Source organism: Nicotiana sylvestris, chromosome 1 (assembly GCF_000393655.2).
Source record: "Nicotiana sylvestris chromosome 1, ASM39365v2, whole genome shotgun sequence".
NCBI lineage: Eukaryota > Viridiplantae > Streptophyta > Magnoliopsida > Solanales > Solanaceae > Nicotiana > Nicotiana sylvestris.
The window spans coordinates 67,501,109-67,573,197 of NC_091057.1; the positions used below are offsets into that span (position 1 = coordinate 67,501,109).

General features: G+C 41.6%; 2 protein-coding genes across 2 annotated transcripts; both read right to left on the minus strand.

Annotated features, from left to right (window-relative positions):
- Positions 1-33,132: 33,132 nt before the first annotated feature.
- Positions 33,133-33,723, minus strand: LOC138870936 (uncharacterized). Its single transcript, XM_070148780.1, has one exon. It carries the CDS (start codon positions 33,721-33,723, stop codon positions 33,133-33,135), a length of 591 nt encoding a protein of 196 aa, XP_070004881.1.
- A 1,659-nt stretch (positions 33,724-35,382) lies between these two features.
- LOC138870948 (uncharacterized) lies at positions 35,383-36,771 on the minus strand. Its single transcript, XM_070148793.1, has 2 exons — positions 36,762-36,771; positions 35,383-36,410 (listed from the first exon to the last, which is right to left on the minus strand). Exons 1-2 carry the CDS (start codon positions 36,769-36,771, stop codon positions 35,383-35,385), a joined length of 1,038 nt encoding a protein of 345 aa, XP_070004894.1.
- Between the last annotated feature and the right edge of the window lie 35,318 nt (positions 36,772-72,089).

Consider the following 72,089-nt stretch of genomic DNA (forward strand, 5'->3'; position numbering starts at 1 on the left):
GTCTAAGTCTTGAAGATTCAGAACTATTTTTCATAAATAAGGGCCTGGTACTTTGCCAAAAATAGCCAAGTACTAAGTGCTGCCAAAAACATGTGAGTAACAATATGACATAACATATAAGATAAGGAAATCGTGGATTGATTCCATTTTTTGGGTTAGAATCAGAGAGAAATTACGAGGCGACCGTTAGGGTTTCTCGGATGAGGAAAGGGGTTGAGAGGTTTTGAGTGCGGCGGATAAGTGGAAATGAGGATTAGGATTTGGGGTTAGTTTATTAAAAGAGGAGATGGTATATTGGATGTTGATCTCTCAAGATCAACGATCAGAATTTTAAGGGGAGGCAAATCAGGTTAAATGGACGGATATAGGGTAGTGGGTCGCTGGCATTGTGCTGGGGCAGATTGGGCTAAGTTTGGGGCGTTTGGGCCATTAACTTTAGTCCTAAATTAGCCTTGAATTGGCTATAAATTAAATATACGAAATTGTTTTAAAAATAATTTTTAAAAGAGATTAATAAATAATAAATACATCATTTATACGGTAAAATGATTTAGAATACAAGCTTGATATTATAAAATATGAAAAATGCTATTTACCACAAATAATACAATAAAATGTAATTATGTATAGTTGGCTATTACTGTAAAAATTATGTAAATAGCTCAAAAATATAAATATAATTATGTAAAATGATGTTAAAAAATTTTAAAATATGTATATGAGTATAAATAACAAATGGATGATTAAGTCATCATAAATAACTTAAAGGGATATTTAATAAATATTTTTAAGTAATTTAAATGCAAGAAAATTATTTTTAATGCTCTAAAAACTGCAGAAAATTATGAAAATACTTGTATAAATCTTGTAAATAAAATAGTGATGCAAAACGACATGTTGAAAATATACATACTATTTGGAAAAATATGAGGGAAAAATTGGGTATCAAGATCCATCATATCAAAAGCACGGGAATCTCATAATCAACTTTGAGTCACAAATAGAGTACATACCTGATCAGTCAAAAACCTTTCACTTGATCCCATCCAGGAGAAAATCTGTTTACCGTGAAAATGGTAATAATAAATAAATTTATTGATGGGACTCTAAAAATACGTGATCTATTTTTATGCTAATTTGTTAATCAGTTGATGCTAGATATGTGAGACTTAGAGGCAAAATAAAGTTAAGGAAAAAGCTATAATCAATCCTATAGGTCAATTATTTGGGGCCTCGAGCTTGTCGATTCGGAGCCTCGAGGTCAATCTCGGGGATTGGCTATGAACTATCAAGGGTAATTGGGGTAGGGCTAACAGTTATAATATAATAAACGGAGGCTCTTTATGGCCAATGACAAGCAATAAATGATGAAAAAATACGAAGATAATAAATGGAAGCAACAATATCAAGAGAATGTGTTAGAAAGCAAATAGAATGTTCTTGTATATTTCATGTGGAGTAATTGAAGCAACCACCCCTTAAAAAGTAGTAGGGATCCCCTTTATATAGAGGGTAATCCCATAATAGTACAACAAGCATTAATTACAAAGATACAGAGATGTGACAACTAGATGACACCCTAATTCGGGTCTTCAAAGTAGCTCTCTAGGCTCTGTCAGTCCTAGTCACGTGCCTTGGGAACTCCCGATTTCTATCATGGTCGTGGTTGACATTATCCTAAGATAAAGTGACGACGAACTTCGAGGGAGGAGACTTGATCACAACCTTATAGTCTTGGGACTTCGAGATGGTCTTCCGAGGTGCTTCGATAATGAGAAATTGGACCCTCCGATTTCATCGCATACAGATAGTCCATGCATTTCTTTGAGAGGAGTGATAAGAAATGATTTGGAAATCCAACTCTTTGGACTTCCCACAGTGATGCCACACTGATGGTATCATAATTATGATGTAAATCTTCACGATAACCGGTACATCCCATGGACTTGTCTTTTCAGTGTCATTTAATGTGCTGCTGATTCCCATTCTTCAGGGCGACCGTATCGCCATCGATCCAGTTTCCAATGGTGCATTGATTGCACCTGCTGATCCATCTTTCAAATGCATTGATGGCATTGTCGACCACATTATCATCCCCTATAAATGGGGCCTTTCCAAACTATCTTTTTTATACAAGTGTTTCTCAACATCTTCCCATCCTTTTCATCTTATTCTCATTATCCTTCTTCATTACTACCCTACATGTTTGGGGTCTCTGTCTTTAAGGTTTTATGGCGGCGTTTTTAACAGCCAAGCCATGGCCTTTTGCTTGGACTTTCCCGTGCCGAGCAAGATTATATTGTCTCGTTGTTGTTGTTGTTACTGTTACGACTATCACTGATGTTGTCTTTGGATCGAGGTGACGAGTATAAGGGGGTCAGCCTATTTTTTCTTAAGAGGACATTTGGACTCTACACCGCTATTCGGGAGAGTGTTCAGACTATACACTACTGCTCACTCTCCTACCTCGGCCTGGTGTGACACTTCATCCCTCGGGTTTTTTCCCAAGGGATAAAATGGCGCCACTGGTCATTAAGCTCGCATGGCATGATGTCCCGGAAGGTGGACTCGGAGCGACCGAGCGAGTGGGGTTGAGGCCCGCCGAATCTTCAACCTTTGGATTTGGCGGGCTATGTCTTTTTTTTCAGCATCACTTTCCACTTCTTAGACTTACCACTTTCCTCTTCTTCATCTTCGCCCTCGGAGGTATTGCTCCAAGGGGTTGAGATGGGAACCTATAGGAGGTGGCGGTTGAAGCTGCTGCTACTAGATATGAACCTTCCAGGGTAGACTAGGTTCTAGGCTTTTACTACATGTGTGCCCTTTAGCTTCTTTGTTTCTGTGTAAGGATCCCTCGTGGGATTTTGTAATTGTATGCAATGAATATAAAGTTGTTTCCCTAATTTGGTCTTTGATGTTTGATATATTTCCTTTCATCTGCACTTGTGGAGACTCTGAATACGTGATTTTATCGGTTACTTCCAACATCAAACCCAAATGCAAGTGTTTTTTCTATCCTCTGACCGATTAATACGGATTCGTGTAGAACCTTTTGCGATCCTTTGGATCGAGCCTGGATCGGGCCGATAAACTCTGGTCGTTGGGACCTTGACTTCGAGTAGAATTAAAGTAACGCTTTGGGCCTCGAAACCATGATTTATTACTTAAGCTACGTGGTAACCTTTGAGGAGAAATTTTCTTGGAGGCCCGTGGATAGGGATTGCCTTTGATCTCTCGAGGGCAGTCCCCGAGCCCTGAAAGGGTCGACTCTGGTCGAGGTATGGTTGCTCGCTATATGCAGACCCTAGTTTTCTAGTATCTCCCGAAGTACTATCGATGGAAAAAGAAGGCGATAGCAACGGAGAAACCCTCTTTCCAGAACCAAGTACAGCGAACGTGGCAGGCCCGGATGATCCTTCCATTCCAAAGCACCAGTCCCGTTTTGTCTCATTTTGGCGAACAGTGCTGATGATGAGATTTTTTACGAAGAAGGTGGGTCTTGATTTTACCCTTAGTCATCTTATCAGGCCGTACCGACCCTTCCACCACTGAGGTCTGCTGACCTTGTGATGCCGATCGATCATGCCCTTCATTATTTATGATGAGGAAGATGAAGACCGGGGGTGGATGAGTCGCTTCGTCTGGGTGCGGACCGCTGACATTATCCCCGGTGAGCTCATGCCATTCCCTAAGGAATGGAACTATACACGTAAGTGGTGCATCTCGTGCCTCCTCAGTCTGTCTATGAAAAAACCTGGTTTTGTAATCGTGCCTTCTTTTCTTTTACCGCAGTGGTTTCATAGGCACCGGGCAACGTTCCTGATTTGCCGGATTGGGTCCGAAAGTTGGCAATCCACTTGACCTGTGATGAGCGCAAGTGGCGAGCTGTGTCCCGGGGCATATAGGAAGAAAATAATCATGGTGAGTGTCGTGTTATACTTTCCCCTCCCTTCCTTCATTTGGAGAGGCATTTTCCCTTTATGCGTATTAAACTTGCTGTTATAGGAATTGAAGAGCCTCTCGAGATGAGGCCACGCTCCTCTGGAGAGGGGGGAGTGTAGCCAACTCCCGGGCCGAAGAATGACAACACTAAGCGAAAGATGCTTTTACAGGGCGATGGCACTTAAAATAAGACAGAACGGGACTAGGGCTTTGGAGTGGAAGGATCATCCGGGCCTTCCACGTTCGCTGTTCTTGGTTCTGGAAAGAGGGTTTCTACGTTGCTATCGCCTTCTTTTTCCATCGATAGTACTTCGGGAGATACTAGAAAACTGGGGTCTGCATACAGCGAGCAACCGTACCTCGACCAGAGTCGACCCTTTCAGGGCTGAAGGAACTGAATTGGCATGTATGTGCTCGGCCTTCGAGGAAACCCAATGGCTTCACTTTGTGGTGAGTTTCAGCACAGGTCTTTCGAGCTTCGCGCCTTTCCTTCCTTATTAGGTTTTCTTCTGCTGGCGTTCGACAAGCTTAAGTCCGAGTTGCGTCATTGTAAAGCCAGGATACGGAAAGCTCTGGATGAGGAAAGATCCCTTAGGCTCCTTTGTAATGAAAAGGAAGTAGAGCCGGCACACTTGTAGTATGAGGTAGACCGGATCTTGAATTATGAGAACCACCTGAAGGAGCAGGTAAATTTCTATCTCGTGCGAGCGCACATTCCGCCCCTTAGTTCCTAGGGCTAACACTTAGTTTATTTTAGTTGCAGAGAAAGATGGAGGCCCTAGAGCGCCTTTGAGATGAAATTGGCTAGGCCAAGCGTGAGCATGATGATCTAAAAGCTCGGGCGGAGGTTTAGGCTTAGAGGGGAAGGACGCCCTAGCTAAAGTTCCTACTTTTGAAGCTCAATTTTGCTTAGCTCGTGATAATGCTTCGGTTCAGACAGAAATGATTGTGATGCTCGAGTTCGAGCTTTCGAAGGTCAGGGCCGAGGTTATTGATGCCCGAGCTAGAGCTGCAATTAGTCTGATTAAGGTTGACTAGGAGATGGCGATCTATTCAAAGGATGCTGCCGAAGCTGAGCTGAGAAGGATCCTTGACCGAGAAGGGAATATTGAAGAATATGATCCTTGAAAGTCTCGAAGAAAGACCCTTGAGGGCATTTGTGCTAGGGGTTTCGCCCTCTCGGAGGAATTGGCTCTAGCAAGGGCGGATGAGCGTGATGCTCAGTTGCTTTTGACCATGTTAAAGAAAGGGAAGATGAGGCCGACAGGTCGTAAACCCGCGGGGGGGGGGAGCATAGATTTTGTCATATGTATGTGACATTTTCATGGCATGTTTGTAGACGGATATTGCGCTTTTTTTGCATATGTGTATGAAAGAAAACCTTGTAGCTTTATTTCTTTTGTACCTTTTTATGTCTTGAATTTGGCCAGGTAGACTGGTCTTTGAGTTGGTAGGAATCCTTAGAATCGTGATATGGCGCTGGGGCTCAATAGGCTGGCCCATAGGCTCTTACGCACTTTTGCTCTTAGGCATATTTAGGCCAACCATTTTGGGTTCAGTCCCCGAGTCGGGCATCAACTCGAGCTTATTTGCCCTTCGAGTGGCTGAAATTTAGGATGGCGGCAGTGGCTCTTACGCTTTTGGTCGATGCGACCCTTTTAATATGTGTGAGCTAGCGACAATGGCCTTATACTTTTGGGTCGGTGCAACCTTGTATTTAGGATGGCAGCAATAGCTCTTACGCCTTGCTCTTAAGCATATTTAGTGGACTATTTTGTGTTTAGTGTCCGAATCGGGTTATGACTCGAGCTTATTTGACCCTCAAGTTTTGTATTTGTGTGGGATGGAGACAGTGGTTCTTACACCTTGGGTCGAAGAGACCTTTTATGTGTGTGGCCCTGAGGCTCATTAGGCTGGTGATGATGGCTCTTACGTGCTTGATCGATGCGACCATTTATGTGGGCTTTATTTTTCCCTCGATAAGGATAGATAGTGTTTGCCTGACTCTTCGACGGCTTAATAAAAAATTTTGATTGTTAGTCGTTATATGGCGATGATCGAGCACCTCGGGAGATTTGGCTCGGAGGCTAGGTATCTCGAAGTCGCTGTTTGGGAGCTGACGTGGTCAAAGCTCTTTTGCCTGTATCGATGGTAGCTTGTTTAACCGGATCTTTCCAAAGTAGATTCAGAGTAATTGGAGGCCTCTAATTTTGTAGCAACAGTCGGGCGTCCCCGAGTCGCGCTAGTTCGGCTAGTACAAACATATGACTGGAGTCACTTTTGTTTGGCCGGAACCTTTGAGTCCCGAGTGAAGTAGTTTTTGCATATATATCAAGGGTATGCCTTTTTGGGGGTCTTACAACTTCGATATATAGCCGAATCTTTGGGATCGAATTTATGCCTTTAGTAAGGTCTTACAAGTTTTACATGCAGTTGAGGTCTTATAGTGTTACATGTCGTTGAGGTCTTACAGTTTTGTATACTTGGTACAAGTATTGTTAATGCCTTGCTTGAGGTCTTACAAACATAGTTGCTGCCTTATGTAGGTCTTACGAGACCGAGTCCTCCCGCTCGGGGTCTTATGGCCTCGAGTTTTGACAAGTCGATAGAGGAGGCACTTGAAGGCAGTCCCCGAGTCATCGAGGGTTCCTTGACTTGAGATCCATTATTTGCAAAATTTGTATCCCCTCATCGAGGGCATACGATTTTGGATATCCCGACCCTGAGGTGGTACGTTTTTTGAGATTTTGACGCCAGTCCCTGAGTATTCAGGGTACTTTTAGCATTGGAGATGTTTCACAATTTTCATGCTGCCTCGCCTGAGGGCTTATGATTTTGGATTCTCGACCCGGAGGTCACTCGGGTGTTGAATTGTTGATGCCAGTCCCCGAGTGTTCGTGACATTTTTGGCACGCCACTACAGGATCCCGATAACATGCTCGGACCGATTCTAGCGGACGCGGATTCACAGGACGCACAACAGGTTGACGAAAACTCGCACACCGACATTAGCGTACGGTATGGCGACCAATAGGAATCCCAAAAAACCCCAGCCCGGAAAAACATGAAGTTAGTCTTCATGTTATTTTTGAAATATTGTAGGCACAACAGTTGTCCATTACTCAGTTACAAAGCAATTCGAAGACTCCCAGCACCGCAGCGCTGGAAACAGCTCCCCCCGCTGAACAAGTACACAAGAGATCGAGCAGTAATGGATCGATAGCCGATCCCGCCATCGTGAAAATGCTGGAGGACCTCACAAAAAAGGATCGAGTCAAGCGAGAAAATTATGGTGGCCAATGATAAGAAGGTCGAAACCTACAACTCTAGGGTCGACCAGATCCCGGGTGAGCCCCCGGTCCTCAAGGGCGTGGTTTCGAAGAAATTCATACAATGGTCGTTACCCAAGGAAGTGGCCCCAAAACCCATTCTGAAGAAGTTCAGAATGCCGGAACTCCCTAAGTACAATGGGACCACCAACCCTAATGAACACGTTACTACCTACACCTGCACGATATAAGGCAACGATATAAAGAATGACGAGATCATGTTCGTATTGCTGAAAAAACACGGGGAAACACTCTCGAAGGGGGCCATGATGTGGTATCACAACTTGGATCCTAATTCCATAGATTTATTTGCCTTGCTAGCAGACTCCTTCTTAATGGCACATGCCGGAACCATCAAGGTAGAGACAAGGAAGTCTGACGTTTTCAAAATCAAGCAAAGAGAGAACGAGATGCTATGGGAATTCGTGTCTCGCTTTCAAATGGAACGGATGGAGCTACCACCAGTCTTCGACGACTGGGCAGTGCAGGCCTTCACCTAAAGTCTGAACGAACGAAGCTCGGTGGCTTAAAAATGTTGAAATAGACCCTGATTGAGTATCCAGCTGTGACCTGGTCGAACGTCTACAACCGATACCAGTCGAAGATCAGGGCCGAGGATGACCAGTTGGGAGCCCCTTCGGGCTTAGTATACCCAAACAAGCTCCTAGCAAAGGAGCCGAAACCAAACAAAGAAAGGTATCAGCCATATCTCGAGGATAGTAGGAACGCCCCGAGGCACAACCTACCTCGTAATAATCAGAGAATGGATCGAGGACACAACCGTCGAAGGCTCATCAATAGAACCAGGTTCAATCGAAATGTAGTGCCAATGGGTGCCCCCCACCTATCAGAATACAACTTCAACGTTGATGTGTCAGACATTGTGTTTGCCATCAGTAAAATCAGAGATGCCTAGTAGCCCAAACCTATGCAATCAGATCCTTCGCAAAGGAATTATAACTTAGTATGCGAGTTTCACAACACGCACGGCCACAGGCTTGAGGATTTTCATCAGCTATGGGAAGAGGTAGCCCGGTTGCTTAACAAAGGACATCTTCAGGAATTCCTCAGCGATCGAGCCAAAAATTAGTTCTGAGAAAGGGAGGCAACCAAGAAGAACGAGGCAAACGAGCTGCAACATGTCATCCACATGATCATGGGGGCACCGATGCCCTGCAGGAACCCGTAATGAGGAGAACGAAAATATCCATCACCAGAGAGAAGCGGACTCGAGGATATATCCCCGAAGACGCCCTCACTTTCAACGAAGAGGACACTGTGACCATGTCTCAACACCACAACGATGCAATGGTAATCTCCTTCCTTGTAAATTCTTTTGAAATAAAACATGTACTCGTGGATCCAGATAGCTCGGCTAATATTGTCAGGTAGAGGATGGTAGAGCAACTCGGATTACTCAACCAAATCGTGCCTGACACTCGAGTCCTCAACGGATTCAACATGGCAAGCGAAACAACGAAAGGAGAAATCATCCTCCCTGTTACCGTTGCCGGCACGACCCAAGATACCAAATTCCATGCCGTCGAATGAGACATGAGGTACAACGCCTTATTCGGGTGACTGTGGATACACTGCATGAGAACAGTACCATCCACCCTTCACCAGATGATAAAATTTCCAACAAAGAACATGATTAAAACCATCTATAGGGAACAACACGCAGCGAGGGAAATGTTCGCAATACATGATGTGGTACCAACAGTCGTGCCTCTGCCCCCGAATAAACCAAAAGGCGAATCACGCCTCACCCTAGGTCGAACCTGACAAAACGAAGTAAAGAACCACACTTCATCTCTGCCTTAGGCAATTGAAACAGATCATCCCTCATGATTGTAAAAAAATCAAATCCGAGGCATCGCCAGCATATCTCACTTCAAGGTACGACCATCTCCCTTTTTGTTTTACATTTAGGACTAACCCTTGTGCAGGCACTCGACCGGAGTAGTTAGAACGCTAACAGTGCCCGAAGACCTTGAGGCTCTTAAAACACATTCATTTCACTCTTTTCCTTCGACCGAGTTTTTTTCCCAAAAGAAGGGTTTTACCGGCAAAGTTTTTAACGAGGCAACGTTTGCGAGCTGCCTAAGGAAAACTCCGCAAATGCTCGAAATTTCTTTCGCAAACAACTTTGAATTTATGGGGAGCATTCCCCCAGATAGCTACCTGCTCGAAAAGGTCTTGAAACGCCAAATAGGGTTCCTATGGGAAAGTAATGTACTGGGCCAAACGGTCGAACAGACCGTGCCCTTATAGCCAGGCTCCCGTCAACAAATACGTGTACTATTGTACCAAGAAATCAAAGAATGCCTTTTGTCAAATACACCTTCGCAATGTAAGGTAGGAATTCCTTTGCTGGAAACGTCCCGAACACTCAGAGACTGACACCAGCATTTCAACACTCTGTCGGCCTCCGGGTCGAAACTCCGAAATCACAAAACCTTCGGGTAAGGTAATGCAGAAATCGCCAAGTGCCACCAATGTCAAGGTACCTTGAGTAAAAAGAGACAGTCGCCAGTCGCCACGCACTTAAAAACCTGAGGCCGTAAGACCCCGAGCGAGCAAACTCGGTCTAGCAAAAGGACTACTCAACACAATGCGTATTCATGTCAAGAAATCAAAGAGTATCTTTCGCCAAAAGCATTTGGTACTCCAAAATAAAGTTCAGCATACTCACGGCAGGGATCCCTCCACCAAGTTTGTCCCGAAATACTCAGAGACTTAGCATCAAGGATTTAGCACCCGCACGACCTCAGGGTCGGAACTTCGGACTCGTAAGGCTCCAACAAGGCAATTCCGAGGTCACGAGTAACGATCTTCGAGCTTAATCAAACTTGATGACTTTGAAATTTCCATCAATCGCCATACACTGGAAATCCCAAGGCGTAAGACCCCGAGTGGACAAACTCGGTCTAGCCAGATCCATTTTACATAGCAACAAAACTGTAAGACCTCAACATGCATGATAAACTGTAAGACCTCAACAGGCATGATAAACTGTAAGACCTCAACATGCATGATAAACTGTAAGACCTTAACAGGCATGACAAACTGTAAGACCTCAACAAGCATGAAAATTTTTGTAAGACCTTACTACAGGCATAAAACTCAATCCCTAAATTATTACTCGGGATCAAAAATGGCCCCGGCCAAACACATATGACTACGGTCAAAATGGTTGAACTAGCCAAATTAACGCGACTCGGGGACGCCCGACCATCAGTAACAAAATACTAGGCCATTACTTCGAATATACTTCGAAAAAAACTGATTAAAACAGGCTACCCTCAATAGGCAAATGAGCTTCTACCATGTCATCTCCAAATCACAAGGCTTTGAGCTACTTAGCCTACGAGCTAAACCTTCCGAGGTGCTCGAACATCGCCACTAACAACTTGAAATAGAGGTTCTTCCCGAATCAATGACGGGTCAGGCAAATTAATTTCAAAAAGACCTTAACGAGAGGAAAACAATGCCAACAATATGCCCATGGGCAAAAGTGTAAGAGCCATTGTCGCCAGCCAAACGAGCCTCAGGACTGCACAATTAAAGGTTGTAACGACTGACACCGTAAGAGCCACTGTCGCCAGCTTGAAAATTGAAAACTTTAGGATTAAAATGAGCTCGAGTCGAAACCCGATTCGGAGAGCGGATCCAAAATAGTTAACTATACACGCCCAAGGGCACAGCGTTAGTGCCATTATCGCCAGTTCCACAAGCCTCAAGGCCACATATATAAAAGATCGCTTCGACCCAAAGCGTAAAAGCTATTATCGCCAGCCCGTGCAGACGTAAAACATGAGGGTGAATTAAGCTCGAGTCGGAGCCCAACTCGGAGACTAAACTCCAAAAATGGTTAAAGTTCATACGCCTAAGAGCAAGAAAAATAGAAGCCGTTGTGACCAGCCTAATGAACATCAGGGCCATATTACAGGTTCAAAGATTCTACCAATCCAATAGTCGAATCAACTCAATTGAGATATTGACGAACAAGAGTACAAAAGATACAAATTGCGGGGTTCCCCCTCTTATTTTTACATACTGGCGATGAAGCAGAATCTCAACCTATGACATATTATGAAAGTTATATACACAAAGAACAAGGCAGGGAATAAACGTTCCCCCCTTCGACAACTACCGCCCGGTGGCCCCCTCTTCGCCATCTTCAGCATCAGACCAAAGGAACTGGGCATCATATCCTCCCCTTTTGCTTGCTCGATCTCCCCCGAGAGATCGAAGCCCCCGGCATGATTCTCCTCGATGATTTCCCTCCAGGATCTGCACCTCGCAGACTCTTTGCTATTGCTTGCACGATCAAGGGCCCTCTTCAGCTCGGCTTTAGCAACAACAACACTCCTCAAATAGGCTGCTAGTTTCTATCCCACCGTGGTATTACTCATCACAACCTCGGCCCGGACATTCACCACCGGGGTTTTCACCTTCGAAATCTCAGACGAAAGCCTTGCGATCATTTTTGACCTAGCAGAATGGTTCGTACGAACGGTCTGGATTTGTGCCGCAAGAGTAGAAACCCCGGTCTGAGCCCTCTATTTGGCTGCAAAATTGGCACTCGCATGCCCCTACAACTCGATGCATTCGCATTTGACTCGACCAACCTCGCCCCAGAGTAGTCCCAGCTCATCTGCCTTGTCCTTTAACTAAAACATCAAAACATTAAGATGCCACGATAGAAAGGGAGAGAAAGCCAACATGAAATACGGGATACCTGTTTCTCCAGGCGGATCTCACAGCTATGGCTACGATCCACCTCGTGCCGTAAGGAAACCAGCTTGCTTTCCTTTGCCGCAAAAAGAATCTTGAGCGATTTCTTCCTATCCAAAGCCTCCTGCAACGGGGCCTCGCAACGAAGCAGCTCGAATTTAAGCCTGTCAAAGGCCTATGAAAGAAAGACAGATAAAGAAAAAGAAGAGGGGAAAAGGAAAATCGCGGGGCCATAACAACCTTACAGCAGTCAAACACCATAAGGCCAAAAACTGATCCTTGGCGAAGGCCGAAGCAACGTCCGACGATGTACTACTTCCAAAAGGTTGCCGATCGACCGAATCTTGATAGGGAGTCGCCTCACTACAAGCCCTTTCATACTCTGTAACGTCTTTCATCTTTTCAACACTCCTTGATCCCGAGGCCAGCAATATATCCTCCTCCCCAGGGGACACAACCTCACTTAGAAAGGACCCCCGACACCTGCGATAGTTAAATAAAATAAACCGACAAGAAAAGCGCCATTTTTTAGGAAGCGAAGCGCTGGGAACCTATCATGATGCTTCGCCTCCCATCACCCTTTGGACTGATCTTGCCACTGGCGCCTATCATAAATCGAGCTGACAGCTTACAAGACCACTCGGCTAAATCAGGGACCTAGCTAGGCGACCAATGAGTTGCTACAAATAAAGAACAGAAAGATATCGTTGTGGAGCCAGCCACCTATCGAAACAAAGATAGTTCTTATGAGGCACTTACGTGCGAAGTTCCATTTCTCAAAAATGGAATAAATTCTCCAGGAATGACGTCGGTCGTTCGGATTCAAACGAACTGATTCATTCATTTCCGATCCTCGTCCTCCTTGCTGCTGACTACAAGAGCTCGGGTGGATTGATATTGAAGAGCAATAAGGCCCCGGTAGCGCAATGGCTGATACAACCTCATAAGATGGCTGAGGGTAAACTCTATCCCGGACTTGTCGGAAAAATATCGCATCACCTACACTATTCTCCAAAGGGAGGGATGAACCTGTGCCAGTGTTACTTGATATCTCCGATAGAATTCGAGAACGACACGGTCGGGGGAACCCGACGCAAAAACATAAGTGTACACGCTCAATAATTCCTCTACATGTGTCATAATGCTCTCCTCGGGGGAAGGTATTTGCTAAATAACGTCTTCCCCTCATCCGCAATCTTTTCTGATCATCTCGAGGTTTTCCTTCCCTACTGATGAAATGATCCTCGACACATGCTCCTGATGGCCCGGAACATTGGGAGGTTTCCCCGGTGTGACGGCTCTCTCGAGGTAGGGCATCCCGAGCCTCTATTACCCAATGTCGGAGGCGAGCCGCTAGGGCCAACCGAATGCAGAATGTAGAAGGGACTCCCCTCCACCCGATGGTCGGACGTCGACGTAGCAGCCATGGCTACAGCAAAGTAGAGAGGGAAAATATAAGGATCTGAGCAAAATTTTCTGAAATAGGGTAGCGGAAGGACTAGCACAAAGTGCCAAGCTCTGTATAAGAGACAACCTTTTCAAAACAGCGAATTCTCCACTTGAGAGACAGATGAACAAATATATCAAGCAAAGCAACAACTGCCCACCTACCGAAGAGGGACAATTAATTTTTTCCACGTTAACGTCATCCTCTCCTAGGGAAGAGTATTGGCAGAGTCACCTCGGCCTCTTTTTCTTTATATATCGGATCATACAAGTATTTTTACTCCACGTAACTCAATAAACTATAGGACCTCGAGGAGCCCCCCCACATTACAAGCAACAGTCCGAGAGGAACTATCGATTTAACCCCGGCACATGGCCAGTTTAATGGTCCCGGTTGATTCGAGAGTGGGCTCCGAGGGCCGATGCCATGAGGCAAAAGCTAAAACGGGAAAGAAAAGGGGCAGGGAGACTGAAGAAAAAAGAGGGGAAGAAAAGGGCTAACAGAATGAAAACCCTTTTTTTTACATTGTCAAAAAGAAAAACATCTTTACACAATCCACTCCCCTAGGGGCCGCATACAAGGGGAAAATGAGGGGAAGCAAAATTACTCAGAGACTACTCATCATCTTTATTATCTTTGCCCTCAACAGGGGCAACTAAAAGCACCAGTTCTTCCTCCACTTCACGGGCCTCCTTGAGATCAGCTGACAGGTCGATACTTCTGGCTCCGATTTTCTCCAGGGCCTCTCTCCTTGCCTCCGCCTTAGCATGCTTAATAGCTCAGGTTAGTTTCTTCCCATCTACTATTGATATATTACGAGCTATTCTCCTGATAAGTGATAGCATTTCGTTTGACCTTGGACTTAGCCGTGGCCAAAGCAGCAACTTCCCTGCGAGCATCCTTGAGAAGATCTCAGGATGTCGCCAACTCCCCGACCGCTATTTCATTTTGTTCCCTCAGCCCGGAGATCTCCACATTCAGTTGATTGGCCTTCCCTTGGAGTTTCATTTCAAAAGTGGCTCGAAGTTCTCCCAGTTCTTTCCCTCCCCGAGCAGAACAAACCTCCGAATCCCGCAGCTTCGAGGTAACTTCCTTACACTCCTTTTCATGATAAGAAAGCTTCCCACGGAGCCAAAGGATGGCATGATTGTACATCTCCTTGCACTACAGCATAGCGGAAAAGTTAGAAAGATAAAGAATGAAGTTCGAGGACGAAAGAAATGCACGAGAAATGGCTATCACCTATTGCATGAGCATCTCCGCTGCTTTGATGGCACCGGGAATATCAAGATCAGCGCTATCACTAACACCATTAAAGATGTTTGCAATAGAACTTCCCCCTTGGAGAGGAATCCTCGTTGTGACACCGATTATCCCTTGAGAATCCCACAGTTCCCATGACGAGACTGGGAAGTATGATAGGAAGTCATTCAGATCGCCAACTTCTCCAAGTGGCAACCCACATTCCTGAAAGGCTCCGATCCCCAACCCCTCAAGATCAACGGCAGTGGTCCCCCAGGCGGAAATCGCATCAAATCCAATTGCACGATTTGAAGCTACATCAACATCCTCTTCGAGGGTCCCCGGCTCACGAGGCCGACTGGAGCCAACTGTTCCGGACTCAGCAGCCTCCGACCGAGGCACCAGTGAGGCTCTCGCGCTCGACCACTTTCTCCGCTCTAGCGTGCATTCGTCATCATCCTCTCCCTCAGTATCACGATTTACTTCTGTGATTGAAGCAACAGTCCTAGCAGCGGCTTGATGCTCGAGTGACCTGGTTTTCTTTGCCGCAGGACGGACAGTAGCTGCCCTGCTTTTCCTTTTCTTACTCGTGTTGGGCTCCAAAACCACTACTTTGCCACCAGGGGGTGGCCTCATTCGCATATTCTCGCCAAGACCTGCACCAGTGCAGTAACCGCTAGACGCTTTCACTAAGGGCTCAAAAAGAAACACGAAATACAAGGCGTAGGTGGTAAAGGAACCTCACCATGATTCTTAGCAACCTAATGCTTCTTGGCCAGGCCGGTCCAAGACCTAACACGATATGGGAACTTCTTGTCCAACCGCCTAATCCATCCTGACAAATCTGGAACAGCATCCGGGTACCAAGAAATGGATGTAGGAAGCACAAAGAGATCAGTATTTAAAAGGAAGAATAGTTGAAAAGCGGCTAAGGGAAAAATTGCATATCTCTGGATAGGGCATCCTGTAGGCCGGGATGATGTCCGAGGTCTTCACCAGGATAAACCTGCTCATCCATCCCCGATCCTTTCCCTCATCAACACTCGAGAAAAATGTTTGTTTGGACCGATGGCGGAGCCTAATTAAAACTCGATAAAATCAAGGGTTGTACATCCTGACCAGATGATTGAGGGTAAAAATCTCACCTTTAACCCCTTCGGTAAAATGCCGAAGCATCAACACTATCCTAAAAAAAGAAGGATAGATCTGACCAAGCATCACATGGTATCGATCATAGAAAACAAGGATAACCGGGTCTATCTCTAGGGGAGAGGACTAGGTAGAACTATCGGGACCCAGGGTGAATGGGTAGGTGTACAAGTGAAAGAAGCCAGACTTATGGTCTGTTATATTATCGTTGGTATCGGGAATCTCCACCCCAACTACCTCGCTCCATCGGCAGTCCGTCCTCACTTTGCTAATATCAGTCACGATGCTAATGTATTGGGACACATGCTCGCACCGGCCTGGTGTAGATGAAGTGGCATCAACGCTAAAATCCTCTAAAATATCGAGATCAGGTAGGGTACACTGTTCCAAAGAGTGAATCACTCTTGTTTCCTCCTTAGGCAATTGGGATGATGATGCAGCGTCATTCCACTAGGGAACCGTCCCAGAAGTCCTAGCCATGTCAATGGTAAGAGTTTTTCTCTAAAAAGATGAAAGAGTGTCAAAGACAAAAGATTCTGACTCGTTAGCTTGGAAATGGGGTGAAAGTGGGAAGTGTCAAGCAACCGATGCATTTATAGAAACCGCTTGGGGAGTGGAAAGGACGAGCCAATGGCAGTTCATGGGTTTCTCGATTATCGATTTAGGAACGGCCTTACACAGTTCTCTGGATCATGTCATTTAATGCTATTAAATTATTGACGTCACGGTAGTGATGACCTCGAGACAACGGTTCAAAATCGTTTCCTATTACTTTGTTATAGAAAACGCGGAGACTATCTGTATACAGTGAAATCAGAGGAATGGATTTCCCGCCACTAAGATACGTTCGAGGAATTGTATTGGTATCTCAAGGCTGTAGGGTTACGGTCAAGCTCCCTCCCCCAAGGTTCACTCACGACCCAACAAAGATTCCAATGATGGGGAACTCTTGAGGCAATCAACTAGCATTAGCAGAGTCTAGTATCGTGCCTAGCCGTCTTATCCCCATGTCTTTACATTTAATGCATTCTGTACTATATTGTATTCCCGCTCCTATATAAAGAGAATCCATACCACTTTGTAAGGGGCTGTTGTTGCTTCAACTATTCTCCACAAGATCAATAATATATCTTTCTCTTTCTTCTCTCTAATTTACCCGCTCTTACTCGCTCGAGGCAACTCTTAGCATTTACAGCTTTTCTACTTGTTCTTTATTTATTGCTTTGTGTTGTCCATAGAGAGCCTCCTTTGATTATATTTTAATTGTTATCCCTTTTTCGGTTACTTCCGATAGCTCCAGCTCGAGCCCGAGCCAGATATCAACACCGAGGCTTTCATCGACTAGTCTGAAGCCCGGAAAGCAAGCCACTCGGTTTGATTACTGCCCCATTTTAGCTTGTTTCTCTTCGTTAAACTTCATACTCTTGGCATTAACCGCTCTAACAACTAGCATAAAAATAGATTACATATTTTTAGAGTCTCATTTACAAATTTAATTGTTGTTACCTTTTTCACGGTATACACCACTTGGAATAATTTATTTGGTGTCCCAAGTCACCAGTTTATTTTAAATCCCAAATCAAGGAGAATTTTCACTTTATTTTAAAGTCTGCGAAACTAGAAATTCTAGGTAAGGAATTTTGTTTACCCGGGCGAAGGTGTTAGGCATTCCTGGATTCCATGGTTCTAGAACGGTCGCTTAACTATTAATAATTGGCCTATTATCTGATTTATTACATGTTTTAAGCCTAATGTGTATTTTTGACTTTGTACCCGCTTTTAGTTATTTATGGAATTATTTTGAAACAAGTTACGTTTGTCGTACACTTGTTTGTTTGATACACATTGTGAATCGCGTCACATGAATTGTACCCACGATCTACAACATGTTTAATTGTTTACCATTAGTAGAAGTTGTGGACGGGTCATAAAAATATACCCCCAGATTTGAAAATTATGTATCAAAACTCCGTGACGGGAACCGTACCCCTAGCTATGCTAATTTTATTATAAACGCGCCTAAAGCAAATTACAAATGTTCAAAGTGTTTTCTATACTAGTTACGAATGTTCCAAGTATTTTTCACACTAGTTTTGGTATTAATGTGAGGGCCATAGATTTTGGGATTCATTTGTGAGTGGAACGCCTCAAATTATTTAAAAAGATTGTACTCAACTAAAGCGAACTACGGATGTTCATATTTGAAACTAATTTGAAGATCAATATACGACTACTAATTATATATATGCTTGGGGTAGATGTGTTGGACCTTTAATTATTTGAGAAGAATTGGGCCAGCACTGGGCCCATTACATTACCTAAATTTTTTTAAGAGAATCGAGGCCGGTGAGAATTGGGCTCGCAATTAAACTCAGGAATGAGGATAAAGGGGCGAGCGGGCATTGTGAGACTTGGCAGCTTCGACTGGGCCAATACCAGGCCCAACTTTTCAAAGAAAAGTTATCAATATTTAAAGCCTGTTCTGATTATATGAGAAGTAAACTTAATGAAATAAATTATTGAAGTTGATTAGGGCTCTGAATTAAGCCCAAAACGGAAATTAGGTCATGACAGATATGCCCTAGGTCGAAACTTGACTGGGGTGCCTCATATGGGCCAATGTCATGCCCAATTAAGACTCAACTTCCTCTAAGTCACATGTGACACAAAGTATTAAAAGTTTCAAGGAAACAAAGATCAGAGGCTAACCATCCATATCATGAATCTAACTTTAACATGTTGTTAATGATAACAATAAGAGATTAACCTTAAACTAATTCGTGAATCACCCAAACATACATATAAACTCACTTTAAGCATGTTGAAATGCGAAATAATACAGCTAAACACACTCAATAATCAAGCATGACCCATTTAGACATATACAGTACATATCGAACATCCTGTAATAAGGACCAAATGAACTGAAGGGCTATTGAACATTTTGAGGCTGTCAAACCATACATGGAACATCTAGACTAATCATAACATTTATACAAATGACTAAGTCACATACTATTATATCAGATTCAGATTACTTAAACAAACTAAAATCGAAATAATGAACTAGATAACTTGCAAATAGCATACATGAGGATAAATTGGAATTTTAACATTTCAATACTCAACTTTTATTACATTAAAAACTACTACAAGCTTTACAACTTCACTTGGCCACTCAATAGTTCATAGTGGTACCTGGATACAAGGAACAAAAATAAGGTAGTGAGCTGAAATGGATAGAGAACAGCAAACAGAAGATGCAATCAACAGCAGAGACGCAACAGGAACACAGCTCTAAATTTAAGCCATGTTTGGACCTTTGAAAATAAGAAATTCCCTAGAGAAAACTTGTTCTAACTCCTTTCTTTTGAAATCAGAATTTCAGTCAAAAATGCTAATAGAACAGTAGCATTGAACCTTTTAAAGTATTTTTAAGGTCTAAAAAATCTATCCAGAATGAAGGATTTTTTTATTTTTTTAGGGTATCCTAATATAGCATCAAAAGAGCATAATCTAACATAAATTCCCTAAGGGTCAGATAGTACATCATATTTTGTCAGCTGTATGTCCTTTTCCCACCCAATTTCAGCATTTTTTGCTAAGAATGGGGCAGCTGTACAATATGCTAGAACCTTTTGATTTTCTACCTTATGTAAAATCCAGTTTTACCCTTTCATTTACTGATTTATTTCAATCCTAACCAATTCTGACCTAAATTCAGATTGTTTGATTACTCATTAACCCCTTCTAGAAGCTTTTGATATCAAACCCCTATCTCATTTCCTAATTTGCCACCCTTTTAGGTTCTTATTATTACCTTTTAGGACTCCTAATTTCCAATTATCAACTAAGGTTTCTACTGAATTCCGAAAAGCAAATAGGGACACATATCAGCCCTCTAAATAAATCAAGACTGCATGACACATCAAATGGTTACAACCTTAGGGTTAATTAAACAAACTTATAATCTAAATTAACTAACATACATTTGAGTAATCTAAGTACATAAACTAGTTTAATTATGCTGATTCGACTAGATTAAATGAAGAGAGGTCAACTAAAGAACAATGTTGTTAACTAGAAAATGATGCAATTAACTTGAACTAAACTTTATTGTAATGCAATAGTCAAGAACATAGCCAAAAAGGAAAAAATAAAGATAAACATTAAACCTAAAATAGTAATGCAGAAATAATAACGCTATGAGAAGAAACAAAAAAGGAAGCGAAAGAAGAACAAATGGCTGAGTTTACAGGAAATTAAGTAGGTAACTGAGGCGGGTGCATGAGCTATGTAAGACTTAGAGTTTTGGCAGGCTAGCAGGTCTTGATATAAATCAAAATTAACGCTAATCAAATGTTCTTGTCAAGAAAAATCGGTTGGCATAAATTTTGGCCCAAATCAAGCCTTTGAAACCGTAAAAATCAAAGAAAAAAAGACAGTTTAGGGGTTTGGTTTTTTTCCAGAGTTTTAGATCTGAAACTGGAGGAAATGGGTAAAGATTTTGGAGAAATCGGTGATAGATATAGGATGAGGAGGTTATGGCGGTTATCTGGTATTATTTTTGGTCGGATTGGAGCGTTGCCGCCGTCGAAAGGCGATTTCCGGTGGGAGGAGCCAGCGAGAGAATCCTAGGGCGGCTAAGGTTTTTTATGAGATAATATTGAGAGGGAATGCGAGGGAGTCGATGGGGGAGGGGGTATCTGATTCGGATAGTTTTATAGGATGTTAGGGATCAGTTCTCAGCCACTCGACCAAATGAAATCAAAGGCTAGGATTGATGTTACTAAAACGGTGTCGTTTTGAGGTGTGGGGACTGAACCGGGTGGACTGGTCTTTGGGATTGGACGGAATATTGAAATTTATTGGGCCAATTTTAAAGATTGGCCCAATTTTAAAGAGACAAGACCAAATACATTTTTCCTATTTTCTTTTTCTTTGTTTTTTCCTTTTTTCTTTTCTATAATTAATTAAAATCCTAAATTAAATTCGATATTGATCTATCTTATAAAATTAAACTAATTATCTATTTATAATAATCACAAAAATTGGTTAAACCTAAATTAATGAAGAAGAAATTACTAATCTAGCATAAAAGCTAAAAATGTAGAAATGAGCAATATTTTTGTGATTTTTCGTTTTAATAAAAAAATTAATTAACCAATTAATCCTAAAATATGACCATAAAATCTAATATGCAATGCATGATATTTTTTAACATTTTAGGGCATTTTTAATGATATTAACAAAAATAAACGTGCACAAAAAATGCAAACAATTAATAAAATGCTACAAAAATCCTATAAAATTGCAAATAATTTGGAAAAATCTATTTTCTTTAATTTTGTAGGAGTATTTCTAATACGGAAAAAATCACATGCTCACAGTATGGATGTCATCATACCGATTCGCAAGACTCTACTGGACACTTGCTCATGACTCTAGAACCTATGAATCTAGAGCTTTGATATCAACATGTCACGACCCAAAATCCAACTAGTCATAATGACACCTACCCCAACCCGCTAGGTAAGCCAATAAATAATAATCTAATTGAATGAGATCTACTAACAAAATAAATGATGAAATAACTAAACTTTTATACACTTTCCAAGGACTGGTAGTGCAAATCATGAGCTGCTAAGATTTAGAGTTTACAAAGCTAGTATGAAATAGATACATCATTTGTTTGAATTATATACGAACAGATAAATAATTCTGAAGCTACCAAGAATAAGAGGCAGCTATGACCAGAACACAGGTACGTCATCAATGACAGCTCCCACCATACACAACAACATTAGCATCCAAAATCTGCATGCAATGTGGAGAAATATAGTACAAGCACAACCGATCCCATGTACCCAATAAGTAACAAAAAGTAATGACAAGCTTGGACAATGGTCAGTGTCTAACACCAACATCTAGGAACAACTCATAAAAATATAAATAAAGCAGTACAAGAAATAACTCAAAGATATGATGCTCATCTTTCTCCGATATCACCAAAATATAAGTAAATCTTAAAACTGTGATTTTTCCAAAAAAAGGAACTTTCAACAACAGATAAGATGTTTCATATCAGATGGCATGAGAAAGTAGATATCTATGCCTATATGTCCATGTGCATGTGAAGTCATGAATGTCACAAAGTCGTACAACATGAGGAAAATGCATCTCAATGCCTACATTCCAAGTATGCATGACAACTGTAATGCAACTCAGAGCATTAATTCACCCATTCCTCCTAGTTACTCAATCCTCCAAGTCACTAAATCCTCAAAGTCACTCAGTCATCATAGTCACTTAGTCCTTACAGTCACTCAGTCCTTATAGTCACTTAGTCCTCATAGTTACTCAGTCCTCCCTATCGCTCGACACTCGTACTTTCACTCATTAGGTGCTTGTACTCACTGCTGGTAAGTCAAACTCTAGAAGGTTGGATCCTACCCAAGCTTTAATATAAGCCATTTATGGCATGAATCAACAAAGCCTGCTAAACATCCTCACAATCAGGCACTCGGCCTCATATCAATCTCTCCAGCCTCTCGGCCTCACAAATCTCATGCCAACCATCCCAAACAATGATAATATGATGTGAGACAAATGACAACGGAGAGTGAGATATGATCTACAGTGAATGAGTATGTTTTAATGTGAGACAAATGATCTACAGTGAATGAGTATGACTAAGTATGTTTTAATGTGAGACAAATGATAACAATGATAACTAGAGGTGTTACTTACCTAGAACAAGGCAAATCCAATACTGAGCAAGCAAAAAAATACTCTAAAAATGACATCACATGTGTACCAGCCTCCAAATGGCTCAAAACTAGCCAAAAGCAACTCAAGAATATCAAATAATGCATAAAGAAACAAACTCAATCGATAAAGGTCAAATCTTTAATCAAAATCTCAAAGTCAACCAAAAAGTTTAACTCAGGTCTGCACCTCAAAAGCATACAAAACTCAAAAAATCTGACAATCCATTCAATTTAGGAGTCCAACCATACTAGTTTCACTCAAATCCGACACTGAATCTGTAAGGCCTCATGAAAATTTTTGCTCAAAACCCGATATCTCTTAGTGCCAAGTTTGGAATATGTGTTAGAAATTCATAAAATTCTTCCCGGCTCATCGCGGATCAAACCCTTTGGATTGATCTGTGCATTAAGAAATTAAGGAATAATGTCTTTCAGAAAAGCGCATTTCTGCGGTCCATTATGCGGTCGCATAATAGCTATGCGGACTGCATAGTGGCCGCAGAGTGAGGTAGTTTGATGGTTAATTTTGAGGTCAACTATGCGGCCAATTATGCTATCGCATAATCAATATGCGGGCCACATAGTCATCGCATATTCTCCTTGGAATTTTGCGGGGGGCAGTTCTACAGTGCATTATGCGACCGCATAACAGGTATGCAGACCGCATTCTTGTCACATACTCGAGCTATTTGTTCAGGTTTTGGGGGCCATTTTGCGGGCCGCATGTCCATTATGCGATCGCAGATTGTGTCGGGGCTCCTATTTTCTAACTTTTAAAACCCGATCCCAGCACATTAAAAACACCCATTAGACCCCTTTTATGCTATTTTACTGCAAATAGAGTGAGAGAGGGAGTTCTAGAGGGAGAAACTAACTCTCACCAAGTCACTACAATCCTTGCCAAATCTTTGAAGACTTTCAAGTAAAAATTTGCCAGGCCTTCATCCTAAGAAGTAAGAACTTGTGCCCTAATCTATGATTTCAAAATTTCTATTAAAAAAAGTGATTAACAAGTGAGTTCATGGGTATAAGAATTGATTATCTTTCATGCATAAATGATAATACGGTATGGGGAGATTGTGAGTTAAAAAGATAGCAATTGGGGTAAAAGATGATAAACATCTCTCACAAAAGGGTTCTAAAATCACAATGCACACTTAGTGCTTGATATTGTACTCAAATGAGCTGGAATCTTAATAATGTCTCTAATTCTTGGTTCAATTTGTAATTTTCATAAAATATATCGAAGTTGCTAGGAAGTTCCGGAATTATTGTAAGAATTTAAGAAAAGCTTTATTGAGGTATATATGGCTAAAACCCCCTCTAGTTAGAAGTTGAGCTCCCATGGCATCCATATAAATGTTGTAAGTTTGAATATTTATAGATGTTGTGCTTGTTATTTCAAGTGATCTGGTGTTGCAAGACTATATGTGGAAGGTGTGTTTCAATGTGCACAATATGATATCCTTGACAAATTGAGAATGTGTGAAAGATGTGAACTATGTGCTAAAATGCCTAGATTCGATGTCAAGTTTAAATTGAGATTGTTATGCCAAATTATGTGAAGTTCCCCCCATGCTTAAAATTTGAATTGCTCTTGTATGTGTCTATGATCTTAAATGGCATGGTTAACGTTGAAAATGGGAATAATGTGAAACATGAGTTATGGAATGTGGCCTAGTACCAAGTATGATGTGGTAATTGTGGCCCCAATTGTCGATGAACTAATATATGTGAAACCAAAAATTGAAGCGAGATGACTAATGGAAAAAGGGTAACGTCTTGGTCAGACGGCCTAGCCAATCGAGCCATGATCGGACGCCATGCTATACACATGGTGGTATTATGTTGATAATTAAAACCAGAAAGTGAAAATGAAATAGTGATTGAGGTATATGTATGAAATGAGGCAGCTTAGCCGATCGGGCCGTGATCGGACTCCGCGCAATAAAATCGGTGGTATTGTGAATAATGATGCAATAATATGAAATGCCCCAACCTAAAGTTATGGAAATTGTGTGAAAGCTATGTGAGCCCTTTTATTTAATGAAGTGGCGATTGTTTGAAGCTTTGTTAGTCCTTATGATTTCTTTACTCTTGTATGGTTGTTCTTTCTGTATGCGGCGAAATCAGAGAGCCTAATTTCTTGCTATCTAGTCACTTCAGAAGAACACCTCGAGACCTAGAGGACACGAAGTTACGACTGAGTTCCGTCTCTCGGAGCTCGTAGGCCCAAGTTAAAGAGGACGTAGCTCGAGGATAGAGACAAATGGGGAATTCCCAAGGCACACGGCTAAGTCTGACAAAGCCGGCCTACCCGGAGCCTGTATCAAGGCATCGCGTCTAGCCATCCCATCTCCATGTTTAACATTTAATGTATTTTGTACTATGACAGGATTTCCCTCCTATATAAAGGGGATCCTCATCACCTTGGAAAGGCCGCTGTTGCTCCAACTACTCTACACAAGATCAATAACAACTCTCTCTCTCTTTTCTCTCTAACTTACTTGCTCGAGGCTGTCTGTTTCATTTATCGCTTTCATATTTGTTCTCCTTTTACTGCTTGATATTGGCCATAAAAAGCCTCTTTGAATTATATCCTAATTGTTAGTCCCTTTCTGGTTACCCCTGATAGCTCGAGCCCGAGCCCCGCATCGACATCAAACCCAGGCATTGATCTTGAGGCCCCCATCGACCAGTTCGAGGCTAGAGTAACTGAACTCTCGGTTCGATCATAGCTCTACTTTAGCTCAAATTTCATCTATTATCTACATACGCCTAGCATCAACTACCCTAACAATTAACATAAAAATAGAGCATGTATTTTTAGAGTCCCATCAACAAATTTAATTGTTATTACCATTTTCACGGTAAACAATTTGGCATCCACGATTGGGCTAAAAATAATAGTGATTATTTTCTTGCTGGTTTCATTACACAAATGCAAGTTATCTTTCACAAATTTTCCTGTCCAAGATCTTCGATTTCAGGTCAAAATGTCTGGCTCAGTGAACAGAGTCGAGAACAAAAACCTCGAAAACCATGGAGAAAATGGTGTGGTTGTTCCGGTTGTTGGCGCGCCACCACAAAACCCTAATAACGCACCTGGACCGATCCCAGCGGATGTGGATTCGCAAGACACACGACAGGTTGACGAAACCTCACACACCGACAGGAGCATACGACACAGCGCCCATCAGGAAGCCCAAGAAACCCCAGTCCAGGAAAAACAGGAAGTTAGTCTTCATGTTATTTTTGAAATGTTGCTGGCACAATAGCTGGCTATTGCCCAGCTACAAAGCCATCCGAAGACTCCCAGCATGGTAGCACCGGGCATAGCTCCCCCAGCTGAGTAGGTACCTGAGAGATCTAACAATAACAGATCGATAGCTGACCCTACCATCGTAAAAATGCTCGAGGACCTCACCAAAAGGGTCGAGTCAGGTGAGAAATTGATAGTAGCCAATGATAAGCAGGTCAAAACCTATAACTTCAGAGTCGACCAAATCCCGAGCGCACCCCCGATCCTAAAGGGTGTAGATTCGAAGAAGTTCGTACAATGACTATTCCTAGAGGAAGTGGCTCCGACACCTATTCCAAATAACTTAGAATGACAGACCTCCCGAAGTACAATGGGACCACAGACCCTAATGAACACGTTACTGCCTACACCTATGCGGTAAAAGGCAACGGTATATAGAATGACGAAATCGAGTCCGTATTGCTGAAGAAGTTCGGGGAAATGCTCTCGAAGGGGGCTATGAGGTGGCATCATAACATAGCTCCCAACCCAACAGACTCACTTACCATTTTGCAAATTCCTTCGTAGAGGCACACGCCAGTGTCATTGAAGTAGCGACAGGAAAGTCCAATACATCTGATATTAAGCAAAGGGAGAATGAAATGCTACAAGGATTCGTATCTCATTTCTAGACGGAATGAATGGAACTACCCCCGGTCTCCGACGACTGGGTGGTGCAGGCCTTCACTCAAGGCCATAATGAACGAAGCTTGGTATCTTCAGGACAGTTGAAATAGTACTTGATCGAGTATCAGCTAAGACCTAGTCGGACGCCCACAACTGGTACCAGTAGCAAATCAGGGTCGAGGATGACCAGCCGGGAGCCGCCTTGGGCTTAGCATACCCAAGAAGGATCCTGGCAAAGGAACTAAAAACACACAAAGAAAGATACCGGTTGTACGCCGAATATAAGAGGAATGCCCCAAGGATAAACCTACCTTGTTGACAGTCGGAGAAGGGATCAAGGATAATATCCTCGAGGACTCGTCCATCAGAATACAACTTCAACGTCATTGTATCGGACATCGTGTTTATCGTCAGCAAAACCAGGGACACCAAATGGCCCATGCCTATTCAGTCGGATCCTTCCCAGAGGAATCACAGCTTGGTATGTGAATTACATAATATGCACGGCCATAGGACGAAAGATTGCCATCAGCTCCGAAAAAAAATAGCCAAGCTACTCAATAAAAATCATCGCCAATAACTTTTGAACGATCGGGCTCGAGTTCAGTTCCGAGTAAGAAAAGAGGCCAAGAAGAACGAAGCAAATGGGCCGCGACATATTACCATGATAGTGGAGGAGCGATGACACTTTCCAGTAACTTGTAAAGAGGAGGATAAAAATGTCCGTCACAGGAGGAAAACAAACACGGGGATACATATCCAAATATACCCTCACATTCGGCGAGGAAGGCTCCGAAACCTCACCCCAACCTCGTAATAACGCACTGGTAACATTCTTCCTCATTAGATTCATTTCAAATAAAACATGTGCTCATGAATTCATGTGACTCGACCAACATTATCGGGTCGATAGTGATAGAGCAGCTCGGACTGCATGACCAAATCACGCCCGCCTCTCGAATCTTTGGCGGATTCAACACGGCAATCGAAACAACGAGAAGAGAGACCATTCTCTCAGTCAGTATGGTTGGCGTAGACCAGAATGCCAAGTTCCATACCGTCAAAGGAGACACAAGGTATAAACGCCTTATTCAGATGACCGCAGATGCACCTCGTGAAGGTGGTACCATCCCTTCTTCATCATATGATAAAATCTCCATCAAAGGATAGAATTAAAAACATCAACCGGGAGCGGCACGAGACAAGGGAAGTGTTCGCGTTACGTAACGTAGCGCCGACACCAATATCTCCACTCTTGAAATAGTCAAAGGGTAATCAAACCATGTCTTCGGCTAAGCCCAATTAAACACAACGAAGGGTCGTACAGAGTCCTCTCTCCAAAACAGCAAGGACATATCGGGCATCGGAACATCTCCTGCGTACCCGGCGATAAGGTAAGACCACCTCCCTCCTTCGTTATTTACACTAACCTATATGCAGGCACCCAACCAGGGCATTCAGAAGCATTTACTCAACCCGAAGATCCCAAGGCCTTAATGGCATCCGTTGCACTCTTTCCCTTCGGGCGGGATTTCGTCCCGAAGAGGGTTTCTCTGGAAAGGTTCTTAACGGTGCGATGCGTCGCCTAAGGGGTATTCGACAAACTTGTATGGTTCTTTTGCAATCAACCTCGAACACTGGTGGGCGCCACCCTTTAGAGGCCATCCGCTCCGAAGAGCCGGAGAACGGAGACTAAGTTCCAATAGGAAATGATGTACTAGACCAATCGGTCGAGGGAACCATATCTGCTAAGCCGAGATTACTGCAACACAATGTTATGTACTTATGCCAAGCAATCAAAGAATATCTTTGTTTACCGTGAAAATGATAACAACAATTAAATTTGTAAATGGGATTCTAAAAATACTGATCTATTTTATGGTAGTTGTTAGAGCAAACGATGCTAGGAATATGAAGTTTAACGATGAAATGCAAGCTAAAATGAGGCAGTAATCGAACCGAGGGGCTTACTGCCCTGGCTTCGGACTGGTCGATGGTAGACCTCGGGGTCGATACCTAAGCTCGATCTCAAGCTATCAGGGGTAGTCGGGAAGGGGATAACAGTTAAGATACAATTAAATAGGGCTCTTTATGGCTAATACCAAGTAATAAATGAAGAACAAGTAGGAGAAAATTGAATGCCAAAGTGGCCTCGAGCCCGTAAGAGCAAGCGAGTTGGAGAGAAGAGAGAGAGAGAAGGTAGGAAGATAGGATTGCTAGACGTGATATCTTGAAAATAAGCCATGGATAGGCAAGCCTTGTCAGGTTAAGCCATGTGCCTTGGGAACTCCCCCTTGCCTGCTATAGGCCACTGTATTTATCGGAATGCGATACCCTTTGGATTGATATCTTTCAAACCCCGAGGATGAGTCTCGACCTTGGCTTCACGCTTCGAGGGGCATGACCACGAGACATCCCTATGATGGGGAAATCGGGCCCCCAAATTCGTCGTATACAGATAGTCTCCGCGTTTCATAGAGTGAAAGTGACAAGAAATGATAAGAAATGGTTCTGAACTCCTGCTTCCTCTAGTGTCCTTGCGAACAATTACGAGATGTCAAGGCGCACTATGTGCACTATTCTTGTAGATTCAGTATTGACTGCGGTGGTTGGCTTCCTTCAATGTACCCATGGTGCTTTTATAAATACTCAACTCTTCCTTTCTAGATTCCATCTCGTGTTAAAAACCCTCAGTGAGGTCTGCTTTCCCTCGTTCTAGCTCTTTTTCAGGAACGCAACCCCCCTTTTCCTCTTCCCTAAGATTTTCTCAAAGATGCCAAATATTTCCACTTCTGCTTCTTAGGAGGTTGTGGGCTTATCTTCTTCATTTTTCTCTCAAGGCGAAGTGTCCACTCCCCCCATGCTGAGGAGTGTGTATCGAGACCCTTTGTAATGACCTTCGATTTTAGGGTCGAGAGACCCTCCTCAAAGTCAGGGCGCTGTAAACCTGTAACTCGGTATATCAGCTCTATAATGGATATTAAAAGAGTGAAGGCCGACTATTATTGGGGAGATACCGTGCTCATGGAGATGCCCCCTCAGGATGAAGATATTACGGCTCATACGGCCGGCTTTTAGAGTGTGTAACTTCTGCTAGCCTTATCTGCTGCTTCGGGCTGCTCCGACCTTTATTCTCCTAACTTTTTTATGCGGTTTCAGGCTGAAGCACTTTATAACCAAGCTCTCGCCCAGTATCAGGATGAGGTGAGCCGTCGTGAATGTGAGAAAGCCTATTTCACCGAACAGGTTATTCATCTCCCTCTTTTACTATCATTTGAGCCTTTTTGAAATTACATCGCTTTTAACTATTCGGGCCTTGATTTGTGCAGTTTGAGAAGGAGAACGGCCTGCTAAAAGGGGAGCTTCGAGCCATAGATGCTGAAATCTCCGAGCTTAGTCGGCATGTGAGTGAGGTGGCTTCCGAGAGGGACAACCTTAGGGGGAGAGTTACCTTGATTGAGAGTCAACTCCAGGATACAAATTAGGGTAGTGGCAAGTATAAGAGCCTCCATTCCGAGCTAGTGGCTGAGTTGTTTCGGATCAAGGCTGAGGCCGAGGTGCTTGTATTTTGCATGAGGGAGGAGCGGTCATCGCAGATTCTTGCGTTGAGAGGAAATTCAAGGGGGCTGGCCCAACTTTACCTCGAGCCGCGGATCGTGCTTGGCCAGACACTCGAAGGCTGACCATTGAGGGCGCATTGGAAGGCAGCTCGAGCGGTGTTAAAAATGGGGGTGGATCCCCGGAAAGAGGGGACACTATTGAGAAGGGGCCGTCAGGGGTTTCATAATCGCCTGGATGCAGCCTTTGAGGATGTCGTTTCGGCAATAGATTAGGATCTATTGTTTTTTGCTGTTGATCTCCCTATTTGTATATAGTACTTTTATTTTGACATATGTATGAAGTGAATCCCATGGCTTCATTTCCCTTTTTCCCCTTTCTGCTCTGAATTCAGCAAGAATTGGAGAAAGAACCTTAGACCCGCAATATAGCTTTGTATCCCGTTTAGGCTGGTTCGGGAGTTGTCGTGCGGCTGGTCGATGCGGCCTCTAGTGTGAACTACCGTGAGGGGTCTTGTGCTTTTGCCCAGCTATTTTGCATTGGGTTTTGGGGGCGAGTTTGTCCCGAGCCTTATTGATTTTCGCTCTCCTATGCCTGCGTGATCGGGTAATTACGTTTCTTATCCCTTGCCCTTGGGCATTTGTATTTAGCTTATTTTAGGTTCAGTCTCCGAGTCGTGTTGCAACTCGAGCTTTAATTGACCCTAAAGCTTTTTGTTCCTGCATGGGCGGATGGCGATGGCTCTTGCGCCTTGGGTCAAAGTGACCCTTTGAGTGCATGGCCTGGAGGCTCGTTTGGCTGGCGGCAATGGCGTTTAAACTTCCCTTAGGCATGTTGTAGTTTAACTTTTTTGGATCTGGTCTGTGAATCGGGTTACGACTCGAGCTCATTTTAATCCTCAAGTTTTCAGTTTCTACACTGGCGACAGTGGCTCTTCACGGTTTTGGTCGTCGAGACCTTTTTTTTATCCGCTAGGCAATCGCCTAGGGCTAATTTTTATAACTAATAAAATCATAAATAAAATACATTGTCAGGGGGTCTAACATAATGAATAAGATAAACTTTGATGGTTACATGAAACCTATTATCAATATTGAGTTTGAAATTCAACATTGATATTAAATTAGATCTAGAACTAGCCAAGTGTTTAAAATGTAGTCCTGCACAGTGAGCATCGCATAATATAATGTATTTGGACTTTGTTAAATTTATGGAAAATATATCCAAAGTCCAGTATTCAGTCCAGATTGTCTTTAACTGCATCTTGTACCTTGCGCTGCACTTGCAATAATAGCGTAACTCATTGTGTATTTGTGTGAACCTTTGATTGCCATAAAAGTGTATGCCTTGTTCCATTATTGATTGCATATTACCCTATTGCATCTCAAATTCTTCCTGCATCGAAGGTTGCCATGTTGATTACCTCTTGAAGAATTGTTGAGCTTTTTGAACAACATTGTTGCTCCATCCAAGCCTTTTTGCTATTAAAGAAAGCCTATTACAGATGATTTCTGTCTAGGCGTGCGTTAGCTTGAGATGCTCATAATGATTCGTTGCTGTGCAAAATTTCCATCACCTCGAAAATTCAAGAAGTTTTCCTTTTTTTAGTCTTCCATGGGTAATTGTAATGGCCTATGCTTTGTCCCGAACTTTAGGTGTGCAGAAACACTACCCAATATTCCTTTATTTAAAGTCCCAAGTCTCATTAATCCTTTGTGGCCCCATGTTCTTGACATGTGCAACCATTCTTCTAAGCTTTTTACTCCTATCGAGTACTTATCCTCGATCCCCTCCCTTTGTTTAAAAATATTTCCAGTCGAGAGAGCGCATTGGATTTGTGTAGGTTGATGCGTTTGAAAAATTCTTTATGATGAACTTTAATAAAGGTTCATTATTTCCAGACACAACCTGCTTCCATAACCATGCGATGCACTTTGTATCCTTCTGTTGTATTCCTAAAGAGTAGTTCCCTGCATGTGCATTTTGTTTCCTATTGTATATTGAAGATATCAACCTACAGGTCACTTCTGCAGCATTGTGGATGTTGGGTTCATCAGTGATTCTGCTACATTTGACCTCGATGTCATGTGTCCATCCTTTGTGTGTTGTTGAGTTCCCTACACAATTGGATACTTCATGTGGTCGACTATGATGCTGCATTGATGATTTCTTCCTCTTAGCCTTCTGTTTTTCTTTAATGGATTGCCAGTTCAAATAATTGATTTTCCTCAAGCTTATGCATGTCACCTTTCCTCCTTCAAGGTATTGAGCACAAAGTACTAATACCACCCATAGAAGTAGTATTAAGTGACATGGCTTGAGCACAGTATCGATTCCTGCAAAAAAGAACCCAAGGTTAGTAAAATAACATTTGTCGACTTCCTTTCCTCCCCTAGGATTTGAAATCATCCCCTTTACCCTTGTGTTAACCTCTCCTGCCTCGAAGCCTTTACTCTAAAAAATGTACATTGCATTTTGTCTCCATTAACTAATCTTCTGCCTTGTGTATCCAGATGATGAAAAGAGTGGCATTCTATGACTCCTTGATCAAGAGCATAGTTTGCCAAATGATCAGCTAGCTTTTTCCCCTCTCTGAAAATATGTGTTATCCTACCATTGCACGGTATTAGCATCTACCTTATCTCTTTCACTTCCTCCTCAATAACCCAGGGTGGTTTCCACTCCCTTGTGATGACCTTCTTGAGCAGCATAGAATCAGTTTCTACCCATATGTTATTCATCTCATTAGTCAAACAATGTTTTAGGGCCTCCAAAATTTCCATTGTTTCTGCTTGAGTGTTTGTCACCTCTTGAGTTTCTTTTCCACATGCATAGACCTGATCTCCTTCCTCATTCATCAAGCAAAAGCCAATTGAACTCCTACCTGGATTAGCTCTCGAGGCCCCATCAGTGTTAATTTTTGTCCAACCTATCATAGGGAGTTCCCATAAAACCTTGTTGAACTTCAGTTTGGAAGTGTAGTTCTCCATCATTCTAAGTATATCAGGCCATATGAATGGTACTCGATCAATGCCTGGCTTCCTTAATAAGAGATTGAATAGTATTGCAGACTTGGTATACCACTCGATTGGTTGACATTGCCTCACCATGCTTGTTATTGTTCCTCCTTTTCCATAGTTCCCACACAATTATACTAGGCAGTGCTTGGAATATTGGTTTGAGTCTCGGAATTACCTTTGTTGTCCAGCATTTCACCATAGCCTGATGCAGGTTGAAGCCCTCAAGAGATAATCCAGCATGAGAATAGAAGTAAGACCAAACCTTTAAGGCTGTGAGTGATCGATAGAAAACATGGCTTAATATCTCATCCTTTGGCATTACACAACACCAATATTTAGATGGCATGTAGTATCCCATCCTTCTAATTACATCATCAAGTGGTAGCTTACCTTTCCATAGTTTCCACATAAAAAATGAGATCTTAAAAGGCAATTCTTTAACCCACATGTTGTCGTATATTAGAGCTGGATCTTTCCTTCTCCTCAAATATTCCCAAGCTGACTTAACTGTGAATTGACCTCTTATTTCCAAACACCAAATAGGTTTGTCCAGTTCATCATTCATCGATGGAGCTTGTATGGTGTGCATAATGTGCATAGCGCTAAGTCACCTGGCAATATGTTCATCCCACTGCCCTTCCACAACAACATCATTCACATTATGGATTGTTTCATCAACTATAAACTCCGGGGGTATTACAAAGTAAAGGGTACCCAAGCCTATACAATTGTCAAACTAAAATAGGGTAGATCCGATTTTTAGTTTCCAAAAAATCAAATGTACAGTAGAGTCTCAGCATTCCAACATTTTTCTCCAAACGTGTAAAGGGCACAATAGTTGTATGCATCTTCTTCAAATATTTTTGACTCATAAAAGAGCTCCATAAAGATGGCTTAGTCCTGAAGTTCCACCATAGCTTGCAAAAGAGAGCATTTGACATAACATTTAAGGATCGAAATCCCACTCCTCCTTCATGTTTAGGTAAGCATAAAGTTTCCCAATATTCCCAATGTCTAGCTCTACCATCAATAGAATTGCTCCAGTAGAATCCCGCAAATAACTTATGTAGTTTCTTTAAAACATAGGCCGGTGGATTTACTACAGAAAGTAGATGAATTGGCATGGTTTGCAACACACTGCTGCTTAGTACTGCCCTTCCTCCGATATATAATAGTTCCCTTTCCACGCTTGAAGTTTATCCAGCACTTCTGATATCAAATCTTCATAATACTCCATTTTTCTCCTTTTGTAAAAAATAGAACAACCCAGATAGATGAATGGGAAATCCTTTCTCTGTATACCAGTTATTCCTTCAATCTTCCTAACAACTTCATCGCTTGTAAAATGGTGAACATAAACTGCAGATTTTGCCTTGTTGATTAGTTGTCTAGATGCTGCTTTGCAAGCATTTAGAACTTCCATAATCAATCTTAAAGTTGTATCATCTGAGGATGAGAAAATGATTGCATCATCTGCATAAGCAAGATGGTTAATCTTAAGGCTCCACTTCGGCATTCCGAATCCACAAAAGTACAAATTATGATGTAAAACATTTAGACCCCTTGACATTGCCTCTGCAGCCAGTATAAATAGTGTTGTTGATAGAGGGTCACCCTGCTTCACCCCTCTGGTTGATTTGAAAAAAACATGTGGTTGGCCATTAACTAGAACTGAATACCAATTGTATGATACAATCCCAAAAATCAATCCAATAAACCATTAAGTTAATCCCATCTTCCTTAAGATCTTTGTGAGAATAATCCCGGTGAGTCGATCATATGCCTTCATCATGTCCAATTTTAGAATTACATTAGGGCCTGCCTTTGTCCTCAATCTAATGTCAGTGATTATTTCTTGAGTGAGTAATACATTCTCATCAATACTTCTACCTTTTACAAACCCTTCTTGCTCATCAGATATAATATTATGAATTATATCCACTACCCTCTCATGAATAACCCTTGATATGATTTTGTTAGAGAAATTACTCAAGCTAATTTGCCTTAAATCCGAAAGGTTCTGGACATCCTTCTTCTTAGGTAGTAGGACTAAACTTGTATGAGTCACAAATTTGGGTAGTTCTTGCCCACAGAAAAAATCCTGCACCATGTCTAGTATGTCTCCCCCAATGATTTCCCAACAAGCATGAAAGAAATTACCATTAAATCCATCAGGTCCCCCTGCACTGTCTCCATTCAAACCAAACACAGCCTTCTTCACTTCCTCAATTTTTGGCTGCATTGTAATCTCAAAGTTCTACACTTCATTTAACATTACTGGGATATGATCCAATATCCTAAAGTCAGTAGGAATTGTGGATTCATGAAATTGCTGCTGGAAGAAAAGAACAGCTTCATCTGCAATAGCTGATAGATCTACCAACAAATTCACATTCATGTCCTGTATTCTTTTTAGCTGTAGCTTCCTTCTTTTGTCATTAACATGAGCATGAAACAATTTAGTATTTCTATCTCCATCTTTGAACCAAGCCATACCTGCTTTTTGTTTCCAAAATTCTTCTTCCAAAGGCCACACTCGAATAAGATCTGCTTGCACCCTTTGGATCCTTTCACGATTTTGTACAGTTTGATTCAGTTTAAATTGTGTCTCATGCACCTTCACCACTTCCTCCAAGCTGGCTATCCTTTGAAATATATCACCAAGCGAGGCCTTGCTCCATGTAGAAAGAGCTTTCTTCAGTTTCTTCATCTTGTGGTTAAAAAGTATGAATGGACTTGCATGGAAGTCTGCCTGCCAATGCTCCTTAACTACATCCAAGAATGACTCATGTTTGATCCAGAAATTTAAGAATCTAAAGGCTTTTTTGATCTGACCAGTACTAGGATTATATGTGAGATGCATTAGGCTGTGGTCTGAGCCAATCTTAGATAGGTGATTTATCTCCAAGCCTGGCCAAAGTTGTTGAAGCTCCATGTTGCCTAAACATCTGTCTCGCCTTTTGAATATGCAGTTTTCTTCAGATCTCCCATTCCACCATGTGGATATGCTTCCTTTTAAGCCAAGATCAAAAAGGTTGCATGTGGTTATACAATGTCTAAAATCATCAATCTCATTTATATTAACTGGGAGGCCCCCAAATTTCTCTTCTTCATCCCATATCACATTAAAATCTCTACCCACAAGCCAGGGTAAAACCATATCAGTAGCCAAGGAATACAAAGTGTCCCACAACTCAATTGTTTCTCTTGCATCACATTTAGCATAGACCATGGAAATAATGAACTCTGTGTGGTCATCAGTTTGGTCATCTTTAAAGTAATCTGCTGCTCCATGTTAAAAAGAATTTCAAATCATATTTTTGATCTATGAAGATCCATACTTTGTTTGAAACATTTACAACCACCTGCTCAAAACCTAGCATTCTTCTATATTGCTCAACTGTTCAAGTTTGTTGCATTGGTTCCATCAAAGCAATAAAATCGAATTGATGTTTTCTATCCAATGTTATTACCCTTTCAAATGTTTGCATTGTGTTAACTGACCTTATATTCCAAATTAGAGCATTCATCATCAATTGATTGATTTGGATAGAGTTCTCTTTGTTTGGACTCCTGGAATATGCACCCTAGTATTCTCTCTTGGTTGTTTTTTCTTCCCTCTTCCTGCTGGTTTACCTTTCTCCATATGTCTAGGTGAGATATCACCTTGTCTAGCAACATTTACGAAGTTCTACGTAGTAGATTTTGCATCCATATCTCTTCCTTTTTCCCTTTATGTCTACTCCTCTTCTTCATAATTTTCTTGATTGATTAACTGATTCCTGGTAGTTTTAGGAACCACAATCTTAGCACTGGTTTTCATCGTGACCATTTCCTTTGTAGTTGATGGATTATAGCATGTTACTGCTTCTTGCATTTGAGTTAAGGTAGCCCCATCACCTCCATTAGTATTGCGTAAGAATTGCTGCAATTCTAATTCCACTTTCTTCTGAGTTCCTTCCATTTGTTGCTATCTTGCTTCTTCCTTTTTATTATCTGGATCTCCTGGATCATTTATATCCCCTGTATTAAAGGTTTGGACTGTAGGTTCATGTGTCTCAATAGTGCCAGAGACATTTGGTTCAGGTTTGGATGGTGGTGTTGTGATTTTAAGAGGCTGTTCAGCTTGGAAAGGTTGGTCAGCTGTAGTATTAGCATTGCTACTTTCTTCTGCTCTTTGTACTTCAATTGTGCTATTTTTGCCATTGACACTTTGTTGTTCCACATCTGGATCTTTGTTTTGTATTTCTTCCACGTCCTCATGTCCTTCTAGGAACTCCCATTCGTCTTATTCCTCTTCACGTTGTTGCCATAGTTTACCTCCCAAAAACTTTACACGATCCTTAAGACTTTCATGCTCAGGAATTATGCTTGTATCTAGTGATTGAGAGGGGGGTTTCTTGGCATGACTGATTCGTAGTAACCTTAGGCATTGGGAAGGTTCTATTTACCCATTGAGAAGTATTCTCCTTACTTATTTTTGCACATTCCTTAGTTTCATTCCCTTCCCCATTAGGATGCCCAACATGAACTCTCTTTGATGATGCTACTTCATTAGACATAGGAGTATAAATTGCTGCATCTGGATCCAAGGCCTTCTGAATATTTGTGGTATGCATATCAGCTCCTTCTATAATAGCAAATTGATTTCCTGCTGTACTTTCATGTTCTGCTTGTAGAGCTTCAAATTTGTTTGGCTGTATTAACTTGAGAAAATTGCCTCCTTCCATTACCAATGTTCTGCTAGTTATTTTCATTAGTTGTCATGATTTCATTTGATGAAGTAGCATTATTTTGAGGATTACCAGATACTTGCAGCTGCTGCCCGTTAGCTTGTTCAACATGAACAATTTCTTTCCCTGTAACCACACGATTTCCATTATTCTTAACTCGATTGTCTCTTACTTCCTTCCATTGTTCCCCAGGTGGATTCACATTACCTACAACTCTCCCACTTGATAAGATCATCAATGGTTGATTATGATGCAGTTGAGTCCGCTCCTTGTTATTTTCAGCATTCTGCTTGCTTTGATAAGTGATAATTCCGGATGAGATTTCCAGAATTCAAAATAATCATGGCCTCGTAATCTGCATTCCTTAAAGTACTTAGGAATCATATCATACTTAATGTTTACCCATTCAGTCTTTGTTACACCTGTTGCTTCATTAACAATGTCCATTCTTACATTTTTAGGATGATCATCTAATAAATCGACAGGAACTTTTACCCTCGCACAGCTAGGTCGAGTCTTATTTATAGTATCCATATCCAAATGTAAAGGTTTCCCAACAGCTGAAGCAAGAGAAAAAATACACTCATTCACAAAGTATATAGGTAACAAACCTAGAAATGATATCCAATCCATAGCCATTGGAGTCTCTTCTTCTAACTTAAACTTCACATCATAAATGAGAGGTCGAATTTGGTATTCATTGCCGTTCTTGTCCTTGACGTATTGAGCTCCTTTTGATGTAAAATCAACAAAATCCTGCCACAAGGTCATACGTATAAGGACATGTCTGTCTCTCAACAAACCAATACTACATTCTCCCTTTAATCCACATTGATAGGGAACAATGCGACGAATCTCATTTAAATCTGGCCAGCCATATGCAAATTTTCCCACTACAACATATTGGAGATCCTCGATCATGTTCATTCTCTCAATTTCTGCCTCCGTAAATCTCACAACTGGTTGTCCATTCAAGATTGCTGCTTGTCGCTCTGGGATAGGATCAATAGGACATTGTTTTGATGATTTTCCATGAATTGCTGCATTAATCACAGTTGGCTTCAAAAGGTTCGAGTAGTCTAAAGGCTTGTGTATTGGAGTAGTATTGTTTTGAATAGTGGTAGATGCTTGGGGGGGCCTGCCAGCCATTGAAAGAGGCTGGTCACCAGTGTTAGAGGCCATGAACGACCTCTATGAATTGTGATCAGATCAGTCCAGCTTTAGTTGATCTATAGTGATTTATGATATACGTGAAAGTAAAACAACTTCATGTGAAAAGACTGTTTGCTACAGAAATTCAAGAACTAGATTAAAGTTGAACTCTCAATCAAGATTGATCAATGTTCCATAGAAGAGAACACAAAATCATAGATGGTAGCCTAGTTTGCAAGCATAGAATGCAGTAGCAATGCAAATTTCTGAAGAACTTGCGTGCTACAGTAACTCCGAGTTTAATGATCTGTGAGAGTTGGGTAGTGATTTGAAAGAGATCTTCAACAAACCATCCTGGGGCTTATTTGGCTGACGACAATGGCTCTTACGCTTTTGCCCTTAGGCATTTTATAGGCTTTGTATTCCTACCGTTAATGACTTTTGAAATAATTCTGCCTAACCTGTCGTCGGTTCGAGAAGAACCTCAATTTTAAGTCGTTAGCGTGATGTTCGAGCACCTCAGAAGGTTTTTAGCTCATAGGCCGAGTAGATCGAAGCCTTGTGATTTGGAGCTGACATGGTCGAAGATGGTTTGCCTGCTGAGGGAAGCCGGTTTTAACTGGTTCTTTCCGAAGTATATTCGAAGTAGTGGCTTGCAATTTTGTTTAGCAATGGTCAGGTGTCCCTGAGTCGCGTTAATTTGGCTAGATCAACCGTTTTGACTGTAGCCATATGTGTTTGGCTGGAGCCATTTTTGAGCCCGAGTGATAGTTTAGGCATTACACCGAGGGTATGCCCTTTTGGGATTATTACAAATGCGATGTATATCCTAAACATCGGGATTTTGAGTTTTATGCCTGTAGTAAGGTCTTACAAAATTGTTCAATCCTGTTGAGGTCTTACAGTTTGTCTTGCATGTTGAGGTCTTACAGTTTGTCATGTCTATTGAGGTCTTACAATTTGTGTTGCTATGTAGAATAGATCTGGTTATACCGAATCTGCCCACTCGGGGTCTTACGACCTTGGGTTTCCCAGTGTAAGGCGATTGGCGACAGTCTTCAAGTCATCAAGTTTGCTTGGGCTCAAAGGCCACTATTTTTGAGCTCGGTGTTGCCTTGTTGGGGCCTTATGAGCCCAGAGTTCCGACCCTGGAGTCGTGCGGGTGTCAAATTTTTAGCGTTAAGTCTCTGAGTATTTCAGGATGCATTTGATGGAAGGATCCATATCAAAAGTATACTGAGATTTCCTCTGTTGGAGTATGAGATGCTAAAAGATATTCTTTTATTGCTTGGCATAAATACATGCTGCTTTGTTGTTGTGAGCTCGGCTTGTGCAGGCATGGCTCCTAGGGCCATTTGATCCAGTACATTATTTTTTTCTATTGGAGTCTCGTTCGACATTTTCCTGGGGCAGGGCTGATTGCAAAGGGAGTCTTGTAGTCTCTTTGAATCCTTTTGGGAAGTGCGTGGACGTTGCTTCGTTAAAAACCTTGCCAGCAAAAACCCATTTCGGGATAAAAAAACCTGGTCGAAGGAAAAGAGTGCGAGTTTACTCGAGGATATTTGTGGGGTTTTACAACTGGATGCCCTAGCAGTAATACCACTTAAGAATCAATACATTCCAGTTACTCGAAAGCTGTTCGCCCTCCATGGTGCCAAGCTTATAGGATCCTTTGCCAACTATCCCAAGGATATGGTACGACCTTTCCCAATTCCGGCCCAGATTCCCTTCATTAGGGTTTCGGGTGTTGAGCGTAACCTTCCTCAGGACCAACTCTCCGATCCCGATGTATCAGATATTTGTTCTTCTATTGTAGTATGTTTTGATTTTCTGCTTTTGGGCAGCCATCCGAACCAGCGAGGCTTCCCGTCTTTCAGATAAACGATGTATTTGTTTCTCCAATCCCATGTCAGGCTGGTGGAGTTAATTTTTGCATGACCTTTCTCGACCACAAATTTGAACAGTTGGACGACAGCTCCGGGGAGCAGGTCTTCTTCTTCAGCGGAGGACCTCAAGTTTGCGAGGGCATCGGCCTCACTGTTCTGCTTTCAGGGTACATGTACTAAGGTCCATTCTTTGAAGCGACATAATGTGATTTGGATTTTGTCCAAGTACCTTTGCATCCTGTCCTATCGGGCTTCGTAGCTTCCGTTCACATGGCTTACCACGAGGAGGGAATCGCATTTTGCCTCGACAGTCTCGGCTCCTAAACTTTTAGCCAACTCTAAACCTACAATCATAGCCTCATACTCGGCTTCATTGTTAGTTAGCCAAACAACTTTTATGGATTGCCTGATTATGCCGCCGACGGGCGGCTTTAGGACTATACCGAGTCCATATCCTCTTATGTTTGTGGCACCATCTGTGAACATGGTCCATACCTCGAAGGACGTGCTTGATTTTAATAAATGTTCCCTCTCTACCTCGGGCATGAGGGATGGCGAGAAATTGGCTATGAAATCCGCCAGTATTTGGGACTTGATGGCCATTCGAGGATGATACTCGATATCATACCCCCTGAGTTCAATGGCCCATTTGGCCTATCGACCCGATAACTCAAGTTTATGTAGTACAGTTCGGAGGGGATAAGTCGACAGGACGCAGATACAGTGGCACCAAAAGTAAGGCTTCAGCTTGCGCGAAGTGATTATCAGTGCGAGAGCCAATTTTTCCAAATCGGGTACCGAGTTTCAGCATCCCCAAGGTTTGGCTTACATAATTAACAGGAAATTACGTACCTTGATCTTCTCGAACAAGTATGCCACTTACCGCTATTTCGGACATGGCCATGTATAGGCATAGCGTTTCATCCTCCTTGGGTGTGTGCAACAAAGGCGGGCTAGACAGGTACTGTTTCAGTTCTTTTAGGGCGTGTTGGCATTCTAGAGTCCATTCGAAGTTGTTCTTTCTTTTGAGTAGGGAAAAGAAATGGTGGCTTTTGTCTGATGATCTCGATATGAATCTGCCTAGGGCTGCGATCCACCCTGTCAGCCGTATGATGACTTTTACGTTGTTTACCACTATGATCTCTTCGACGACCTTTATTTTGTCGGGGTTGATCTTGATCCCCATATTTGAAACCATGAAGACCAGGAATTTGCCCTAGCCTACTTCGAAGGCACACTTCTCAAGATTGAGCTTCATGTTGTAGCTTCTGAGGATGTTGAAAGTTTCCTGCAAATGGGTCAAATGGTCCTCTGTGCTCAGGGATTTGACTAACATATCATCAATACATACCTCTATTGATTTACGTACTTGATGCTTGAACATTTTATTAACTAGGCGGTTGTATGTTGCTCCAGCATTTTTTAGCCCGAAGGGCATTACATTATAGCAATATGTACCATATTTCGTGATGATTGAGGTATTTTCCTTGTCCTCGAGGTTCATCTAGATTTGATTGTACCTCGATTAGGTATCGAGGAAAGTGAGGGTCTCGTGGCCGGCCATAGCATCGATCAGATGATCAATATTAGGCACCAGGAAGGAATCTTTGGGGCACGCTTTATTCAAATCTTTATAATCTACGCACATCCTTAGCTTGTTTCCTTTTTTTGGCACTACCACTACGTTAGCTAGCCATTTTGGATACTTTAGCTCCCTAATGGATCCGATTTAAAGGAGATTTGCTACCTCCTCTTTGATTAAGGCATGTTTTACCTCGGACTGCGGTCTTCTCTTTTGCTTCATGGGTTTGAATTTGGGATCAACGCTTAGCCTGTGCAAGGTTATTTTCAGTGGGATACATGTCATATATAGGTGGGACCAGGCAAAACAGTCGACATTGTTACTAAGAAATTGAATAAACCCTGTCCTGAGTTCGGGGGTTAGCCCCATTCCCAAGTATACCTTGCGATCCGGGAGGTGCTCGATCAAAACGATCTGCTCCAGCTCTTCGACTGTTGACTTGGTCGCATCCGATTCCTTAGGGGTGATGAAGGTTCAGGTGGCGAAGAATTCTTCTCCGTCGTTTTCAAGGGTCTGTACGCTTCACTCCTCATTCGAGACCAGGCATGTGGGGGTTGGAGCCTCTTTGTGGACCGCAAACATTTCCCTCGCTACCCGTTGTTCTCCATGTATGGTCGTGATTCCATCCCTCGTGGAAAACTTTATCACCTGGTGCAAGGTCGAGGGCGCTGCCCTTATGTTGTGTATCCAAGGCCCACCAAGAAAGGCGTTGTCGATGACCTGAAACTCGGTGTTCTGGATTGTGCCAGACATGCCGATCGGGAGAGGGATGTCTCCTTTTGTTTCTTCTCTGATCATGTTGAAGACGTAGAGGATTCGAGGGTTGGAAACGACTGGATTGAGCAGCCCTAGTTGTTCTACTACTTCCGACCTGATTATGTTGGCCGAGTTGCCTGGATCCACGAGCACGTGCTTTATCCTGTTGTTGCTTAAGAGAAACGAAATTACTAGTGCGTCGTTGTGCGGTTCCATCATAGCCTCGAGATCCTTTTCCGTGAATGTGAGGGTTTGTTTGGGTAAGTGTTTTCGGTCCAGTCCCTCTACCGTAGTGGACGTTCTCGTTCGTTTGGACATGGGTCCTCAGGGAACGTTGGTTCCCCCAATAATCATGTGGACATTAACATTGGAAAACCTTCCCTTCCGTCCGGGTTGAACCCAGTGTTGTACCGGCCTCTTGGGCAGTCGTGCCCTTTTCTCTGTCGCTTTTGAGGTTCCGGTTTCCCATTTCACTAGCCCAGCCAAGTGCTCTGTCATGAATGCGGAGATCTTGGGCAAGAAAAATTGTGAAAGATAACTTGCATTTTTGCAATGAAACCAGCAAGAAAATAATCACTATCATTTTTAGCCCTACAGTGGGCGCCAAACTATTTACCGTGACAATTAAATTTGTAAATGGGATCCTAAAAATACATGATCTATTTTTATGCTAGCTGTTAAAGCAAACGATGATAGGAATATGAAGTTTAATGATGAAATGCAAGCAAAATGAGTCAGTAATAAAACCGAGGGCCTTAATGCCCTGGCTTCGGACTGGTCGGCAGAGGACTTTGGGGTCGATACCTGAGCTCGATCTTGAGCTACCGGGGGTAGTCAGCAAGGGGATAACAATTAAAATACGATTAAACAGGGCTCTTTATGGCCAATACCAAGTAATAAATGAAGAACAAGTAGGAGAAAATTAAATGCCAAAGTGGCCTCGAGCCAATGAAAGCAAACGAGTTAGAGAGAAGAGAGAGAGAGATATTATTGATCTTGTGGAGAAATAGTTGGAGCAACATTAGATGACCCCTTACAAAGTGATGGGGATCCCTTTTATATAGGAGGGGAAATTCGTTATAATACAAAACATGTTTACCGTGAAGGTACGGAGATAGGATGGGTAGACATGATATCTTGAAAATAAGCCCCGGATTGGCAAGCCTTGTCAGGTTAAGCCGCGTGTCTTGGGAATTCCCCCCTCGCCTGTTGTATCCCGTTATATTTGTCAAAATTTGATACCCTTCGGACCGATATCTGTCAAACTCCGAGGACGAGTCTCGACCTTGGCTTCGAGCTTCGAGGGGCATGACCGTGAGACGGCCCTATGATGGGTAAATCGGGCCCTCGGATTGTCCGTATAAAATCTTTCGCCAAAAGCGTCTTGTACTCCAAAGAAAATTTAGCATGTTCAAAGCAAGGATCCCTCCATCGAGTACGTCCCGAAATACTCGGAGACTAGCATCAAATATTTGATACCCACATGACCTCAGGGTCGTAACTGCATGCTTATAAGTCCTTAATGAGGCAACTCCGAACTCACAAGTAACGGCCTTCGAGCCTAAGCAAACTCGATGACTCGGAGACTGTCGCCGGTTGCCACTCACTTAAAAACCCGAGGTTGTAAGCCCCCGAGCGGGAAAATTCGGTCTAGTAAGATCCATTTAACGTGCCAAAAAAATCTGTAAGACCTCAACAGGCATGAAAAAAGCGTAAGACCTCAACAGGCATGACAAAACTATAAGACCTCACAGGCATAAAAAAACTGTAAGACCTCAACATGCATGAAAATTTTGTAAGACCTTACTACAGGCATAAAACTCGGTTCCGAAGTTTTGGCTATATGTCGCATTTGTAAGACTCCCGATAGGGCATACCCTCGATGTAGATGCCTAAATTACCACACTCGGGATCATAAATGGCTCTGGCCAAACACAAATGACTATAGTCAATATGGCAGCACCAGCAAAATTAACGCGACTCGGGAATGCCCGACCATCGCTACAAAATCACAAGCCATTACTTCGAATCTACTTCGAAAAGAACCGGTTAAAATAGGCTACCCTCAATTGGCAAACGAGCATCGACCATGTCAGCTCCAAATCACAAGGCTTCGAGCTACTCAGCTAACAAGCTAAACCTTCCAAGCTGCTCGAACATCGCCGTAAACGACTTCAAATCGAGGTTATTCCTGAACCAACAACGGGTCAGGCGAAATCATTTCAAAAATGTCCTTAACGAGAGGAAAACAAAGCCTACATATGCCCAAGCGCAAAAGCATAAGATCCATTGTCGCCAGCCAAATGAGCCTCAGGGCCATACACTAAAAGGTCACAATGACCAAAAGCGTAAGAGCCACCGTCGCTAGCTTAAAATTTGAAAGCTTGAGGATCAAAATGAGATCAATTCCTAACCCAATTCGGAGGCCGAATCCAAAATAGTTAACTATACATGCCAAAAAGGATAACGTAAGAGCCATCATTGCCAGCTTTAGGAGCCTCAGGGCCACATACGTAAAAGGTCGCTTCGACCTAAGGAGTAAGAGACACTGTCACCAGCATAAAAAAAAAAAAGAAAAACATTAGGTATAATTGAGATCGAGTCGCAACCTGACTCGGAGACTGACCCATAATAGTTAAAGTACCAACTCCCAAGGGCAAGGCGTAAGAGCCATTGTCGCCTGCCCATGCAGATACAAGGGCTTGAGGGTCGAGTAGGATCGAGTCAAAACCTAACTCGGAGACTAAACCCAAAATATTTGAGCAAAGCATAAGAGCTCTAACGCCAAATTGCACTAAAGGCCACACAGAGCATGTAAAAGCCTCCGGGCCTGCCTTATGAGCCCCAGGGCCATATCACAAATCTAAAGATTCTCACCAACTCTGAAACCAATCCGCCTGGTTGAGAGCAAAGCAGAAAGTGGTATAAAAAAACAAAACCTCGAATTCTTTGTTATTTACAAAATGTGAAAGGGTACATTCCCCATCTACAAACTCGAAGGTATCGCATGCAAAGTGGCAAAATCTATGCCCTGCCATCGAGGGCTATGACCTATTAGCCTCGTCTTCACTCTCCTTAACATAATGCAGAAGTGATCGAGCCTCACGCTCGTCCACCCTCGCTCGATCCAGCTCTTCCGGAAGAACAAAACCCTTGGTTCCAATCTCTTCGAGCACCTCTCATTGGGTCCTGCAACGAACATATTCCACACTCCTCTCTTCACGATCAAGGGCCCTCTTCAACTCAGCTTTGACATCAGTAGAGTCCTTCAAATGAATCTCCATCTCCTGATCAGCCTTAGTTCGGCTCAATGCTGCTTCAGCCTGAGCATCAATGATCTTAGCCCTGACCTTCGAAAGTTCAGACTCGATCAACAATCCACTTGAACTAAAGCATTGTCACGATCCAAGTAGAGTTGGGCTTCCAAGGCAGGAACTTTAGCCAAGGCACCCTTTTCTTCTGAAGCTTGAGCCTGCACTTGAGCTCTTAGCTCGGTACAATAGTTCCTAACTCGGTCGGCTTCACCCCTAAGGTGCTCCAGAGCCTTTGCCTTTTTCTGCAACTCAGATAGGTAAGAAGTTAACCGGAAAAGTTAAAATGAAAAATGCATACCACGATAAGTTACCTTCTCCATCAAATAACTCTCGTAATTCAAGCTCCGCTACGCCTCATATCGCCAATACATCAACTCAACTTCTTTCTCCTCACAGAAGAGCCTAAGGGACCTACTCTCGTCTAGAGCTTTCCAAATCCTAGCCCCTATGACAGAGTAGCTTAGACCTAAGCCTATGAAAGGCCTGTAGAATAAAAACTCGATAAGGAAGGAAAGACGCGAGACGCGGAAGGCTTATGCCAAAACTCATAATAAAGTGAAGCTGGATGTGACTACCCGACCAGTCGTCTCATGAGTTACCGCTCTATTTCCAACATTTCTGCTTCGTATTGCTTTGTCTATCGGTTCTATATGTGATCGGATTGGTTGGCTTGGGTTCGGAAAGGTTTTGAGAAGGTTTGAGACACTTACTCTTTTTTGAGGAAGCTTAAGTTGAAAAAGTCAACCGAATATTGACTTATGTGTTAGAGGGATCGGATATGAGTTTCAATGGTTCAGATAGCTTTGGGAGGTGATTTAGGACTCAAGAGTGTGATCGGTATGTGTTTTAAAGAATCAGAGTAGATTTAGGCTTGAATTGGCGAAGTCGATAATTTGGCGATTTACGGTTGGTAGGTGAGATTTTGATATAGGGGTAAAAATGGAATTCCAAGAGTTTTAGTAGCTCCATTGTGTCAATTGGGAGGTGTGTGCAAAATTTCAGGTCATTCGAACGTGGTTTGGTTGGGTTTTTTATCAAAAGCGTAATTTAGAAGATTTTGGAAACTTAGGCTTGAATCCGATGTGTTTTGGTTGATTTGATGTTGTTTGAGGTGTTTGAAGATTGGTACAAGGTTTAATAAGGTTTTTGGATATGGTTGTACTTTTGGTTGAGGTCCTGGGAGCCTCGGGGTAATTTCGGATGGTTGACAGAGAGTTTGGGATATTTGAAGAAGCTGCAGATTTTCTGCTTCTGGTATTTCTGCACCTGCGGACTGGGGATCACTGGTGTGATGCCGCATATGCGGAGGATTGGTCACAGAAGAGTAATTTTGATGGAGAGGCTGGAGCCGTAGATGCGGTTCAGGAGCCGCACCTGCGAAGGTGCAAGTGCGGGCATTTCTTCGCAGAAGCAGTAACGTAGAAGCGGGTATATGGACGCAGATGCGAAAATGCCCGGGCCAGAAGGTATAAATTGTGTCCTTCACAATTTTTGAGCTATTTAACAATTTCTAAGTAGGCTTTGGAGCTTTTTGGGCGATTTTGGAGAGGGATTTCAAGGGAACTTCATTGAGGTAAGGATTTAGGATCTAAAACTCTTTTCTGTGGTATTATTTCATGGATTAGGCTTGTAATTTATGGAATTTAAGGATCAAAGTTTGGGGAAACTAGGTCTTGGAAACTTATACCTTTGATTGAGGATTTGAAGGACCATTTGAGGCCGTAATTTAGAAGATTTGATATTTATGAACTCGTAGGGAGATAAGGAATCTATTGATGTAAAAATATCGAATTCTGAGATGTGGGCTCGGGGGTCGGGTTTTTGTAATTTCAGGATTTGTGTCGTATATTGGTTATTTTCACTCGGGCTTCGTTCCCTTATCATTTTTTGATGCCGTCATTCTAATTTTGGATAGATTCGACGCGATTGGAGGCGGAATTGAGGTGAGTAATGATTGTAAATTATGTTCTGAGGGTATGAAACCCAGTATTTGCACATCTTGTGCTATATAGAGGTTACACACACGTTTGATACGAGTGTGGGGTCATGCATTGTTGGCTACTGTGACTTAGTCCGTCCCAAATGACTATTTTACCGTGTATTTGACTGAAATCTATTTGTGAACATCATGTTTTGGGTTGAACACCATATTTGGGCCTTGCGCTAACTATTTGAACCCTTAGGGGATTTTATTGATATTTCCACACTGTTTTGACATTATACTTGAGCTCAGTCATACTATATTCCACTATTTTCATAACTCAACCATGTTTACTCTGTTTTTAACACTTAAATGATCTTTTAAATGATATTTTGGGCTGAGAATCATGTTTTACTATTGCTCGAGTGGCTTGTGAGGATTTTTGACTGAGTAAGGCCGAGGGCCTATGTTGTGAGGAAACATTTGATATTGATTATGGGGCCGAGGGCCTGAGATATGTACGCCACGAGGTGGCTTGTTGATATGAGGCCGAGGGCCTAGTGATGATGCCACGAGATGGCTTGATATTGTGCTTGGGCCGAAAGGGGCCCCTTTAGGAGTCTGCACACCCCCAGTGAGCACGGGTACCTATTGTTATGTGAGAGATAGCCCGAGGGGCTGGTATTGTTGGCATTGTGCCCGAGGGGTAAAAACCTTTATGTGCTTATCTGTCTCATTTGTCTATCATTTATATGTTTAATTGTTTAAAAGGTATTTCCTGAAGTTTAAACTGAACTTATATGATTACTCGTATCTTTACTGATTCACTATTTTAAATGGTTTTACTGCTTCATTATTGCATGCAATGTACCTTACGTGATTTTCTGCTTTCACTCTTTATTTAGGATTATTACTCACTGAGTTGGATTACTCACTTTACTCTCTGCACCCCGTGTGCAGATTCAGGCATTGCGGATCCTGCTATTGCGAGTTGAGAGCTCCCGGCAGATTTTTGAGTCCACGAGGTAGCTGCTTGGCATTCGCAGTCCTGTGCTTCTCTCCCTTTATCATTCTATCTCTTATCAGACATTTTGTAATAGCTTATAGAATTTTTAGACTCATATTAGGATTGATAGATGCTCATGACTAGTGACACCCAGGTATCGGGCTGTATTAGGTTGTTCTTCCGCATATTTGTATTGTTGACTGCTTAAACCTTGGGTTATTTTATCATGCTTTAGACTTGAATATTATTATTTAACTACTTAAAAATTGAAATGGGAAGTGTCGCCTGGCCTTGTCTTCACGAGAGGTGTCATCACGATCGGGTATGAGTTTAGGGTTGTGACAACGGCAGACTTCCTCGAAGGCCGAGCACACTTCTGTTTGTCCAGCCCCCTTGGCCTTGAAAGAACCAACCTCGGTCGAAGCATGATCACTCAGAGGAGCCACCACTCCAGAACGAAGACTTCAGGAACAACAGGCTCGGGAGATCTTTTCTCCTCGAAGACACGGACCCGTTTAGCCCTACTAAAAGCTCCATCGCACTGCGAGTGCATATCCCGTTTATCATTATCGACCCTTGGTTCGGAAGATGGCGACTCCTCATATTCTTCGGAGGAGCACAACCTTGCCCCTAGGGACCTTCTAATACCTATGACGACAAGGTCAATACATAAAAAAGAGGAAAATATCATCTCAAATATGCGAAGGCCTAGGTAAAAGCAGTGTACGCACATACCTTGGGATTTTGCTTCCCATCTGCCCCGGGACACAGCTCGCCACCTACGCTCGTCACAAGTCAAATGGGTTGCCAACCTTCGGACCCAGCCGGGCAAATCAGGAACTTCACCTGGAACCCATGATGTTGATGTGGAAAAAAAGGAATTACTAAACTGGCTTTCGCCACGAGGGAATCTGAGAAAGCACGAGGCACTCCACTCACGCGTGTAATTCCATTCCTCGGGAAAGGGCATAAGTTCCACGGGAATGACGTCAGTCGTCCTAACCCGTACGAATCAACAGACCCACTCTCGATCTCCATCTTCCTCATCATCAACAACAAAGGGCATGGACAAACGACACTGCAAGGTTAGCAGGCCTCGATGATGAAAGGGCTGGTACAACCTAACAAGATGACTGAGTGTGAATTCGTTCCCTGCCTTCTCCGCAAAGATCCTCATCATCAGTACTACCCACTAAAATTACGGATGTATCTGTGCCAAAGTAACCCGATACTTTAAATAGAAATCGGGCACGACCCTGTCAAGGGGGCCTAGTACGAAAGGATACAAGTATATGTTCAGGAATCTATTGGCGGGGTTTGCAATATCCTCATCTGGGGAAAGCGTCTGCAACGCTATCCCCTCATCCCATCTGTAGTCTCTTCTCAATATCTCCAGATGCGCCTCTCTTATCGAAGATATGGTCTTCAAAGTAAACTCCTGTGGATCTTGTGCAGTGGAGTGGAACTCTCCCCTCCCTGCAGGGCAGGCCCCGAAGTCACAGTCATGACTATGGTGAAACTAGCAAATCGAAGGCGGAACCTACATGAACACTTTAGCGCTTAAGGTAATGAAGGACTCGACACCAAGGCAGAATAGTAGGTATCTAAAATAATAGGATCTTCCAAGAAGCGGGAGACACCCCATATATATATGGGGAACAACAACGATCTGCCTACCCATGATAGGCTCCGGAGGCCAATAGCTTCAGTATAGATCCCAAGGTGGTATCTAATCCTAAAGATCTCTGTCAAAAGGAAGTTAGGCCCCGAAAGGTCAGCAACATCATCCCTAGCCCCGAGAAGGTATACGGCCTCGAAGGCTCCTCCTAAGAAGAAAAGTAAGCACTTCAAGCTTCGTCCATGAGGGTTAGACCTCAGGACATCACCCGGCCATAGGCAACCTCTCCACAGGAACCTATCTGCAACGCCTTAAAAGATTATCTACATTAACTCAAAAGTAAATCTCCAAGTGCCTGGAGGTTACCTTCACTCAGAGACCACCCTCAAAGATTCCAAGGTTCAATATGCCATCTTCATGCGGTTCGAGGGTCCCCACGATCGTCAGCAAAGGCATACAGTCAAAATCCCCGCAAACGTACAAGAATATACAAGAATATGGCAAATACCAAAAGCAGAAGTAAAGAAGATGTCCTTTTATTTCATAAATATTGGCTTATAAATTCCCCTCAGGGGTCCTTACATACAAATACAAAAGCCCGCTAGGGGTCCTTGCACAAAAACAAAGAAACGAAGGGGTATACACCCGTAGTGAAAACCTAAGAACCTATTCCATCCATGAGGGTTCATCTTCAGTATTAGCATCTCTGAGCGCCGCCTCCTCGAGTTCGTATCCTCGAAGACAACTCCTTCGGTCTCCATCTCCTCTAGGTTCCCAACTTAATCCCGCGGAAAGTCCTCGCCGAGGGAGAAGATGAAGAAGATGAAAAGGGGGGGATGCAGAAGAGGCATAGAAAAGAGACATAGCCCGCCGAAGCCAAAGGTTGAAGATTCGATGGGCCCCAGCCTCAGCGGCCAGTTGTTCCATTTTATCCCTCGGGAAAGAAAAAACCCAAGGGACAAAGTGCCACACTAGGCCAAGGTAGGAGAGTGAGAAGCACTGCATAATCCGAATAACTTTCTAAAAAAGTGGAGGATCAATTCCCCGTCTTCTGTCATCTCGAGCCAGTAAGGACAACAATAACAATCGCAACAACAACGGTAGTGACGACAAAACGGTATAATCTCGATCGACAAAGGGAAGCTCAGGCAAGAGGCCACAACACAGCCTATAGGAGCACTGCCAAACGACCTTGAGGCCGTAAACTCCAAACATGGTGATCAATAATAGATGAAGATGACAAGGAGAAAGGGATGAATGAGCGGATGAAGACATTTGGATAGGAAAACAATGCCAGAACGCCGCCATTTATAGTAGATAATGACGCAGTGATCGAGGCCTTTAGAATACTGATCGGCGGATGCAATTACTGCATTCTTGAAAAACCGAATTGACGGCGGTACTTTCACCTCAAAGAACGGGTATCGACAGTGCATTGAATGATGTCGAAAAGACAAGTCCATGAGATGTCCTGGTTATTCTAAAAACTAGCACTGTATGTTGCATCATCTGTATGACGTCGTCACAGGGAGCCCGAGGAGTTGGGTATCAAAATCGTTTCCCATCGCTTCATTCTGACAAACGCAGACACAATCTGTATGCGTCAAAATCAGAGGGCCTAATTTCTTGCTATCGAGTCACTTTAGAAGAAAACCTCGAGACCCCGAGAACACAAAGCTGCGACTGAGTTCTCTCCCTCAGAGCTCGTCAAGTCCCAACATAAAGAGGACGTAGATCGAGGCTAGAGCCAAATGGGGAATTACCAAGGCACACGGCTAAGTCTTACAAAGCGGCCTACCCGGAGCCTGTATCAAGGCGTCACATCTAGCCATCTCATCTCTATGCTTTTACATTTAATGTATTTTTTACTATGACAGGATTCCCCTCCTATATAAAGGGATCCTCATCACCTTATAAAGGGCTGTTGTTTCTCCAACTACTCTACACAAGATCAATAACAACTCTCTCTCTCTTTTCTCTCTAACTTACTCGCTCGAGGCTGCCTTTTTCATTTATTGCTTTCATATTTGTTCTCCTTTTACTGCTTGATATTGTCCATAAAGAGCCTCTTTTAATTATATCCTAACTGTTAGTCTCTTTCCAGTTACCCCTGATAGCCCGAGCCCGAGCCCCGACATCAACCTCGAACCCAGGTATTGATCTTGATCCCCCCCATCGACCAGTTAGAGGCCAGAGTAACTGACCTACCGGTTTGATCATAGCTCTACTTTAGCTCGTATTTCATTTATTATCTACATACGCCTAGCATCAACTGCCCTAACAACTAGCATAAAAATAGATCACGTATTTTTAGAGTCCCATCAGCAAATTTAATTGTTATTACCATTTTCATGGTAAACACTTTCTAATAATATGGTGTTTAGTTATACATACTAGTAGTATTCCATGGTACTAACGTCCCTTTTGCCGGGGGCGCTACATTTTTGAATGAATGTAGGTGGTTCTATACTGGACAGTGCCGATCATAGGTAGCGGAGCATCATCCTCTCAGCAATCTTGGTGAGCCTCTCTTCTTCAAGGGGTTACGCAGCATGTCTTTTGTTATAAATTTCCTCTTTTGAGGTATAGACGGGGCCTTGTTGTCGGCGTTATCATAACTATATTTTGTATCTTTAGAGGCTCCGTAGAAGTCTGTGTGGGTTATGTTTGGGTATTGGATAGGTCATTAGACTATGTTGTCATTCTAAACTCTTGTTTCCTCTAAACTGTAACTGCATAATGTTTTTGGAATATAACTATGGTTTGAAGATTGTAACATAAAATGAACTATTAATGTTTCATGTACGATCTTTTCTACTATCTAATTTAAATGAAAACATGGTTTCTTGATCATAGTGGTATGGGTAGAAGGTGTCAAAAAGGCTTACTCAATTGGCTTCTCTTGATTGAGCGTCGATCGCGCCTCCTGAGGTTGGGGCATGACAAACTTGGTATCAAAGCATAAGGTATAAAAGTGTCCTAGGATGTCTCGGAGCCGTGTCTAGTAGAGTCCTTCTTATCGGTGTCTAGTCGACAACATCTATAAGTTGGAGGTTACTTGGGCATTTAGGAATAACACCCTTCTTTGGTATTCTGGATCGTACGACAATTGTGAAACTATTCCTCCTCTAACTGGTGCATTCCTTCAATTTTCAATACATGGCACCTATGAATAAAGCACGAATTGGACAAGAACCCAATGCCACCTCAGAAGTGGCTGATGATTCACTACTTGATACTGCGGGTGAGGATAATTTCCCTACTATAACACTGCCTGATTCTTCTACTATAGAGCAGATTACCTCAGTTCCTACATCTACGGAGGGTACCACCATCCCTCCCGCCGGTATTTCTGTTTCGCCTCCAACCCCAGCTTCCGATTCCGGTATTTCTGATGAGGATCTTAGGGGAGCTATCCATATGCTGACTTAGCTAGTAGCCTCTCAGGCCCATAGGTCAAATGCCAAACCCAGTTCATCTAGCCAGCAAAGGGATTCCACCAGTTCCAGGGTGAATAGATTTCTTCAGTTAGACCCTCCAATGTTTACGGGTGCAAATCCAGAAGAGGACCCCTAGGATTTTATTGATGAGATTCACAAGACCCTCAGGGTTATACGTGGAACCGATACATAGGGAGTAGAGTTGGCTGCCTACCGCATGAAAGGGGTTTCCTATTCATGGTTTGAGTTTTGGGAAGATTCTCGTAAGAAGGGGAGCCCTCCGGCGAGGTGCAACGAGTTTGCTGATGCCTTTGTAGATCATTTCCTACCTACTGAGAAAAGGGTAGCCCAGGCAGCAGAAAAGCAAGGTAGCAGGAGTGTGTGGGAGTACCACATGGAGTTTGCCCACCTATCCAAATATGTTATTCACATGTTGCCCATAATGGAGGCCAGGGTGAGCCGGTTTGTTCAAAGCCTTAATATGTTGACTATTAATAAGGCTTCTACAACTTCCTTGAATTCTGACATGAATTATAGGAAGATGGTGGCATTTTCTCATGACACAGAGAACCATAAACTGAAGAACATGACGGAGAGAGAGGGTAAAGGAAAGGCCCGGTCTATGGGTAACATGGGCGAGTCACTAGGTGGGGGAAGATCAGTTTACCGGGAAGGATCATTAGGGTCGTCCTAGTCTGTTGCGCAGTCTTCGGCCAGTGCACCACCATTAGGGCCCAATTAGCATTAGCAGTGGAGTCGTTTCAGGCCCAGTCAGGGCAACAGGGGATCCCTCCAGCGGAATCGGTCAAGAGAGAGATCCCAGCAGCAGCAGAGGTCCTTGTGACCCAAGTGCGGGAAGATGCACTCAGGGATTTGCTTCCTGGAGCTACCCGTATGTTATGGATTCGGGATGAGGGGCTACATGTAGAGGCATTACCATATATCGCACCAGGGTGCAGGTAGGGGCACAACACAACCATCCACTCTAGCAACTGCTACATCTTCTGCCCCATCTCCAGCTCGAGGTACCCTAGCACCCATGGGCCATGGTGCAACTAGGGGTGGTGTGTAGAGTTTGGGAGGACCCAGCCGGTTATATGCTATGAGTGGTCGCTAGACTACAGAGGCTTGATGTTGTTATAGGTATTCTAATTGTCCAATCTCATGATGTGTATGCATTTGTTGACCCCGATTCCACCTTGTCCTATGTTACCCCTTTTGTTGCCATGAAATTTGGGATAGAACTGGATCAGCTTCATGAGCCATTCTCGGTATCTACTCCGGTTGGTGAGTATATTACGGTTGCTCGAGTTTATAGTGGTTGTGTCTTTACGGTGTGTGGTAGGGATACCATGGATGATCTTATTGAATTAGGGATGGTCGATTTTGATGTAATAATGGGAATGGATTGGCTTTTTTCATATTTTGCCAAACTTGATTGTCGGACTAGAACTATGAGGATTGGGTTTCCTAGTGAGCCCGTTTTTGAATGGAACGGAGATAATGTAGTGCCTAAAGGTCGGTTTATTTCTTACCTTAAGGCCGCAAACATTATCAAGAAGGGGTGTATCTATCATTTAGTTCCGGTTACAGACACCGATGCCGAGAAACCTAGCTTTGAGTCTATACCAGTTGTGAATGAATTTCCGGATGTCTTTCTAGATGAGCTTCCAAGGATCCCACCAGACAGAGAGATTGATTTTGGGATTAATGTGATGCCAGGCATGCGGCCTATATCAATTCCACCATACAAAATGGCACCGGCTGAATTGAAAGAGCTAAAGGAGCAGCTGAAGGATTTGTTAGAAAAGGTTTTCATCCGGCCGAGTGTGTCACCGTGGGGCGTACCAGTCTTGTTTGTAAGGAAGAAAAATGGTTCGCTACGGATGTGTATTGACTACCGGCAACTCAACAAAGTCATAATCAAAATTAAATACCCTCTAGCAAGGATAGATGACTTGTTTGATAAATTGCAAGGTGCTACGTGTTTCTCAAAATTTGACTTGCTGTCCGGGTATCATTAATTGAAGAAAAGGGAGTAGGATATTCCAAAAATAGCTTTCAGGACTCGGTATGGGCACTTTGAATTTCTGGTGATGTCTTTTGGGCTAACAAATGCCCCGACAACATTCATGGATCTTATGAATCGAGTCTTTAAGCATTTTCTAGAATCCTTTGTGATAGTATTCATTGACGACATTCTTGTGTATTCCCGAAGTCGGGAGGACCATGCTGACCACCTCAGGGTAGTTCTGCAGACTCTTCAACAGCACCAACTGTATGCAAAATTTTCGAAATGTGAATTTTGGCTTGAATCTGTCACGTTCTTGGGTCATGTCGCCTCCAGGGAAGGGATTATGGTTGATCCTCTATATATTGAAGCAGTAAGGAATTGGCCTAGACCTACCACTCCAACAGAGATTCACAGTTTCTTAGGTTTGGCTGGGTACTACATAAGATTTGTGGAGGGATTTTCTTCTCTTGCCTCTCAATTTACTAAATTGACACGGAAAGTAGTTATGTTCAAGAGGTCCGATGCTTGTGAAAGGAACTTCAAGGAATTGAAATCAAGATTGACTACAACACCGGTATTAAACCTGCTAGAGGGTACAAAGGGATTTGTGGTGTATTGCGATGCTTCAAGGATTGGGCTTGGGTGTGTGCTAATGCAACACGACGAGGTTATAGCTTACGCTTCTAGGCAAAATAAGAGTCATAAAAAGAACTATCCAACCCATGGCTTAGAGCTTGCGGAAATGGTGTTTGCACTAAATATTTGGCGACATTATTTGTATGGGTCCATGTGGATGTATTTATGGAACACAAGAGCTTTCAATATATTTTCAAACAAAAGAAGTTGTACCTGAGATAGAGAAGATGGTTAGAGTTACTCAAGGATTATGATATCGATATTCTCTATCACCCAGGAAAGGCCAATGTTGTGGCAGAGGCTCTTAGCCAGAAATCTATGGGATGTTTGGCTCATTTGGAGACATATCAAAGGCCGTTGGACCGGGAGGTTCACCAGTTGGCTAGTTTGGGAGTTTGCCTTGCAGACTCTAAAGAAGGAAGAGTGATTGTGCAGAATAGGGCTGAATCATCGCTTGTGGTGGAGGTGAAGGAGAAGCAATTCAACGATCCATTATTAACTCAGATGAAGGAGGGGATTTACAAACGCAAGACCACAACTTTTTCGTTTGGCATGGATGATGGTACCCTACGGCACCAAGGCCGCCTATGTGTTCCAGATATTGACGGCCTTTGGGAGAGGGTCATCGCCGAAGCTCACACTTCTAGGTATTTCGTACACCAGGTTCTACAAAAATGTATCATGATCTTAAGGAAGTTTATTGGTGGAGCAACATGAAAAGGGATGTGGCAGACTTTATGGAAAAATGTCCGAACTATCTAGGTTTTCTTGGACATTGTTTTTAACATTTAAAGATGAAACATTTGACATGTTTACTTCTTTTGTAAGAAAAAAACAAAAACAACTAGGTAATCAACTTGTATCAATTAGGTCTGATCATGGAACTGAATCTGAAAATGTTAAGTTTGCTGAATTTTTGCACGCTACATCATAAATAGTTGCATGAATAGACCTATTGTTAAGAAGGTTTCCTATGAGTCACTTAAAGGGAGAAAACTAAATATATCCCATCTTAGGGCATTTAAATGCAAGTACTTTGTGCATAATAGTGGAAAAGACTCCCTAGGTAAGTGTGATCACAAAAGTGATAAGGGAGTATTCTTGGGATATTTTTCACATAGTAAAGCTTATAAGATATACAATAAAAGAACTATGTGTGTAGAAAAAAGTGTATATGTTATTTTAATGAAAAACTAACATTATTTCTAAGAGGCATGAACAAGATAATGAAGAGATTGGGCTGATAAATAATTCAAATGGTGAAACCACAGTCCATCCTGAATATGCATCACAGGAAGGAACAGGTGATGGAATAGGTCTTTCCACCCAGGGCAACATGACAGGGGGAACTGACTAGAGAGGAATTGATCCTCAAACCTCGAGTGAACCTATTCCTCAGTAACAAAACCAGGAAGGAACATCCAAAGAAATTGACACTCCTATTGCAACATCCACAAAATTGGATATAGATGAACCGGGTTCATCTGTTGATTAGAAGTTTCATAAGGGAATGATTAGTTCTCTTTTATATCTCACTACTAGGAGACGTGACATTGTGTGCAGTGTAGGCCATTGTGCTCAATTTCAGGCAAATCCAAAGAAGTCCCACTTGACTAATGTAAAGAGAATATTGAGATACTTGAAAGGCATCACTGACCTGTGCCTTTGGTATCCAAAAGGTAGTAATTTTAACCTAGTGGGATATGCTGACGCTAATTATGCAGGTTTCCTAGTGGATAGGAATAACACCTTTTGTATGACACACTTCTTTGGTTCATGTCTTGTGTCATGTGCTACTAAAAAGCAAAATTCAGTGGCCTTATCTACTGGTGAAGCTGAGTATGTTGCTGCGCTTCATGATTGTGCTCAATTGTTGTGGATCAAGCAGCAGTTGACGAATTTTGGTATTGAAGTTGGTTGTATCCCTATTTTTTGTGATAACACTAGTGCTATTAGTATGACTAAGAATTCAGTTCATCATAAGAGAACGCATCACATAGATGTTAGACACCATTTTTTTGGGACAACTATGAGAAAGGCTTGATCATTGTGGAGTTTTGTGCTACTGAAAAGAAAATTGTTAACATATTCACAAAATCTTTAAGTAGAAATCACTTTGAGAGGAACACATTGGAATTAGGGATGATTAAGATCACCTAAAAGGACCAGTTCAAGGTTAAACAAAAAAAAAAAATTAAAAAAAAATTGTTAGAAAGTTTGAAAATTGTGTATAATTAGATTAAATCTTGCTCAGTCTCATACTTTCCATAGTATACTCTTGTGCCATGTGTTAAAGTGACTCATTAATCTCTAATGATATTTTCTCTATTTTGGCAAATTTAGACTTGCACAAGAGAGTTATCAGTGAAGAACCTGGTTCATCAAGATAAAACGATATGTTTTCTACACTCTGCACAATTTGAAATAACTATATTTGGATCATGAGCAGAGTCCTACTAAATGCCAAAGTTCTTGTGAACATATCCATTACAAGTGAACCGGTGACGTTCAAGACTCCTAACCGTATTAAACTACCTAGATTCTTTTAAGTCTACTACTCAGGGGGAAGAAAGTGGTTCTTCCAAAATTGAACAGGTATCTTCTGATTCTAAAGTTTCTCCTTAGACAATTTCTAAAGTTGCTGCAGATTTGGAAAATAGATTTGCAGGATCTATAGTAGGTGTTAAGACTACAGAATCTGGAGAAGTTGGTGGTAAAAATGAAAAAGAAAAAAAGGAGAGCAATGGTGCTAGGAGTACTGTGAGGGGAAAGGGGACAAGAGTGGTTGATTCTTCACCCACTCCTGTGAGTTTAACCAAAGACGCATGTGCAATGGTTGTTTGGGGAGATGAACCTGGTTCATCTGTAGAGGAAACCCTCGCAAGACCTGCAGAAGAAAGTGATTGAAAACTGTAATCCAGCTTCTTGATAGAGTTATTAATGGAACCAAAACTCATACCATTCCCTATGACTTCATTCTCATATCTGTGCTTGCATATTTCAATGTACATATGAAAAGGTGGGAGGTTAGTACAAGCATGGATCATTTTTGGGTTAATACTCTGCTTGCTTGCAATATAAAGTCAATGTCACTCCTAAAGAACCTAGTTCATCCAAAAAGGTACCAGTGAATAGCAAGGTCAGAGCCTTGGTGCAAGAAAGTGGGGCTAAGGATGCTGAGATTGAATGGCTGAAGAAGAAGTTGGTTGAGATGGAGACTAAGGGAGATGCTCTCAAAATTGAGCTGGCAAGAGAAAAAAGAGAAGAATGATGGCATTCTTCAAGGTGTGCTAAAACTTCTCGAAGTTAATAACCAAGCACCTAGTTCTTCATAGCCTTAACCATCCTAGCCTAATGTAGATTAAACAGTGATCCAGTTCGGGATTTTTTGTTTCTTTTGCTCATGTTTTCAGTATTTTTATTTCTTCTTATGCTTTGTGGTAGAATCTTATAAATCATCAATGAAATTCACTGTCTTTTGCTCTAACTGTTTGTTTATATTTCTTTGATGGTTAAAATTATTAGCTTGATCTATGATGATTAATCCATGATTGTATTTGAAGTAGCCTCAGTGGCCATGAGTAAGCTTTAAAATTTGGTTATCTCACATTTTCTTTTGCAACTTTTAGATGATGCCAAAAGGGGAAAAAAGTTGTGCTTTAAACAACTTATGTTTATAACCTAATGTACCTGGTCCTTGATGATAAGTGATAAAAAGGAAAAATGTTTCTAACATTGTGTTGATGTTGAGCTGAGTTGAAACAGGGCCTAAGCTTATGAAAAGCACAGAGTTTGTCATCATCAAAAAAGGGAAATTTGTTGGCCCAAGTAAATGTTAGTTATGAAGACTGACGAAGCAACTCAGGATCAACCAGGTCCATCCCTTAGGTGCACAAAAATGGGCAGATTCGAGCATATGGGTTGCACGTGAAGGAGATAATCTTAACTTGGTGTATTTAATATCAAAGAGAACACTATCCATGATAGGGAAAGAGTTAGAAATTGAAATCAAATACAACTCTTCCACCGAGGAAGAGTTGCATCAGAACTCTAGTTATTTCTTCATCTACTAACTCTATAAATTGCAGGATGTTCTCACATTACATTGTTGCACAAACGCAGAAGTTAAACTAAATTGAAAGCAAAAGAACAAGGCGATTTTGCAAGCAATTTATGTGATATTTGAGTGTGCACTCCTGAAGCTACTTGAATAATATAGAAGAACCAGTTCCATTGTATTTTTTCTTATTCTAGTTCAATTGTAGTAGGTGGTTTAAAGTTGTACCTTTCAGCTTTCATAGAAGCAATTGTATTAGGTACTTTGAGTGTTCAAGTTATAAGCTAACTTGAAGTTGTCGCAACAATTGAGGCTGTGTGCCATAACGAGATTAGAGTTAATCCTTAGGTTTATAGAGTGTTTTTGTAAATGTTGTTTTGGCTTGGTGATTTTAGTGGATGTTTGGGAAAATTCTCTGAGTAGTAGGTCGTGGGTTTTTCACTTTTTGAGCCAGGTGTTTTCCACGTAAACTTCTCTGTGTTCTTTCTTTTATGTACTTTTTATTCCGCAAACAGTAGTAGTTAGAACACCTAAAAGAACCAGGTTCTTCTAGAGTGAAAATTGTGTACCACACAAATCACCCCCCCCCCTCTTGTGTGGTATTGACGTTTAGAACATCACCAGATTATTCCCTATCCTCTTGCACCCTTACACTTTATATAAGACCTCACATTCCCTCATTCTCACATAGGTTAATTATCTACATTTCTCTCAAAGAAAACACTCAAAAGTTTCAATCTTGATACAGAGAAAACTAAAAAAAAGGAAGAAAGATTCAAGGTTGTTTTGCTATGTCCAACTAATAGAGAAAACTAAAATAAAGGAAGAAGGATTCAAGGTTATTTTTCTAAGTCCAATTCTTTTGCTGCAAGGTTTGAGTTTCGAAAAGGCTTTAGGAATCACATTATTGTTGTTGTTCTTTGCTTGGTTGTTGCTATTGCCGAATTTGCTGAGCTTTATTCTTCAATTTTTGTCTTTGTTTGGCTATTGCGAGCTCTGTGCTCAAGCTTAGGTACATCTATGACTTTTATATAAATCTGAATTCTAGCATATTGAAATATTTATGATCTTTTATGAAATTCAAATATGCTACTGTCTTCATGTGACGTTTATGTTTAGCTGCGATAGTGTATTTGCATTTGAAGTGAAATTTGAATTTGCCTATGTTGGTCATGTATAACATGTTTAATTTGAATATGAAATCTGTTAGTAATTTGAGGAAACAATGACTTTGTATTATAGTTAACCATAAACGTTTGGCAGATCTATGGAAATTGGGTTCAAGTTTGTCCATGTTGAAGTCTGTTTGTTTTTTCGTTTTGCACATTAGTGTTGAAAGCTGAAAGAGGAACACCATACCTGTAGAACCAAAAGCATGAATAGATGTGATTAATTAATTGCAGTCTATTTGCTATTACATTATTTAATTCAAGATTGTAGGATGTTCGTTCCCAGAATCATTATCATCACAAATTCAAGATCACAATTTCTAATGTAATAATTTGATGTTGTAATTTTAAATCTGGATGAATGTGTACATATTTTTAGTTTAGTTTATAGCTATTTCATTTCTCTGCAATAGGGCCTGCAATTCGAGAGTTACAAATCACAGGTTTCCACTCCCAGGGGCCCATTTTGAGGCATGCATCATTGCTTTTTTGTGTCAAAGGATTGAAAGATGATTTGGGCGAGTGATTTGAAGCCTAGTTGCGTTTCACAAGACCTATTAGAGGTCTGGTTCATTTACATAGTTAGTATGAGTCTATAATATTGTCATCTATTTATTAATATATGATTGAAATATTTAATAAGGTAGACAACATGTAATCAATTTTGCTAATCTATTTCCAGTAATTCTAAACGCGAGTCTATTCCATGATGTAAGTTTGCTACTCGATTCTTTCCTCAAATACGTTATCAATGACCATAAGTTTTTTAGATATTCTATTCATTAAAGTCCAAACCTTTAATTTACACCTTGATATTGCTTTATCCACAATAAATCATTTCACAATTTTGAGCCTCCACAACGATCTCGAACCTTAGAAAAATAAACAAATTATGATAACATCTTAGAAATGCTTTAGGTGCGCATTTAATTTTACTATCCTGTTTGTGTACACATTCATGTGACATGATTACCATTCCCAAAAAATAAAATCAAAGTACGCGTTCACGTGACTCTAACCAAAGTACGCGTTCACGCGTTACTTTGATTAATTATGTACACGTATGCGTGACATAATTTTAAGCGCCCCCAAATAAAATGATTTATGCACATGTGATCCGTTTCAAAGAATAAATCCTTAATGCCATAATTGAAAATGACAAAAGAGTAAATATACATAGATTCTAAAATACATAATTAAACAAATTAATTAAGCCAGGTCTGATTAAAGCGATCATGATAAAATCACGGAATCCTGAAATACCTAACACCTTCTCCAGGTTAACATAATTCCTTAACTTGTCTTTTTATTTTTGCGGACTTTAAAACAGAGTCAATTTCCTCGATTTGGGATTTAAAATAAACCGGTGACTTGTGACACCATAATAATTATTCTAAGTGGTGACTCTAATTAAATAAATAATCTAATTTCGAATAATGTCACTTCGATTGGATAAACTCCCTATTCCCCGGAAAAAAGAGGTGTGACACTTGTCATCCATGGGAGCCACACCCACATTCTCTCGAATATCTTCATTCCTAATCTTATCCATCCTAGTGTGCCCTTAGATCCACCTTAACATCCTCATTTATGTTACTTTCATCTTCTAGATATGTGAGTTCTTAACTGGCCAACACTCAGCCCCATAAGCATGGCCGGTCTAATCACCTCTCTATAAAACTTACCTTTGAGTAGCGGTGGAACTTTCTTCTCACACCTGGACTCCAGATGCTAACCTCCATTTCAACCACCCCAACCCTGAACGATGTGTGAGATCCTCTTCGATCTCCTCATCCCCCTGGATAACCGACCCAAGGTACTTGAAACTGCCTCTCTAGGGAATGACCTCCTGTCCAAGCCTCACGTCCATGCCTGATTCACTCGGCTCGGCACTGAACTTGCACTCAAGATATTTCATCTTAGTCCTGCTCAACTTGAAACCCTTAGACTTAAGGGCAAACTGCCAACCTCTCATTAATGTCGATTCGCATCTCGTCTATCAGAATTATGTCGTTAGTGAATAATATAAACCATGGAACCTATCCTTAAATAGGTGTGTCAGTGCGTCCATCACCAGGGTAATTTTAATGAAAAATTGTCAAAAAATGTTTTTTGAATAAGTAATTACGGTTAATGAGAAGTTTGTATGCGCTTTTGTTACTATGTATAAATAGTTTATGTTTTGTCGATATTTCGAAAAGTACTTTAAGCATTAAATTTACAATTAAAAAAATACAAAATGCACTTTACAATTAGTATTATTCAAATAAATAAGTAACACCAAAATTTGTAATGTGGTCACATATGCAAATGTAACTTCCAAAGTTGTTATTCTCTTATCAAATTAATCAGCAAGGGTGATTTGTACAAATAGAATTATTTATTACAAATGTTTTAATTTTGACCTCGTTAAGAAAATATCTTTAAAATGTAACAACCTGACCGGTGTTTTAAGCAATTGCATTTTGTTAAGTGGTTCGAGGCCATGAGTAGCTTCATATGATGTATAATGATTTGTGCGTACGTCGGATTTGGTTTTTGAGGGGTTCGGGGATTGATTTGGAAGAATGATTCTCATTTAAGAAGCTTTAAGTTGGAAGAGTTGATCAAGTTTGACCTCAGATCGGAGTTTTGATAGTTCTGGTGATATTTGACTTAGGCGTATGCCCGGATTTGCATTTGGATATTTCTAGAAGGTTTCAGTACTATTTGGAGAAAGTTGGCAATTTGAAGGTTTGAAAAGTCCATAGGTTTGACTAGGAGCTGACTTGATGGTATGAGGTGCGGATTATTATTCTTGAAGTTGGAATAGGTTTGTCATGCCATTTAAAACTTGTGTGCAAAATTTGAGGTCATTACTAGTTGATTTTATGTGGTCCGACACAAGTTTTGGAAGTTGAAAGTTCAAAAGTTCATTAAGTTTTATTTGTGGTATGATTCGTGGCTTTGATGTTATTATGCGTAATTGGAGGCCTCAAATAGATTCGTGTTATGTTTTGGGACTTGTTGGTATGTTTGGACAATGTTCCAAGTGGCCCAAGTGTGTTACAAATTTATTTTGGACCATTTCGAATCATGTTGGTATTGCTGAGATTTTTCATTCTTGGTGATCGTACGTGCGAAACTATGGGCGCAGGTGAGGAGCCATAGAAGCGGCATAAGGGGCGCAAAAGCAGAAAAAGTGGCCTGGGATCAAAGTTCGATGCAGACATTTTATCATTGAAGCGAATATGGACTGGAAGGCAAGAAGGCTAATACATGGGTGCATCTGCACGTGCGCATGAGTGTTCCCCTGTGCACAGAAGCATGATCGCAGAAGCAAATTTGTTGTCATAGAAGCGACATGTGCTGAGTCGGGGCATTTCGCAAAAGAGGGGTTGAGGCTGCATGTTCGCGTCTACAAAAGCGGGTCTTCAGTCGCAGATACAACTTAACGGGAAGATTATATTTAGTCTGAGGGTTATTCATTTTATCACATTTAGAGATTTGGAGCTTGATTTTGGGTGATTCTAGGGAAATTTTCACCACATGGATTGGGATAAGTGTTATTAACTCAGTTCTAATTATATTACATGATTCTATCTTTGATTATTGTATTTTATTGGTGAATCTAAAAGAGAATTTGGGAAGTTTTGTCAAAACGTTTTTAAATTGAATATTTGAAATTTGAACATCGATTCACAATCGGATTTTAGTAAAATTGGTATGGTTGGACATGTACACAAATGTGTTGTTGGGATTTCTTAATTTGTTGGGTTCTAAGGTGCGACCCTCAGTTGACTTTTTTGTTGACTTTGAGTATTTGATTAAAAATTCAACCTTTATCGTTTGAGTTTGATTCCGTAGACATTATTTGATATTTTTAGTTGCTTTTGGTTAGTTCGAGCCGTTCGTAGGTCGATTCGCATGGGATGGCATCTATAGAGTATTATTTTATCTTGCTTGAGGTAAGTATCTTGCCTAAACTTGATTGAGGAACTAGTGGCCTGAGTTATTTGTGATAACTACGTGCTATGGGTGCACATATATGTGGGGTTTGAGCCCATGTGCGAGCACCGGGGTATTAATCTATGCTCGAGGTAGTACTTAAGATATGATATGCCTTGAATTTATTGTTAAGATTTAAGTTGTGATGTTTCTCATATTTGTAGCTGTATTGTGAACTATATGATCCATGTTTGAGGTTACATAGAGACTAATTCCCCGAATGAACATGATAATCTCTATTTCCGTGATAAAATTGCCGATTTGAGCTATGATAGCACACTTTGCACAAGAATAAACTTTAGCATGTAATTTATACCAGTCTAGGAGCATGAAATGTAATATTAATTAATTATATATATGTATTCTTTTATATTTTATTCTGTGCGATATGATTTAGACTGGATGCCTCTGGCCATGCCGGGTGGATTGTGTTGTTATGCATCTAACCATGCCTGACGGATTGTTTTGTTATTCATGTGACCACGTCGGACGGATTGTATTGTTATGACGTGGTCATGCCAGGCGGATTGTATTGTTATGCCTTTGACCATGCCGGGCGAATTATTCTATTGATCATGTGATCAGGCCGTGCTAATGTCACGTAGAATTGGTCGTGCATGCATGTGGATATGGATCCATCCCCCTAGGGTCACCCTCTCATGTGCCTTTTTGATGGTGTACACACAAATTGTGAGAAACCGACGTGTTTTCTGGTTAATGTGAGCTCTGCGAGAGTTGGTTACTGGTTTTAGTTCGATTACTGAGATTCTTATTTGGTCCTGAGAGCCATGATGTAATTTTTATTTGGATCAGGTTGTGCGCATGGTCATACTACACTTTTTCACCTTTCGTGCAGATTTTGAATATTAATGTTGTTGTGTATGGCAGGAGCTGGCGTTGAAGTCGTATTTGTGCTCCGATAATAGCTAACTCTTATTCTTATTAGTTTTAGAATTATTAATTTGTTCATTTATATTTCAAACAGATGATGTATTTATTTCACACCAGCTTTGTAAACTCTAAATCTTACAAGCTTATCATTTTTACTACCAGTCCTTGGGAATTCATTGTATAAAAATTCAGTTGTATTATCATTAATTCTCTTAATGAATCTCATTGATATTGGGTTGTTGCTAATTGGCTTACCTACTGGGGTTAGGTGTTGTCATGACTAGTTGGATTTTGGGTCGTGATAGTATCTTACCTAAACTTAGTTGAGGCACTAGTTGCCTGCGTTATATGTGATTGTTATAGGATATGGGCCCACATATGTGTGGGGATTGAGCCCATGTGCAAGCACATAGGTATTTATTCATGCTTGTTGTATCGTTTAGGATATGATATGCCTTCAATTTATTTTTAATCTTAAAGCTTTGATATCTCCCATATTCAAAACCATGTTGTGAACTATTGGATCCATATTTGAGATTATATAGAGGATAATCCTCTTAATGAACTTGATAATCGTTATTTCCATGATAAAATTGTCGATATGAGCTATAATAGCACACTTTGCACATGCCTACACTCTAGCTATTTATACCAGTCCAGGAGCATGAAATCTTATATTCATTCATCATACACATGTATTCTTGTATAATTGCTTTTGTGTAATGTGATTTGGACTTGATGACTATGAACATGCTGGACAGATTGTGTTGTTATGTTTGTGGCCACGACATGTGGATTATATTGTTATGCTTGTGACCACACCAGGCGGTTTTTGTTGTTATACTTGTGACCACGTCGGGCAGTTTGTATTGTTATGCATATGACCATGCTGTACAGATTATGACATTGAGCATATGACCATGCTTGGCTGATAGCACATTGCCATGCATGTGGATATGGATCCATCCCCCTAGTTTCACCCTCTTATGTGCCTTCTTAATGGTGTACACACGGATTGTGAGAAATCGATGGGTTTCTTGTTGATGTGAGCTATAGGAGAGCTAGTAATTGGTTTTGGTTTGGTTGTTGAGATTCTGTTGTGGGCCTGAGCCGTGATGTGATTTTTATTTAAACCGGATTGCGTGCCGCAACAGACTAGCTATTGCATTTCATCTTTACTTGCAATTTCCTTGACTATTTATCTTATTTACTTGGATATATTCATTATATGCTAGATTGTTGCCCAAGCATAACACTTTAAAAAGAATTTTGAGCACCAAGGTGGCTTTATTTGTGATTTCCTGATTTGATCATATATAGGTTCTATACTTTTGGGAAATTTATGAAGTTGTACAGGTGATTGGCGAGTATCATTTATAATTCTTGATTCTATTACCTCGCCTATTGTGTACATAGGATAAGTTGTACTCATACTTCACTTCTGCACCTTGCGTGTAGATCTTGGAGCTGCTGCTGCTCATTATGGAGGCAACAGGCATTGAAGACGTACCTGATTTTTGGATATAGCTACCACTTGTCCTTGGTAGTTTTAGACTGGTAATCTGTTATGTATATTTCAAACATATGTTGTATTTATTTTATACCAACTTTATAAATCTGTCTTAGTGGCTGATGACTTGTAATACCAATCCTTGAGAGTTTGTATAGAAGTTCTGTTATTTTACTTATTTACTCTTGTTATTCTCAGTTGCATTGTGTTGAATGTTATTTGGATTACCTAGTGGGTTGGGTCAGGAGCTAGCACGACTAGATGGATTTTTGGGTCCTAACGAGTTGGTATTAGAGCTCTAGGTTCACAGGCTTTCCAAGTCATGAGTAAGTGTCTAGTAGATCTTGCGGATTGGTATGATGACATCTATATCTATCTTCGAGAGGCTATAGGGCGTGTAGGAAAATTTCCCATATTTCTTTTCATATTGTGCGACATTGATTCAGCTTGAAGTATATCTCTTTGAATTTCTTCCACTCACCAGTATGTTATGTTGAGCACTCGATATCAGTTGTGCTATGTCTGGTTGTGATTTCATAGATGAGGTATGAGATGTGTCTTCTGCATTTTGGTGATGCACCAGTCTGGAGGACTTGAGGTCGTGGTTCGAACCGCTGCTCGAGCTCGGTGATTTTGGTTGAGTGAGTATGTGCTTCTGGACTCATATGTCTGGTAGTGTCTCGATGAGTAGGTTTTATGTTGCAATGATTGGTTAGATGGCTATATGGTGACTATGATGTGATTGTAGGATGTGCTCAGATGGCTTGGATGTGATGAGAAAGGTCCCATGGGATGTGAAAAAGGACTATTGGGTGCTTGATTTATGTCTTGATGTGCTGTAAGGTCTCGATTTATGTGCGTGTTGAGGGGTCTTTCATGTTGTTCCTTTGTGGAATGAGGTAGATTCTTATGTCTTGTTTACGAGTTCAGACTCGGGAAGATTAAGTTATTACATAGTAGTTGTGGTCTTGGTAGGGCATAGAGAGATGCCAGTTTGAGTCTAAGTAGGTGGGTTATCACCTATGGCGTAGTCTACAAATGTTTGATCTTTTTGATGTTTCAGTGAAGTTCTTCCTATCAGCAAATTATACTTGTTGCAACCTGAGTTTGGATCACTTGGGGAAGTTGGCTTGACTATCACGAGGGTGTATGTGGGTGTTGAGGATGATTTGATGTATTTTATGATTTGTGCTACATGAGTTTGTGAATGATTTAGTTGAATTATAGTGTGAGATCATGGCTATGGTGGACTAAAGAAGAATGATGTCATTATTGAATGTGTTCTATGGCTTTGAGCCAAGTGAGGGAGGCCGCTATCGACGATCAGATTGTCTGGTAATCTGTTGTATTAGTTTCAGTCGGAGGCATAATTGAGAATCAGTTATGAATTACGGAGGTTGGCTTTATGGATGGTTTGAGTAAGAAAAATTATTTGTGCATGTTGTATTACTCTTTGCGGATATACAGAAATCTTGGGTTGATTCGGTTGTGTTATTCGAGGTGGAGGTGGAGAGCATATAGTAGGGATTCACTTTGTTACTTATAGATGTGGGATACATCTTAGGGTATTTGTATGCTAATGGATCAGAAGTCATTTAGCCCATTTTGATTGTATATTAGAGACTAGAGCAAAGTGGATGACTCTCGAGAAAGTTCTAATGAGTTCACAATTCATAGGTGGTATTTGAGAAATTTCAAGATTTGTAAAGGGATAAGATATGAGATTTGCATTAGATGGTGTCAGGACTCACGATATTTCAGTATCATTATTAGATTCTACATTTCAGTATCGGAGAGGTTATGGAAAATAACTTCAAATCCACATAAGATCTCTTCTGAGTGGGTATCTTGGGTGCGGTATTTTTTGGGTACTTACGAGGGAATACATTGTCTTATGGGCTTTAGGACGACATGGTTTCATGCTAGGATCTCTGATAGTGATCTTTGGGTAAGGATCATAATGTTATTGCAAGGAGAAGTGTTCACTTGAAGGTAATTTGGAAGAAATTCAAAGAAATAGGTCAGCTTGATAGTGGTTTAGATCGGCATGGTAAAGGAAATGATCGGTTCTTTTGGTTCTCCTGGTGTGGTATGGTTTTACCAGTATTTTGTGAAAACTCTTGGGTTGAGTAACATGTGTAACTTGATTGAGTTAAACGGATTCGACTCTGATATCTTGGTCTTATGCTAATGGGTTTCAAAGAGTTTTTTTATCCTTTCTACAACGGTATAAGATGGATATTTTCTAACGGCATGATGAGTATGTTGCGTATTGTGATTTTCTCCTGGATGGGATTAAGTGGAAGGTTTCTGGATTGGATAATGGGATTCTTGTGCTTTCATTTGATGGTATATTAGAGGCGGTTTGAGATTTACATATGCAAGTTTGCGGTTCAATTTCGATAGGAAGATCATGAGTTTTAGATAGTATGGGCAGTTTCAGACATTTAGAAGAATGCTAGAACTATTTTTATATCACCTGAGAAAAGTATGTTCTTCATAAAGGCACACTGTATTTCGACTTGTGGATGCTTTATTGGTATTACAGTAATCGCATGGTTGATCGATTACTGATGTTCAGGTTTTTTATGTGGCACAGAAGGATTATGGAAATATTTCTCATGAGATGATTGTGCTTGAGAGATATGTTATGCATTCGAGTGGTGGAATAGGGATCAGATATGGCGGATTCATGTATCCTAGGGGTTTGGAGACTACAAGAGTTCTCAGAGGCATATTGTTGCTGGGTTGCGGACTGTGAAGGTATGGCCAAAGTTAGACAGCTAATGATATGTGTTATGGTTAGGTTATTATGGACTTTTGAAGGGTTATTTATCTATTTGTGAGTGGCCGAGTTGATTTAGGGGCTATAGGAAGGCCTAATATGGATGTTTATTCTACACAAGGTTGGATTTGTTGACTCAACATTGCTATTGTCAAAGGATGTTTCATTCGGTTAGGGTTGAGCTCGCTCGTGTCTTGATATGTGTTACTCTTCTAGGTTGTGATAGGTTGTAATCTATCGGGTATTTGCACACATGATGCATTTCGTTGGGGTTTTGGAAATTTGAATGCGATGGTTCTTGGGGTATTGAATGGTTGATTGCACCTTGGTTTTAGTGTTTCCTGTTTAAGGTATATTGTGCTGCCCATTTCTTCATGTTTATGGTCATGCACCTGGTGTGTTTATTGTTGATTTGCGTGTGGCTGTTGATTTTGAGCAATATGGTTTGAGGTATTTCATGTTGACTAGTATTTGGATGGTTCACGCATTGTAGTGGAGTTATAATGG

Bases quoted from the DNA above. Each gene is read 5' to 3' on its own strand.
- LOC138870936 (XM_070148780.1), bottom strand. From the start codon at position 33,723: ATGCACATTATGCACACCATACAAGCTCCATCGATGAATGATGAACTG.